Source organism: Arachis ipaensis, chromosome B9, assembly GCF_059453495.1.
Source record: "Arachis ipaensis isolate K30076 ecotype BB chromosome B9, ASM5945349v1, whole genome shotgun sequence".
Lineage (NCBI taxonomy): Eukaryota > Viridiplantae > Streptophyta > Magnoliopsida > Fabales > Fabaceae > Arachis > Arachis ipaensis.
In genome coordinates, this window is record NC_142444.1 from 149,706,053 (window position 1) to 149,778,141 (window position 72,089).

General features: G+C 35.2%; 4 protein-coding genes, 1 long non-coding RNA gene and 1 pseudogene across 6 annotated transcripts; 3 read left to right on the forward strand and 3 right to left on the reverse strand.

Annotated features, from left to right (window-relative positions):
• The first annotated feature begins 14,345 nt into the window (after window positions 1-14,345).
• LOC110267264 (probably inactive leucine-rich repeat receptor-like protein kinase At5g48380 pseudogene) lies at window positions 14,346-15,698 on the forward strand (annotated as a pseudogene).
• Window positions 15,699-31,702: 16,004 nt separating this feature from the next.
• LOC148546768 (uncharacterized) lies at window positions 31,703-32,800 on the reverse strand. Its single transcript, XM_088500430.1, has one exon. It carries the CDS (start codon window positions 32,676-32,678, stop codon window positions 31,770-31,772), a length of 909 nt encoding a protein of 302 aa, XP_088356556.1. The 5' UTR covers window positions 32,679-32,800; the 3' UTR covers window positions 31,703-31,769.
• Window positions 32,682-34,765, reverse strand: LOC107616366 (serine/threonine-protein phosphatase 7 long form homolog). The gene is made up of 4 exons (XM_016318331.2): window positions 34,473-34,765; window positions 33,248-33,990; window positions 33,075-33,162; window positions 32,682-32,990 (listed from the first exon to the last, which is right to left on the reverse strand). The coding sequence occupies exons 1-4, from the start codon at window positions 34,539-34,541 to the stop codon at window positions 32,682-32,684; spliced, it is 1,209 nt and encodes a 402-aa protein (XP_016173817.1). The 5' UTR covers window positions 34,542-34,765.
• Window positions 34,766-36,148: 1,383 nt separating this feature from the next.
• Window positions 36,149-40,351, forward strand: LOC107619478 (uncharacterized). Its single transcript, XM_016321775.3, has 6 exons — window positions 36,149-36,543; window positions 36,633-36,844; window positions 37,076-39,274; window positions 39,369-39,501; window positions 39,596-39,954; window positions 40,048-40,351. The coding sequence occupies exons 1-6, from the start codon at window positions 36,282-36,284 to the stop codon at window positions 40,249-40,251; spliced, it is 3,369 nt and encodes a 1,122-aa protein (XP_016177261.1). The 5' UTR covers window positions 36,149-36,281; the 3' UTR covers window positions 40,252-40,351.
• A 601-nt stretch (window positions 40,352-40,952) lies between these two features.
• On the reverse strand, window positions 40,953-43,532 carry STOP1 (C2H2 and C2HC zinc fingers superfamily protein). 2 transcript variants are annotated; one of them, XM_088499656.1, is made up of 2 exons: window positions 43,375-43,532; window positions 40,953-42,600 (listed from the first exon to the last, which is right to left on the reverse strand). In XM_088499656.1, exon 2 carries the CDS (start codon window positions 42,591-42,593, stop codon window positions 41,058-41,060), a length of 1,536 nt encoding a protein of 511 aa, XP_088355782.1. In that variant the 5' UTR covers window positions 42,594-42,600; window positions 43,375-43,532; the 3' UTR covers window positions 40,953-41,057. The 2 variants fall into 2 exon arrangements, with proteins under 2 accessions (XP_088355782.1, XP_016175643.1); XM_016320157.3 differs by having other exon boundaries at window positions 40,953-42,620.
• Window positions 43,533-57,127: 13,595 nt separating this feature from the next.
• On the forward strand, window positions 57,128-59,982 carry LOC148546769 (uncharacterized). Its single transcript, XR_015899284.1, has 4 exons — window positions 57,128-57,285; window positions 57,376-57,430; window positions 57,518-57,675; window positions 59,848-59,982. It is a non-coding gene; the product is annotated as an uncharacterized LOC148546769 (long non-coding RNA).
• Window positions 59,983-72,089: the final 12,107 nt, after the last annotated feature.

Genomic DNA, 72,089 nt, shown 5'->3' on the forward strand with positions numbered 1-72,089 from the left:
AAAGACTTAATTAAAAATTTCGCAAAATTATAAAGACTAACAAAATAATTAAATTTATAAAAATAATCTTTTCTGTCAAAAGTCAAAACATTTAATCTCTTTTTACAAAAAAAGCATTTATTTATTCAGTTTCATTTATTTTATCCCAAAGCAGGGACGGATCCAGAAAGTTTAATATGGAGGGGCCGAATCTTAGATAAATTTTTTTTATTCCATAAAAATAATTAATATATAATTATTAGAGTTAGTTTTTCAAAAGATTTATCAATATATATATAATTATAAATTTTTTTCATAATTTTATTTTTAATATGATAGTTACATAAAAGAAATATAACAATATCAATAGTACATTATAAAATTATAAAGTACCAATAATTTATAGCATGTTTAGTTAAAAATTATCACATATCTTATTAATTAAAATTAATTCTTTCAAAAATTTTAAAAAATTTGAAAATAAATAATAAATCATTAATTATTTGAAAGACACAATACTTTTATAGAATATAAGATATAAGATATTTTTATAAAAGCTTTTCTTTTAACAACGTAAATTTAGAATAAAAATAAGTATCTTTTATAAGAAAAGAATATCTAAAGTACATAATGTGATTACCAAAATATAACTACGTAAGTTATTATTAATATAATAATATAAATTTTAAATATATTAATATAAAATAAATAAATAATTTTTTTTAAATAAATATAGAGATTATTATATAAAAACTAATTTAAAAGTTACAAAGACTTGAGGGTATGATATTAAATTAGTTAAGTGAAAAATATTAATGAATTAAACAATTAAGACATAAATCTATCACATAATAAAAAATAATACATATAAAAATACTAAATTATATAATATTTTTTATTTTTTTAAATATATATCTCATGTATAAATATAATTTTTAAAAATTTTGGGGGGGCTGAAGCCACTACTCGCCCCCTCTAGATCCGTCTCTGTCCCAAAGTACTTCATTTGATGCTCTCGAGAAATAGGTTAAATATGTAGTTTTTTCTTTAATTTCTCGTGAAGTATCTTAGAATAACTTTAGTGAGAAATTCTCTCTCGTTTTTATTTACATTCATTTATCAAAAAAAAATAATTTAACACAATATTTTTTTGTTATAAATAATAAATAATTAAATATAGACTAAAAGGGTTTTTTTTTCAATAGGAGAGACTAACTTTGATTTTTATTGCATATTTACCTATTTAATTAATTAAAATAAAAATAAATTAATATAATCATTAAATTTATTTTTTATACTGTTATTATTAAAATTTATAAATTAAAAAAATAATTTACTATTATAAATTAATAATATATAAAAAAATTAATAACTTTATAAGTAACAACAACAACAAATAATATATAATTCGATTTTTAACTAATTAGCAACATTATTTTATCACCGCTTGAATTTATAATTTTTTTTATTGGTATAATTTTTTCTTTATGTTTCCTCTCTCTCTTTTTTTTTATCCAATAATTCTTTTACCTTAATATTCTTAATATCTTCTATGAGATAATTTTTTAACTATTGATGATTTCTTTTCATTAAATTTTTCAGATGTTTGTACTTTTTCTTATCATTTCTCTTACTCTTCTTTAATCTTTGTGAGTGAATAGGAGAATCAGTATATGGTATTTTTGGATTTAATGACAATGAGTATGTTTCAATTGCATTGACTTTGGTTGAATTCTTTTAGAATTCTCTCCTTAATGTCCACAAAAAAAATCTCTCTTTTGTATTGATAGTTAGTTGGCTTTTTTATTTTTATTCTAAATAAAACATATTTTAATACCTCCCAAAAGCGAATTTTTTACCATAATTTATAAAATAGCGTTTATATGTCACCTCCTTTATATTATCAGAGTTCGAACCATGTAAAACTCGGTCAAATCGTAATTAATTAAATAATAAATTAAATATGAATGAATATGGTTAAAAAATTTAGCAATCGGCATTTGATAATTTAAATATAATATTTGGACTCAGTGATTTTTCTGAGTCAGAAAACATAGTTTTTTGCGTAAAAATGCGCACTGAAAATTTGACCGACAGTACCGGCTGAGATCTGTCCAGTACTACAGTTGAAGAAATTAATTATAAACGAATAAGGTTAAGAAATTAGAATTTATAATTAAGGAAGATAGAAATATTTAAAATATGATTTAAAACTCTAATCTTAAAGGTTTTGCCCCAAAATTGTGCCAACGGGCTAAACTAAGTAAACCGGGCCCAAGTAGGCTCAAGGCCCAACATATTTAACCCTCAATAATGAGCTTTCAGCTCACTTTTCCTCCAAAGAAAGAGAGAGAGCTCAGATTGAGAAGAGAGAAGAGAGGAGTGAGGGTTTCACTATTCACATCCAACTTCAAACCACCATAACTTGAGCTATGGAGCTTCAATCGACGAGTCGTTTACAGCCACGCATCGCTCTTCTCCCTCTCTTCGATTCTATCTAGGTATTGTGGTGAGTTTTTCCATGACCTCTGCTCATTTTTCTTTTTCACCTTTGAACTCGAGTTTGGTTGTGGGTTTTGAGTAATTTTGTAGTTTTGGTTGTTTAGGGGTTTACTAGCCTTGATTCCCTTGTGAGTATTGTTCAAGGATATGTGGTTTTAGGTAAGGAATTACTAACCCTTGTGATTTACTAGATTACATGAATCCTAGATTGATTATAAGTGTGAAAATTGGTTATGTTAGAGTATTGGGTGATTTTGGTGCACAATGGGGAGATTCAATTTGCTTGTGAAATTTTGGTGCGGAGGTTTAAGCTTGGGAGCCTTGGTGAAGAGAATTCAAGTTTGGGTGTGGACCGCCATCATCAAAGGTACGGTTTAAGTTTCATTTAAGTACCGTGTGATATGATGTGAATTCCTAGGTTAGGTGCCCCTAGGATTAAGCTTGAATGGTATGATTGATTGGTATTATATGTGTAGTAGATGATATTGATATTGGATAAGGATTGTGGAATTGTGCATTATTGTTGTGTTGATTGAAATTGGTAGTGGAACGTGAATGATATGGTGATGAGTTTATGTATATTAATTTAATGAAATATTGGGTCGGAGGCCGTGAATTTGGGCCGGAGGTCAGAAAGAGGTAAGGACGGTAAGTATATGGTTGATGATTGGTGATTGAATGAATGATAGTAATATATGAGTATTTGAACATGATGTTTTGTTGATTATTGAACTTGAAAGATTGGATGTTGTTTGAATTGAATTGTTGAGTTGAGATTCAAGAAAGTGGGAAATTGGGGATTTTGGATGATGTTCTTGTTGATGGAGTATGTAGTTGGTTTGCAATATTGATTTGTATGTATGATGGTTGATTAAGTTGTGTATTTTTGGAACTTGGGATGTGGAAAGACATATGATATGATGTTTTGTGTGAAATTGAGATCGGTCAAAATAGTGGATTGGTGGATTGTAAACTTAATAAAGATGTCAAAATATGAGTTAAGGAGGCTTGAGGCTAATTTTGGTAAGTTTTGGTTGGTTTTGAATGAATTTGAAGGTGTATGTTCTAAAAATTGGAAGTTATGAACTTTGGTAAAATGAAATTTTGATGAACTTCAACGGATCATATCTTGAGCTACTGATTTTGAAATTTAATGTTTTTTATATCAAATGAAAGATAATTTGACAAGCTTTAAAATGGATTAAATTTGGTGGAAATCTGAATTCTGTGGAAAGAGATATGATCATTGAAAGTTGGTATCCGAAATCTGAATTCTGTGAATGCTGCAGAATTTGTGATTTTAGTATGTGTGCACACGCACAACCCTGTGCGCATGTACACCCTGTGGATTTTTGAACCTGTGCGCACGCACAGCCTTGTGCGTATGCACACACAGGGACATGGCTGTTGCTGGGAGCGTTAGCACGCTCTGTGCACGCACACAACCAACGAAGTTTTGCAAGCTGTGTGTGCGCACAGCACTGTGTGCACGCACACGTTGGGAAGTATGTTCTGTTGAGGGCGTTTGCACGCCTTGTGCGAGCGAACAGAATTAGAAAATTTACTCCTGTGCGTACACACACCTCTATGCGTACGTACACATCTTGAAAATTCTTCTGGGCGTGCGCACGCACATCCCTGTGTGTATGCACACTACCCTGTTTTCTTATAAAAACCTTGTTTTTAAATGTTTCACCTTCCCAGCAAGCTTGTAATCTTCCGAGACCCTGTTTCAATCTTCTAAACCCCCATTTTCATCCTTTAAGTACTATATCACAATAGAATGCCTAGTAATTAGGAAGAAGCTACGAAATGGAGTAACTTGTGAATGAAGAAAAGTAAAAATTATGAGGAATCATGAGTAATGATGGTTGTATGAGTTGTTGAGTATGATGGTGGGATTGTTGTGTGTGTTATGAGCTGGATGGCTGTGATAAACGTTGAATTATGACTGGGCATGTATATGCATATGATTAATGATTAAACGATTATGATTGATTGAGGAAGTTTGAACATGTAGCGAGTATGCCGGAGATGCATATATGATTAATGAATGAATATAGTAAATGAATAATGAATGGAGAGGTTGGATGTGAGTATGTTGGTATGCTTGTATTTTCTCTCTGGTTGTAAGGGTGACAGGGCATCGATACCCTCTAATGATAAATTGGTAACAGGACACAGATACCCTCTAATGGTGACAGGGCACGGATACTCTCTAATAGTGACAGGGCACAAATACCCTCTAATGGTGACAGGGCACAGATACCCTCTAATGGTAACAGGTACCCTCTAATGGTGACAGGGCACAGATACCCTCTAACGGTGACAGGACACATATACCCTCTAATGGTGACAGGGCACAGATACCATTTAATGGTGACAGGGCACAGATACCCTCTATGGTGATAGGGCACGTATTCACTCTAATGATATTAATGCGCAACAGAGAGTCAATATCCGAGTTGGCTACCGGGTGTGTCGGGTTCTGGCAGTTAGCCGACACGTGAAGCTCATGGGTAGTAGGATAGACATGCATCATCTGCATATGCTTGAATTGTTTGGGTTTGCTTAATTGCTTTGGATTGCCTAATTGTACATGTTTCATGATTATTTGCTAATTGACTTACTTGCCTTACTTATGTATTACTTGTTTGTATTGTTTGTGTTTGATTCGGTTCTTGGGTTAGTCGGATTGGGAAGTGGAAAAGTATGAAGGGTTTTAGGTTAGAATAGAATCCCCTACGATGGTTGCCAAGTTATGGGTTAGTGAGAGCTTAGGTTGGATATGACGAGATAATGAGTTTAAGATGCTTAGCGAATTGATATTATAATGCATTGTATTTATTTGACACTTTTACCGTGCTGGGAACCCATGGGTCGGGGGTTCTCATTCCGTGCATATATTCTATTTTTCAGATGCAGGTCTTCGTGCTCAGCAGTGAGTAGTGGTCCATTTGGGAAGCAGCGAAGTTTACTGGATTCCCGATTTACTTTTGTTCTAGTATCTCTCCTTTTATTTTGGAAAAACCTTTATTGATGTATATATATTATGTATTTTGAAAGTTGCCTATAGAGGCTGTGATGTATTTTGGGAGAGATAGGAATTTCTGTTGTCAACTGTTTTAACTCTGTAACCCTAGTCGACCTAAACTTTGCGAGTCGCGACTAGTGGCTAGAATACTTATATTTATGTCTATTCTATTTCTTCCTTATATGCTTAGTTATTCCATTCGTTAGCTGAACGCGTTGAATTTTTCTTATGCCTTGATATGTGAGTGTTTTGATGTCGCGATTTTATTTCACTCTTTTCAGGGATCTCGATTAATAATTCTTTCAATTATACCTATATTTATGTATTAAAAATCCACCTTGAGAGTCGTACCACCTTGATATATTTGACTTATGACTCGAGCATAAGGATCTGTATATTAGGGTGTTTTATGTTTTGAGTAACTTGATTATAGCAACTAATAAACTGTGCAACTGCCTTGTTAATCTTTTAACATCATCATTTCTTAGTTGTAACTGTCCTCTCTCACTACAACAGAAGCAGGGGTTGCCTGCGGTGTCACCAACAGCAGCAATTCATGCTGGATAGCTGCGATCCCTTCCCAAATCAGCCTATCGACGTCGAATCGCTCTGATTTAGTGTCGAACCCACCAAGTCCGCCGCCAACTCCAAACCATCTAGTGATGATTGTACCCAAATTCAAATCAAAATACCCAAAATCGAGAATTCGAGGAACCCGCCAAAGGAGAGTGCAGCGTGCGCGAAACTCTTCCCTGCTCCACCGTGCCCTACTCTGTCACTGTGGAGTCGCGTGGATGCCGATCCACCCTTCTCCCCCTACCGTCGACCCTTCTCAGAATCAGATCTGTATCTTAGATTCTTCATCGCGCGAACACATAAGGGGCTGAGGCACGAAACACACCTCCGCACGTGAATCCTTGCCGTCGTTCCCCTCCGGCCGCCAGTACCAGTTGCATTGCGCTTCCCATTGCCGGGTGGTCCATCGCCGATCAGCTATGTCGATTTGCCTTCTGGTATGTACAAAACCCCTCTTCGGAAAGTAAGGTTCTAGCTTGTTTTTCGTTTGTTATCTTTTTCTACCATATGCTTTTTTTCGTTTTAAATTTTTTAATTTTTTAAAAATTACCTAGTATCTGAACAGGATAGATCACACTTTTTAGAAATCTCTTCCAAAGATTAAAGCTGAACACTTATAAAGGAGCATGCAAACTAACCATCAAAGCTAAAATCGAGTTATTAAATATATGAGAATTTATATAAATAAATAAAGATAGAAGAATTTTCTTGGATATGGTTTGGTTTACACAACTTTCTGTTGCCTGATTTAAGTTTCTTAATAGTTCTCTGTGCTTCCATGGAAAGTGGAAGAAAATTGATTGAATCTAATAAGAGAAGTATAAATGTAGGGTCATCTTCTTGGTTAGGAAACCCTGTTTACTTTCTTTTATTTTATTATCCTCTATATTGCATCAAAATCGTGCACGAAAGGCACAAGAGTGGAACCACCACGTCAGCAGCCTCCAACTGCACCTCCTGCATCTTCACCATCCGCTGACGATGACTGGCTCATCCCCCTGCTCCCCAGTAATGGTGGTGTCTCCGCAGCGGCTCCTCTCCAACCCTTTCGTCTACCCCGGAGTGAACCAAGACCTGAGCCACAGACCACTAATGGTGTACAAGTGACGCAACCGTACAATGAAGACATGGACCCAGAGGCGAACGAGGTAGATTCGTTTGACGAACACATTGACAGGATCATGATGTTTTCTGCTTCTGATGCTGAAAAGTGCAAAGCACGAAAGACTACTAAATTTTGGGATGTTGATCTCATTGGTAACAAGTGTTGAACCATAGGACTTTTTAATTGATTAGCTAATGATATTGTTATGTTTCTCACATGTCGGGCACATTTGACACATAAATAAGATTTTTTTATAGATTCTGGTGGAATAGTCAAGCAAGCTAAAATGAGTGTGAGGGAGGCTATGGAGCGGTCTCTTAATGGTAGCAAGATCATACTGAGGTTCAATAAGGAACTGCAAGTAGTCAGAGATGAAGCTGGCCTGTTGAGTGGCATTCTAGGAGCACTGGGTTGTGATTATAGCAAATTTCCTATCTGTGAGAAAAGTTGGACAAAGGTGTAGGGCAAAGACAGGGTTTATGATGATTGTATAAAGATAATGACTTTCGGCATTGTTTAATCATATCAAACCTTTCAACTTACAATTACTTACAGTTGGACATTGTCGTCGCAGGAGATGTTCCATTTTCAGGAAGATAGTGGTGGTAGAATCAAGAAAATATTTTTGCAACAAATGGGGAGGTCTTGGAAGGATACAAGGGGGTGGTGCATGAATCCCCGCACTCCGTACAGCTGTACCAGCAAGTGCACTGGGTCATCCAAGTAATACCTGAGCGAGTCAGGCTCGATCCCACGAGGATTGTTGGTTTGAAGAAAGCTATGGTTATCCTGCAGGTCGTAGACAGACGAATGAAAGAGTAGGAGATGTTGGTATGTTATTTTTAATGGCATAAAAAAGAATAAAGAAAAGTAGTAATTAGAACTCAGAAGTTGTGTAAACTGTGAAAAGAGTAATAGGAATAAGGTAACGGATTGGAGTTGCTTAGCCTTTCTGGATTAACTCTAGTATTATTGTCTTCTCTGCTTGTGACTGATTTCTTCTATGGTAGACTGTATGTGAGCAATGCCATGGGCCATCATCATTGATCTCCTCTACTACATATTGAATACCATTGGCCGTGGTCATCCAATCTGACGAAGGGTAAAGCTCTAGCAGTTCATTCTCTTGGCGATCCTACTCAAAACGCCCCAAACAAGGTCGAATCTTCCGGATCAGAGGATGCTGCTTCTTTGGATTCTAGCCTATACCACAGAGATTCTAATCTCCCTGAAAATTAGCTGAACTGATATCTTGAGAAGTCCCCAATGAAGTCGTGGATTAGCCGTATGAGAGATGTATAAACATAGTTGTTGGTTCGCGCTTTCCAGTCACGTATTCACAAGAACCCAAGTAGACGTGGGTGTTTGTCAGGCACGTTTGTCTTAATATGATGAACAGAGTTGATTGTCACTGATCATCCTATTCACCATGTTGAAGAGCAAGTATACATCTTAGAAATAAATCAAACACGGATCGGAGAAGAAACAGTAATACTTTTATTAATTCATAGGACTTAGCAGGGCTCCTCCCCTCAACCTAGGAGGTTTAGAAACTCATACTGAAAGAAAATACAATGTATGAAACGAAAATATATTGAATGATGGTAAAAGGTGTGTGAATAACATGAATCTAATCTCTTAAATACTAAACAAATGACTAGTAAGGGTAAAACAATCTTTTTAGTGCTAAAATCCATTTCTAGGGCCCACTTGGTGAGTGTTTGAGCTGAGCTTTGATGAGATTCACGTGCTATGAGGTCTCTAAGGCGTTGAATGCTGGCTAGGGATCCTCTCTGGGTGTTTGGATGCTGGTCTCTGCTCTGTGGGCGCTGGACGCCTGGAAGGGGGCAGGAAGTTGGCGTTGGACGCCAGTTTTGGGCCTTCTAATATGAAGCAAAGGAGGTCAGATTATATTTCTGGAAAGCTCTGGAAGTCAGATTTCCATAGCCATTGAGAACTCTCCATTTGGACTTCTGTAGCTCAAGAAAAGCTCTTCTGAATACAAGAGGTCAAATCCAGAGAGCATCTGCAGTGCTTTCTCTGTCTCTGAATCAGACTTTTGCTCTACCTCCTCAATTTCAGCCAGAAAATACCTAAAATTGTACAAAAACACAAAAACTCATAGTAAAATCCAAAAATGTGAATTTAACACTAAAACCTACAAAAAATTAATGAAAACTAGACAAAACATGCTAAAAACTATATAAAAATGATGCCAAAAAACGTATAAAATATCCGCTCATCAAGGGGGCTGTATGACTCGCATTACAAACCAACAAGGACACTTGAGCAAAATCTTGACAACCGCCCGGAGGAAATTCCTAGAGAGCATTGGAGGTGGTTCATTGATTATCGTAATGATCCTGCAACAAAAGTACCCCATTTTTTAAGTAGCCCTTGTCTTTAATCCACATATGTTCCAGATAAACGCATATAATACCAACTAATTTTAGGTCTTAGAGATTACTTTATTGTATTAAAGCTTTTTTGGAATTATATACATTACTTTTCAAAGAAAGAGAAAAATAACGTTATATAAGTAATACACCAAAGTAAAAGAGAAATATAGGAACATTTAACTATTTATGGTACACTCGTATGTATTCATTCTGTATTTAACTAATGTTACTGTTGATGACATAATAGGCGAAGTACAAGCAAAACGCACTGAATCAAAAGAAGCAGCTTTACACGCACACTGGCGGTTCTAAAAGCTTGGCTAAGGCAAGGAAAGAAGATGTAATATATATTTGAAATCAAGTATAGGTGCCTATCATTGTCTCGAATAATTCTCTTTTTTCTTAAGCAATTCATTATTCAGTTTTGATTTATAAGGAATTGATAAGAGATGCTGATTTCCAAAAAATAAATGCTGGAGGTATTAAAATAAATTTACTATTTAAGGATAATCAATTACTCAATCCGTGAAAATTAAATGGAGCAATCATTAGATACTTAACCGATTGAGGTAAAATAAATTGGTTGGTATGTAGTTTGGATTTATTTATAGAGTAGAACAAGAAAAAATTATTGGAGAAAATTAAATAAGTGAAACTTATGGTATAAACTGTATTGTCACAGACACAAAAACAAGGGAGGAGAGTTGGTAGGGGAGAAGTATGGATCCTAACTCACAAACGACGTGATGGCACCTACATACACGAAGAAGGGCAGAGGATTGTTGTAAGTACAATTAATCATTTATGTTGTAACATGTTAGGTTTAATTATTAAAATGTATTGAGTATGCTATATTCCTAGTGTGATTGTGTATGGTTATTTATGTCTGCAGGAAAAAATATCTGAAATTGAACAGCTGGATGAAACTACGAGAATATTGTCTGAAAATGATTCCCTTACCCAGGCTCTTGGTAAAGAGCGCTCGAGTAGAGTGCGTGGCATAGGTTTCGGCCAACACCAAGTCAACTCTTTCGTTCGAATTTGCAGCCGCCGGTGGATAGAGTTCAAACAGAAGAGGCCTAAAGGATGTTGTTTGAACTACAGGTGGAGGTGACGGTCGAGAAATTGAGAAGGAAGGCAGTGGAGGATGAAGTAACAGAAAAATTGAAAAAGAAGGCAATGGAGGATGAAATAGCAGCAGAGAAAACGAAGAGACAGGCATTAGAGAGTGTGCTGAGTTATGTAGTCCAATAGCAAGGTGTGGAGATGCCACCAGATATCGCTGTATGGATGAATTCTTTGGATGGACATGGCGGGGAATAGAAATTAGGATATATGTGATAGTTTATTTTTCAGTATATGTTTTGTTTATGTTACTATGCAGCATTAATTATTACCAAATGCTTTACTTTTTTGGGTGACTATTGAAATACTTTATTGATATTACAATAAATATGTTAGTTTTTTTGCAGTTAAATATTCTTGAGTCTTTTGCCTGCAATATAAAATTTTAGAGTAGAACGATAAGATTTTTAAAATAATAATAAAAAAAACACTCCATACAATTAAGAAATACTCCTAAGATAATAAAATAAATCAAAATAAAATTTTAGAATTGAAAAAAAGCGTGCGTTGAACAATTAGCGTTGGTTTAAAACTGCCGCAAATAAAAAATAAAAAATACAGAAAGCAAATAGCGGCGATTTAAATACATCGCAAATAATATGGCTAAATCTCTCTTGTCGATTTGCGGCGGTTATATTAGCCGCCGCTGCTAAACCAACCGGCGCAAAATAATTGATTTGCTGCAGTTATGCCAGCGGTTGATGGAAACTGCCGCAAAATGTCACCTTTATGCCCTACGTTTGTAGTTTCGCTGGTGTTATGTTTAGCGGGGTTTAAAACCGCCGCAAATCGACAATTAAACCGCTGCTATCCTCCGTTCATGTTGTAGTATGGGTTAAATTTTTCACCGTAGTCATGGATTCAATTCCAAAATATTTTACCTTTTTAATCAATACTGACTACAAGGTTTGTTGAAACATTTAACTACGCACTAATAAGTATTTTATCTTCTTTCTATTGCCAATATTAAATATTATATTGCCTACGATTTTCAGTTTTATTATCGTTAAAATTGATAACATCTAATCTATGAAAGTCCACAAAATTTGAATATTTTAAATTTGGACTAAAAAGAATATGAGCATAATTTTGGTTGGAGAAATTTAAAAAAATTGGAGAAGATTGAAAAAATTATTAAGAATAAGAGTGTATATAAATAATATTTATAGAGTAATAAAATATTATTTCATTAATTTTAACGGTCTTACAATATTTTTTCTGTTGAATTATGATAATTTTTTATTTCTTACTCCTAGTATTAACGGTCATCCCACTCATTAACTATTCGATATCTATTTTTATTTAATGTTTTTAATTCGAATGACACTTATACTGTGTTTGTTTAGATGAAAATTGGGGGGAATTGAATATCGACAGAAAGAAAAAGGAAGGAAATCTGAAGTTTCACTTGTTTGGTTTTAAAAGAAAATGTTAAGAGAAAAATACAACAGTAGCAAAAAGTGAAAGGGACCCACTAAAAACTTTTCTCTCCAACTAAGGCGAGAAAACGGAAAGAAAACTCATTCCACTGCATCATTTCCAAACCCTACCCTTCTCTTTTTCTGAAGACTCTTCTTCAACCTGAGATTCAGCTGTGCATGCTATCCATTTCCAACACTATCAACCAGTGCAAGTGTTACCAACGATCCATTCCTCCACCACTTCTCAATCATTCTGGTCACAGCATCTTGCATCTGCGGGTAAAATCTGGTAAGTTTTCTATGTTGCTCTTAATTCACCTTTCATTCTTTATTAGATTCATAGATATGTGTGTTTAAGATTCAATTTTGTAGTATAGGAACAGAGATTACATTTTAGTTTGAATTATGAGTTTGTTAAATTTCATGCTTGTAACCTGTTTGATAAAATGCTCCAGTGAAAACATGCAAAGGTACTGATTTATAAGTTAATCAGAGTTGAAAGAATTGATGTGTATAGACTATAGATAAGTTTTTTATGTTGCTCTTATTTTCCATTTGACGCTATATATTGATGGATCTGTGTTTGTGATTTAATTTTGAAGTATATGGACAGAGATTATATTTTGGTTTGATTTATTACTTTGTTAATTTTCATGTATATAAACTGTTTGATCAAATGCTCCAATGAAAAAATGTTGATTCATGGTTTGTTAACTTTTATGTCTATAAATTGTTTGATAAAATGCTCCAATCGATATATAACTACTAAAGTAAACTTGGTTTAGGTAAACTAGTTGATTTCGTAGGACACAGATTATTATTATTTGGGAGCTAAGTTATTAAAAACGATAGAAATTAACAACTTATCTTTCACCGCCACTACAAGAAAAAGCTTATTTTTCGACGCTAAAAATCGACGGCTATCTCTCCCGTCGATATTTTTCGACGGCTTGCTGTCGATATTATTAAAAAAATGACTAAAATTAAAATATTAAAATCGACAGCAAAGTCGTCGATTTTTTTGGTAATCCCTTAACCCTCTTCTCATTATCGACATATTGTCGACGAGGTGTGGGTGGAAAATACTTTTATTTTAAAATCGACGAACATAGCGTCTATTTTATTATTTAAAATATTGACACATTTTATCGTCGATAAATTTAAACGGTCTTAATCACTTCTTAAAATTAAATGGATGGTATAGATTTAAGGTATAAAATCGACGGCTAAGACGTCGTTTTTTTCAAATTAAAATCGACGGGTATGCTGTCGATTTTTATCAATAAAATAAATTTTCCCCCACTCACTCCCCGCGCTTCCTTCATTTTCCCAAATTCACCATTTCAATTTTCACCAACCCTTATTTTACCTCTGAATTCACCTCGCATACTTCAACCTTCCTTCTCCATCACTGCCGCGCCGCCGTCGCTCCGCCGTCCGTCTGCCGTCGCATCAGGATGATCTCTCCCTCCTCCTCCGCCTCGCCTCTGATGATCTCCACAAAGAATCAGGTTTTCCTTCTCTCCCTCTCTCTCTATCAATTTCAAATCTTAAATTCACTTCAACTTTTTCTCTGTCTCACATTTTGGAATTTGTAAACAGAGGAGCTTCGAACATTGATTCCTAAAGGCTTTGAAGTAATTGGAGCGCTTGCTTACGGAGCCGGCGCCGACGCTCAAGCGGCAGTTCATGCTGCTCGCAGACTGAGGAAGCTTCTATACGGTGAAGAAGAAGGGGATAATCAACCAGTGATCGGAACAGTCGCCGCCGGTTTTGGTGAGCTAAAATTTTTCGTGTCGGAGAGTGGAAAATTGAATAGCCTCGAAGAGGTTGATTCAGTTGTTGAAGAAGAACATTCGGAGAAATGTGTGGGAGAACGGTTGCTTGATTCGTTGTGAGCTTCTGATCAAGTTACCAGTATATTATCCTCTCAAGAATACGAGTGGTTAGTTTTTTCAAATTTTTGTTTCTTCTAATCTCTAAGTGTTCGTTTGGATTGGTGTTAATTTTGCTTTGCATGTTCTACTGGGGTTGTATTTTGAAATTAACTTCAATTAATTCATTATTTTTGCATTGCCATGTAATGAAGCAATCTAGGGATTGGAAATTGGGGTTTGTGAGCTGGTAGCGTTAATTGATAATACTTTGATAATGGAAGTTATAGAGCACAGGACTTATGAGATGCTATCACAAGGGAGACAAAAATGAAGCAAGGTATGTTCTGTAATCTGGCATGGATAGGATATTTCTTTTAACATTTACCTGTCTCTTTTAGAAAATACTATCACAAGGCTATTTTGTCTGCTGTTGTTAAGTTTCATAGAAGAATTTACATATTCTATCTCCAGACTTTTCCTGTTTATCATTATGATCTTATCATGCATTTCTGTTATATGAAATATTTTGCTCTCTGCAGTTGAATTTAGAGATATACTAGACTACTATATTTTCATTACATTTCATGAATGCAAACATTAAGTGAATTTCTATAGCTTTATTATCTAGATAATTTCATTGATAGTTGTGAGTTGAATTCACAGATAGCTCTACTACTGGAAAGATTAACATCCACTATGAAGTTTGAAGAATTAAATGATGCAACAGACGGATTTTCTATAAACAATGCAATTGGGTTTGGAAAGATGGGAATAATGTACAAGGGAACATTGGCTAACGGTTGGCACCTAGCCATTAAGAAACTAACTGATTCTCAACAATTTGGGAGACAAGTTCTTATAGAAGTAAGGATTCTAGGTAAGCTCCAACACAGAAACATAGTTCCCCTGCTTGGGTTCTGCATCGAAAACGATGAAAGAATTCTGGTGTACCCGTATTTCTCAAATGGAAGACTCTAGAAATGGTTGCACCCTTTGGAAACTGAGGCTATGATATTGACATGGCCACAGAGGATTAACATTGCACTAGGTGTGGCTAGAGCCTTATCTTGGCTCCATCATTTATGCAATCTGCATGTGGTGCACTTGAATATTTGTTCACGGAGTATCTTGCTAGATAAGAATTTCGAACCCAAGTTATCCAATTTTGGAGATGCCAAGTTTTTGAACCCCAACAACCATGAGAGTCTAGGCATGTCGTTTTATATCAAGGATGGGAAGAAGGATGTTTATGATTTTGGTAATGTAATTTTTGAGTTGGTCACGGGAAAATTATATGAGGAATTGGTGGAGAATTCATGTAACAATGCTAATCTATCTCCTAATCCTTCAAGTTTTTATAGTGCAATTGATAAGTTTATTATTGGTGAAGGGTTTGAAAGTGAAGCGTTTATGCTCATCAAGATTGCTTGCGAGTGTGTTCAGCCTCCTATTGGGAGGTACCTTTCCTCCATTCCCTTCTATGATATCTCAGCTAAATTCAATTCCTTTATGCTTTTTTATTACTGGGTTTATCATGGGAAGGTTATGAATGAACTATTATTGGATAGTGTTTAGTGCTTGTAGTGATTTTTTGTTTTTATTTTTATGCTTTGTCTGGATTGTGTGAGCAGGGTGTTGAGGCATCCATGGATGGGGTATTGGGAGGGTTTGCAAATGTGAACAAACCTGATATCAAATGCAGTGAGGAGTTTTTGAAGATTATTTTGTCTGAACGTTTTCCAGCTGATGCTAGACACCAACCACTTGTTGCTCTTGGTACTCACTCCTCCTTTTTAGTGTGTTAGGGAAAGAGACCTGCTTTCATGGAATGTATAACTGCTTTAAATGTTGAATTTTTTATTCATGGGAGATCTAATAAGCAATATATTGAATTCCAGATTGCGGTTCTGGCATTGGCAGAATTACAAAAAATCTGTTAATAAGACACTTCAATGAGGTCTATCAGACTTTTTCATCCTTGCATTGCATTTATATACTGTGTCTGATTCTAACTGTAGCAACTTGTGTTCTTTTATAATCCATCAACTGATGCATATTTAAACTAATTGTTGTTGGTGCTACAATTAGTTGGAGCATATTTAAACTAACAAATAAATGTTGGAGCATATGTCCTTTTTAGTTTGATGTTACTGATATCCATGACCTAAAATTGCCAATGTCTGTGGCTATTTTCCCCCTTCTTCCTCTTTTGTGCTTTTGGCACATGAGTAATGCAGTTTAGGTTTTACTTATTTTGTTTTAATCTATATGCCTAGCATATCTGCTTGACTACGCCTCTCTTACAGATGTCATGTGTCTATAACTTTTTTACTGATAAAATATAGATTTTTTACTGATAAAGTGAATCGTTTATGCACATTTTTGTGAACTTTGCAAGCAGCAAGAAAAGATCCTAATACGGCCAAGTTTGGCCTCATAGGCATGTCCTTAATTAGTTCTTGAGCTTCTTCGAGTGATCCTGCTCGACCGAGAAGGTCTACCATACAGCCATATGCTTATGTTCTTAATTATTAGTCTATTAATTCATTTGTATATAGGGCAGAATAATGTGCAGTTTATACCTATAACATAATAATCTGTGTAATTTTGCATATACCTATAATTGGACATATTTAAATTTGGTGCAGTTTTGCAGTGAAAATATATGGGAAATGTTGTGATTTGGTTTCAGATACATGAAGAGGCTAGGAAGTTTGCATATCAAATAGGGGTTAAGGTGGTTGTTGCTTATGGCGGAGCTCCAATAAACCATCAGGTTTCTTTTCAATTGTTTATCTTTTTTTGGTTCTCTGTTCTCTTTTACCTAGGATTAGTTATGCTACTATTGATGCTATTTTTGATAGATGCTTCAATTTTTGTCGTAGTTGCTCCATTGAATGATCTATGTTCTCCACCTAATGAGATAGGGTATGAGTGTTTATGAACTACAGTTTCTTTGAAAATGTGAAGATGTGCTAATTAGCCATAAATTACCAATCATAGTTTGAGAGTATCTGGAAATTTTATAAACATGTCACTATAGCTGGTGTGCTTTTGTTCTTGCTGCAAATTTGGCTGAATTGATCCAATTTATAGGCTAGAGTCTAGATGCTGTATAGCCCATAATGTAATATCTTACTTATCAATGGCAGTATGAACATTTAGTATCTGATATATATATCTCACTAATAAGTTATGAATTTTCCAGCTACGAGATCTTGAGAAGGGGGTGGACATTCTCGTCGCAACTCCTAGAAGACTGGTAGATTTGCTGGAGAGAGCTAGAGTTTCACTTCAGATGATCAGATATCTTGCACTAGATGAGGCAGATAGGATGCTGGATATGGGTTTTGAGCCACAAATAAGGAAGATTGTTGAACAAATGGATATGCCCCCTCCAGGTGTAAGACAAATTACGCTATTCAGTGCCACATTTCCTAAAGAGATACAGGTTTAGTTCATTCTTTAAATTTCTGGAAGACCTTTTATCTATGTTAGCAAGATATGCTTTAATGTGGTGAAGTAGAGAGAGAGAGAGAGAAATAGAGAGAGAGAGAGAGAGAGAGAGAGAGAGAGAGAGATCAGTTGTGAACATATCTAAATTATTGTTGTAATTTATGGTTGACATGCAGAGACTAGCCTCTGATTTCCTGTCAAGATACATTTTTCTCGCTGTTATGAGCAAATACATTTGTTTTTATATTTAAAAATTTATTTGTCTTGTTATTTAATATTCTATATAAATTTTATTTCTATATTTAAAAGTTTATTTGCATTAATTATTTACTATTTTTCAAATAAAAAAATAATTAAAAAAATATAGCTAATAAAATCGACGGTAACGTTGTCGCTTTTTAAATTTAAAATAGACATATAGACAAAGAATTTGTCGGTATCTAAATAATTAAATTGACGGCAGTTGTGTCGATTTTATTGAATCAAATATCGACAAAAATGGCGTCGATTTTACATAATAATATCGACGGCAATGTTGTCGATTTTATTGAATCAAATATCGACAAAAAAGGCGTCGATTTTATATAATAATATCGACGGCAACGTTGTCGATTTTAGTAAGAAGGTAAAATTATCAAACTCATATTATAGACGAAAATGGTATCGATTTTATTAAATTATTATCGACGGCTAGGCAAGCCGTCGATTTTATTCGAATTTTGAAAAATCGACAAGCTTAATAGCGACCACCTCCACTGTCCATTTTGCCGTCGATTTTTCCGTCGATTTTAACGATGTTTCTTGTAATGCGCAAAGTAAACTTGTTCCACCGCACTTGTTTGCAAACTTGTTCCATAATCTACACTTTTATAACTATTCAGCTATTTTATTTACTTATACACAAAATTCATAAGTAATTCTCACATGGATAGGTGTTGAAGTTGATTAAAATAATTTTTTTTATATAGAAAGGACAACTAAAAAAACATTAAGCAATCTTAAATATTTGATTAAATTAATTTATTATGATATAACATATAACAAATTAATTACTATCTTCATGTAAATAGTCTTGATATATAAAAAAAATTATCTTTCTTCGGCATGACTATCAAAGAGTCCATTACTTTATCTGTTTCAAGTTCAACAAATAACTCTGGAAAGTTGCAAGGCACTTTGCATATGCTGCCTCTGACCAAATTCAAGTTTAGCTTAGATTTTTCTGCTTATTTTCTACTAAGATAAGATCTTTAATATGGTCTCTTGTTTAATACTTTTCTTCTAAAATACTGTTTTCTATATATCTATAATTTTTTTATTTTTATGTAAATTTATACCCAAAACCACATTAACACCTATTACTTGCTTTCGTATTCTGTGTTTTTTATTTTTTTATTTTTTCTTTCATACGTAGTTTATGGCTAAATTTTTTCGAAAGGTATAAAAAATTGTTATCTTTTAATTGGTTGAGATTCTTTTACAATTAATTATATTCTTCGATTAGGAGGTCATATATATAAATACTAGTTATTTAACTGCATTGCTTATGCTTACTATATGATGCTATCTTTTTTTGTTTTTGTTGGTGCTATAAATCTATGATATGTACATTTGAAACTACAAAGTGCTTGTTAAATGGATAAGGCTGATCATGAAGAAAATTTTTTGGTCCCCAATATGAAAGACATCTTTAATTGTGATTTCCCACTAAACCTTTCCTTTAAGTTTGGGGTCGATAATCAAGAAAATATGTTAACCCTTGAAAACCAAGAACATATATTAACAGTTTTGAGGGAGGATTAGAAAAGACGATAGAAATTATGCACAATAACACTGATATGTTACATCGTGCACATGTTATATTTATTGAGATTTATGTCTACGCGGGTTGACAAATCTATCTCCCATAAATTGTTGGGCGAGAACAAATTCGAGCTACTTTAATGCAACAGTTAAGAGAAACTCATAGGTGTCGTGACATCCTACGCATGGGCCCTGATGCGTTTCTTCAATTGTGTGAGAAATTAAGAGCAACACGTCAAGTGAGGGATACAAAACATGTTACAGTAGAGGAGCAAGTTGCTAGGTTCTTGTATATAATAGTTCATAATGTGAAAACTAGAACTGTTTCTTTTTTCTACCACCGGTCTGAAGAAACTGTTAGCCGCCACTTCCATGTTGTGTTACGGGCAATCATTTTATTAGAAGATGAATTCCTTCGACAACCATCTGCATCCATTATTTCTCCGGCGATCCTTCACAATCATAGATTTTATCCTTATTTTAAGGTATGGACATGTACAGTTACATGAATAAATAATTTTGATTGATATATACAATTTCATGTTACTTTATTAAATAATAGACTATTATTTAGAACTATATTGGAGCTATAGATGGAACATATTTTCGTGTCAAAGTATCCTAAGCGGATCAACCCAAATTTCGAGGGAGAAAAGACTGGCCGACACAGAATGTATTAGCTGCATGTGATTTTGATATGAAGTTCACTTATGTATTAACAGGTGGGGAAAGAACAGCAAAAGTTCTTAAGAATGCATTATCGAGGGATGATAATCTTAAACTTCCACGAGGTTAGCATGTACATAAAACTATATTGTCTCATTAGTAGTAAAGATTAGTAGTTTGTCTGATTATACTAAATTAATCATTTTTAATGATGGATTCTGTAGAAAAATTTTACCTTGGGGATGCTGGATTTATGCCGAAGCATAGATTAATTACCCCATATCGAGGTGTAAGGTATCACTTAAAAGAGTATGCAAGACGTGGCCCAGAAAATGAAAGGGAATTATTTAATCTTCGTCATGCTTCATTGAGAAATGTTATCGAAAGGTCATTTGGAGTTTTAAAGAAAAGATTTGCAATAATCACAAGTGGCACTGAACCACATTATGACTTTAAAACTATGATTGAAATTGTGGTAGCTTGTTGCATATTACATAACTTTTTAATGGGTGTAGATCCTGATCCACATCTCATAGCTCAAGTTGACCGAGAACTACAAGAAAATAATCCAGAAGAGGATGAAGTAGTTCGATATGAACAAGATGAAGACTATAGGCGGGGGGCCATATTAAGGGATGAAATAGCTACTCAAATGTGGGCTAACTATCAATTAGGGCTCTGATCACTCATTTAAAAAATTTTGCAAATAAAGTTATTAGTTGTATTATGTGTGCGCTGAGTTGATATTATAACTATGATTTATTATTATTGAATTCATGTTACCTCTTGAAGTGTTATCATATTCTGTTTTATGATTTTGTGACTTTCATAACTATAACTATTGTTAACTATGCTATTAGTAATGAGTTAGTCAAAGAAGTCTATGCTGTTAGTAATGACTTGATCAAAGAGGTCCTTGTATTAAGTTTGTTGGTTTCATATGTATATTTTGTTTTAGCTGACCTTAGCGTGTTATCATGTAAGACTTCTTTGATGTGTATTTGTAAGTGTAATATAAGGCATAATATATTAATCAAATGATATTATGTGATGATTGGTTAGCCTCTTTAAAATCATGTACATGTAATTATTGATTTAGATATTTCTTCTTGTTGAAATTATTTTCAATTTATGTATTGGGATGAGTAGTAAACAAAAATAAAATTTATATTTTATCTAATTAGATCACGCTAACTTCTTTTTATTATTATTATTATTATTATTATTATTATTATTATTATTATTATTATTATTATTATTATTATTATTATTATTATATTCCTAACTTGTTATATTATCTATAACAATATATAATGGAAAAACTTATTTTTGGTGTCCAATTTATTTTTCCATTTTTATCCTTTTGAATAACTTACTTTTAGTTACAGCATTCTACTACTTCATTTCTATTCACGTTCACGTCAATATAACTTCTCCCGATAATTTCTCTCACATCACGTTACTGCATCAGTTACAGAATTCTACTACTTAATTTCCACTACTGCATCAGTTAATTTCTCTGACATCAGTTACTGCATCAATTATATTATTCCCAATTTTTTCTCTTAATCTCTCTTACTTCACTGGTTACTCCATATCTTCTCTCCATAATAGAAAAAATTTCCTTCATTTCTCCTCCATCTTCTCCTGCATTCTTCTTACTTCGCCTAAATATAATGTAAAATCTACTGTAATTTATTTTTCGTCATTAAATAAAAGTGTAGAACTGTTTTTATATATTTCTTTGGTTAATTATAGTTGACAACATACCAATGGAAGACAAAATATGAGTGAAGAACAGAGGCAGCAACACCTTGCCAGAAGGTGTGTGCCAGTTACCGAGAGAGTATTAGACGAGGAAAACAAATCAATACATCAAGTGGACCATTACAAGATATCACAAATATACCTCCTCAACAATACTCTATATCAGGTACTCTAAGTTATACTTCTCATTAATACATTTAATATGAATTATTTTTTACGATATATCTATGTTGCTGGACTCTTAGTACGTACTAATTATGTATAATTTATTTCTTGAGTGTACCCTTAAATTATCAAATTACATTATTTTCATCTTAATAATAAATTTTTTACATATACCAGATACTCACAATAACACCGAAGCTGGTTCAAGCAATATAGCATACGGTCCAAATATGGGTAGGAATCATATATATTTATATTTATTTAATTAATAATAATTTATTTTTTCTTAAATTTTGATTCAATAAATCTTTTATTATTGGCCTAAATAATATTATCATAGATATTATTATATTATCTTAAATGTACTTTACATCATTATAATCTCAATTATTAAATAGTTTAATAATTTTTTAATATAATATCATACAAATATAAAATTTTTATGAGTGTATCTATAATCTATAACAATATATAATGCCAAAACATGGGGGTTTGGTGTCTAATTTTTTATTTCTTATTTTAACCCTACTAACATAATTCAAAAATATTTTACGGTTACTTATTTCATTAACAAATTTCACTAACAAGTTACAAAAACTCACGCATAACTTCTATTCAATTATGTATTCCCACAATTTCTCTTTTTTTTGCTTTTTTTTTTATTTTTTTCTGATTCTCCTTTATCTTATGAACTCTTCTCTGTACAGAATAATTATTTAAATAAGTTTTTGTGACATCTTAAACTAGGTAAAGATGATGTCAAAAAGTATATTTTCGTGATCATATATGAAATGAGAAAAAGAATAATTAGAAACCAACAAGTGTTTAACCAGTGGTGATAAATAGTTTTTTGTATAAATCTTATTATATTGAGGTATTCATTTAAATTATGTTTTGTTTAATTTTATGTTAGTCTTTGTTTGTATAGTGTTGTTTTGAGTATGTTTGTGAGTACTGTATTTTAATGGTCTAACCACCAGTTTAGCCTCATTCTAATTATTCTATTAGAATTTTTTTTGTAATCATAAAAAATATTTCTTTTTTATTTTTTTTATAATTTCATCCATTCTACTGCTTTTTTTTTTACTTCTCAATACACTTTGTTATATGTCTTTTGCTGCCATTATTTTTTTACCTTCAATACCATCGATTTTAATTTTCATCACATTCATCGTTACAAATTTCATTTAGTTTTATTGCAGTTACTATATTCACATATAACTTCCACTTATATTTTTTTTCTCTTTAATTTACTTACCCAATTAATATTTTCATCATTCTTTTACCTTTTTAATTTGTCCCCAATATTTTACGTACAAAGATAGTGTTCTATCTTTTTCTATTACTAAGGAAGAACTAATTTTTTTCATCTTATATGTATTCTTTATTTTTTTAAATATGTTTGTACTTATCAATGATGAATTGGAAAAGTCTAATATTTTGTTAAATTTATTTTTTTTTCTTTTTTAAATTACTTTATATGGGATAATATTATTTTTTAATTTTTAAATGATTAATTATACAGAGTATTATATTTAAAATTTGAGTACATGAATTTTTATTTTTAAATTAAACTAAAATAAATGAATTATATTATAAAAATATAATTTATTTTGACTTCTATAATATCATTTGTTTGGCATATGGCACTGGTTATTTGATTAACATATAAAAAATGTAACATCTAAATACTTAGTGATAATTAATTACGGTGGCGTGAAGAGAAGAAAAAAACGAGAAAGAACAAAATAATATAATAATGGCAATTAGACAATGACAGGTTTGTGTATAGAGAATAATAATAAGAGAAAGAATAGTGTTTGATATAGTAAGGGGATATAATAAAAATTATAAATTAATAATTTTGAAAAATAATGAAATTAAAAAAATTTTAAAAATTAAATAAAAAATTAAAAAAAGAAAAATAAAATATTTTTTATCAATTAGAATTATGCATGAAGATAAAGAGTCCTTTGAATATAAATTTTTATATCGACTTCAAATTAAATACTATTAAAAATAAATAATTAAACTTAATAACATTTATAAATAGTTAATTTGTAAATAATGTTTCTAAATTTTTATTTTGATTTTGTTATCCATAATAACAGCATAATAAATTTGTTTAATATCTTATTTAATTTAAATTTATAAATTTTATACATTCTAAAAGTTAATTTGATAATTTGGGTAAAAATTTTAAATGCTTTGTGTCTTACTTTTTTTAGCGAAACTTCAACAACTCATAAAAGTTAACCGAATAATCTTGAAGGGTTTATATATTTATTTTTTATGGTCAATAATTCTGACAGTTTTTCAAGCCTAAAAAAGTTATTGATAAAAAGATGTATGATGAATTTTAAGAATTTTTTTCAGATACACAATTTTTATACTCTCCTATTTTGTTTATTAATTATTCTTATATTTTGATATTTAAAAACAAAAAAAATAAGCATTCTCATTTATCCTATTTTTCACTATTTATAAAAAAATGAAGACCTCTTCGTATTTAGATTCATATTTTGGCCTACCACTTAAAAAAGATGAAGACAAATATGAATATCCATGATATTTAAGTAAAAATTATCTTTTGTAAATAACTAACATGTATTTTGGTTTTTTTTTTTGTGACTAACATGTATTTTGGTTTATATATACTCTTTTTGAATCAGAATAATGTTATTATCATTATTTTTTTAATTATATTTTGGTTTGTAGTAATTTTAATTTTAATAAAATATGATATAAATAAAGTCACATCACCATTAAAATAAAAAATATTTATCTAATAAATTTAAAGAGTGAATGATATATTAACAAAAAAATAAAATTAATTTCTTAAAAATAATAGAAAAACGGCTGAACAGGCACGTTAGTACCTGTTGAGCCGCTAGTGAATATAATTAAATTTTGTTGTTATTATTTAATCACATTTATAAATATTTACATAATTATATACATAATAACATTACTATATAATATGGAGGGTAATATTGTCATTATATAACTTAATTCATTATCAAACAACATAAATTATTTATCTTTTAATATCTTTCCATTTTATTTTTCTTCCATCCAAACACACCCATAGAAATTAAATTTCACTTCAATTTCTTTCCTTTCTATTTCTTTTCACTCAATTTTTCTCCTTCCTATTTCTTTCCACCCCAAACAAAGTGTTAGCAAAAAAAAGATTAATTGCTTCTATACTTTATCAAAATCCTCTGAAAAGGTTTTTCATTACTTTATTTTTTTTCCAACGGATAAATTACTCTTTCCCTTGACACTATAGTAAATAGGACCTCAAAATTCAAGTTGTTGGAGATGCTTTTAATACATACATAAAACTACATTAAAATTATAAAAACTATTTCATATTACTCGATATTTAAGTGAATTCAACCTATATAATTGATTTGTTCGTATCATGTTTTTTTTTTCTCAATTTTGTTGATAATGCTAAATAATTATCATACAACTTTTTTTCTTTAATTTTTACTCATTGTAGTTGTTAAAATAAAGTAAAAAATATATATTTCTAATTTTGCTCACACTTCCTACGAAATTGAGATACAATGGCAATATACAGAACATAATTATGTTTACTATAATTTAAATTGAGAAATATATAATCTTTTATTTAAATAAAAAACAAAAAACAAAAGAGACTTTAAAAATGAAAAGAAATGCTAATATATGACAAGGACAATAACCCAAAATTCTTGCCATTGGCCCATTTCTCATCCAAACAGAGTTAAAGTTTTGAGAAATCATCTTTGTCTCAGCTCTAAACCCAAAACCAAAATCATGGTTTTTCGATCACTATTTGTTTTCTAGAGTTTTTTTCTATGGAAAAAGTATATTCTGAACCTTGAAGAACTAAATAATAAATTTAAATAATAAAAAACACATGAGTTGGTTCACAAATAAAGCATAGTAACAAACAACAACCACAACAACAAAGTCTTGTTCCACTAAGTGGAGTCGGCTACATGAATCAAACGATGTCATTGTACTCTGTCATGTATCATGTCTATAGAGAGACTATTTACATGTAGATCTCATTTGACCACCTCATGGGTGGTCTTCTTAGGTCTTCCTATGCCTTTTACCCCTTGTCCATCTTCTATCTTATCCACCCTCTTGACTGGATGTTCTATCGGTCTTCTTCTCACATGTCCAAACCACCTGAGACGCGATTCAACCATCTTTTTCACAATGGGTGCTACTCCAACTCTCTCCCTTATATCTTCGTTTCTTATTTTATCCAATCACGTATGACCACTCATTCATCTCAACATCTTCATCTCTGCCACACTCAACTTATGTTCGTGCTCCCTTTTAGCCGCCCAACACTCCGTACCATAAAGCATAACCGGTCTTATAGCGGTGCGATAGAATTTACCTTTAAGTTTTAAAGGCACTTTTTTGTCACATATAAAACCAGATGCACTCCGCCATTTTGACCAACCTGCTTGGATCCTATGATTTACATCATGTTCAATCTCTCCATTATCCTGTATGATGCACCCAAGATACTTAAAACTTTTAATTTTCCGTAGGCTGTTTTCTCCAATCTTCACCTCTATATTAGGATTTTCCCTTCTCAGATTGAACTTACATTCCATATATTCTGTCTTGCTACGGCTTATGCGCAGACCATACACTTCTAGAGCTTCTCTCCATAACTCCAACTTCTTATTTATGTCTTCCCTTGACTCTCCCATAAGGGCGATATCATCGGCAAAAAGCATGCACCATGGCACAGGCTCTTATATGTGCTCTGTGAGTACTTCCAAGACTAATGTGAAAAGTTATGGACTTAAGGATGATCCCTGGTGTAATTCTATACCAATAGGAAATTCCTCTGTCACACCACCTTGAGTCTTCACATTAGTTGTGGCCCATCATACATGTCTTTAATTGCACGAATATATGCGATCATTACTCCCCTCTTTTCTAAAACCTTCCATAAGACCTCTCTTGGTACTCTATCATACGCTTTTTCCAAATCAATAAACACCATATGTAGATCCCTTTTATTACTACCCTCTCCATCATCCTTCTTAAAAGGTATATCACTTCAGTGGTAGATCTGCCTGGCATAAATCCAAATTGGTTCTCTGTTACTTGTGTCTCTTTTCTCAACCTCCGTTCTATCACCATTTCCCATAACTTCATGGTATGACTCATAAGTTTGATCCCTCTATAGTTTCCGCAACTTTGTATATCCCCCTTATTCTTGTAGATAGGTATCAAGGTGCTCTTTCTCCACTCATCAGGCATCTTCTTTGACCTTAAAATCTCATTAAAAAGCTTGGTTAACCAGTTGATGCCTTTTTCTCCAAGACCCTTCCAAACCTCAATCGGGATATTATCAGGTCCTACTGCCCTGCCATTTTTCATCTGCTTTAGAGCCTCTTTTACCTCGAAGTCTCGGATCCTCCGATAGTAGTCAAAGTTTCGATCTTCTTCCCTTGTGCATAACTGACCAAGGCTCGGAAGAGTCTTCTGTCCCTCATTAAATAACTCGTAGAAGTAGCTCTTTCACCTTTCATTAATCTTCTCCTCTTGAGCCAACACCTCTCCATCCTTATCCTTTATGCACTTAACCTGATCCAAATCTCTCGTTCTTCTTTCACGGCTCTTTGCGATTCTATATATACCTTTTTCTCCTTCTTTCGTACCCAAAGACTGGTAGAGACCCTCATATGCTCTTGAAATAAAGCATAGTAACAATTAGGGAAATTAAAAAAAAGTATAGAATTTGAAAAGAACTTTCGATTCTAGAAAGTGCGTTGAGAAAAGCACTTAACCATAGTAGTAACAATAATAATGATGATGTTGAACCTTGTTTAGTTAATAATAAGGATCATAAAAAATTATGTGATCTTCAATGAAAGACTTTCTGACAGAAGCAAGAGATTAAGGAGTTAAAGGAGAAATCTTTGTGGATGCGATGGTGTTGTTTTGTTGCTTGTTAGGTTTGTTTTCACTGTGTTAATAATAGGGATGGCAACACCACTTAAATTCGCGGATACCCACTCTGCCCCTACCCAATCGGGACGGGTAATTATCTGTCTTGCACAGGGACGGGTTCTTGGGCAGGGTGGGGCGGATTTAGGTAATATTCGTCCCGGTATATATATAACACATATAATTTTAATATATAATATATATAAAATAATTAGTAAAATAATTAATAATATTGTATAATATTTAAATTTTTATTTTAATTTATGTTATGTATGTGACGATGGTTATATAAATTTTGAAATTTAATTTTATTTATTGAATTTTAATAATTATAGGGGCGAATAGGGGCGAAGTGGATTAGGATTCAACTTTTTATTATCCGCGGGTAGGAGTGGGGTGGGTTTTATGCGAGTTATTATAAGACAGAACAAGATCGAGTAGAGTAAAAACCCGTCTCTACCTACCCCGTTGTCACCGCTAGTTAGCAAGGATAATTAAGGTTATGTTTGGAATTAGGTATTGTGTTCCTTATTTGTCTCGTAGTTTATCAGCTTCAGCCACTGTTTTTTCCTCGAATCAAAATTCTAATAGTAAAATTATGCTATTCAAGTTACCTAAATAAATAGATTAGAGAAAATGTTTACCTGAATGTGCAAAACTGGTTCTTGTTACCTGCATGTGCAAAAAGCCATTTCTATGTAAACCATGGCAACCCACCACGGTTTCAAAACGTACGTAAACCGTGGAGACCCACAGCGGATTATGGTTGAAAAAAATAGAGTGTAAACCGTGGAGAGTCACCACGGTTTACTAAGGAGAAATTGCGTGCATAAACCGTGGAGAGTCACCACGGTTTATGAAGAAATTTGTTTGCACATAAAACCCTGTGGGTCACCACGGTTTATGATGACAGGAAGTCTATATATATGTTGGTGATTCAAGCTCCATAAGAGATCATTCTCACAATGGCTAGTAAGGAAGAGAGTTTTCTTGCCCTAGTGCATTGCTCTGGGAAAATAAAAAAAAGCAAAAGAAAAGGTGTGAAGTTTACCGACAGAGAACCACTAAGTATTTTTATCAGGTCATCGATGACTTTGTCAGATCTGAAGAACAGCATCTTGGAGAAGCTTGGCGTGTTGGGTAGCAAGTGGGTGAAGAAACTATTCTACAAGATTCCCATGGCGGTTGTATCGACCGGTGTTCAGTATGAAACCTTTGCAGTTAAGGCTGATGAAGATATTAGGGTTCTGTTCTACTGTGTACGGAGTTTTTCGGAGATCAGAATCCATGAGTTGTTCGCGAAGTTGGAGGTTGGTGTCGATAGTTCTGGGGCATCCGCGCCAGTTCCCTGCCCAGCTGCCGCGGGTGGAGCATCTAATTCGATGCCTGCGGTCAGACCGTATCTTCCGCCGGTTCAATCACCTTCGTTTGCGGCTGATTTAGACCGAACGGAAGTTGTTGGTTCTATACCTTTGGAGAATGCAGCAGTCATTGAGCCTCCGCACGTTGTGGGCACCGGTGGTGGCCTCGTACCTTATATCGAAGACTTTGGTGGACCTGATCAAGTAGAGAATGTAATGCGTGACGATGAGTCTGACCAGGAGCCTGTTGATATCGATGGTGACAGCGACGATGACAGATGTGGCGATCCACATGCGCAGCATAGACCAGCAAGTTCTGGTTCTCATCACTACCCTCCACACTTCTCGACACTAAACTTGGAAGCTCTTGGTCAACAGGAAGACAGTGGTAACATAGTGGGGGGATCTTCTGCAGAATTTCAGATTGGGCAATCATTCCAAAGTAAAGATGAAGCTGTGCTGAGTGTAAAGGACTATAGCATCCGGCGAGGTGTTGAGTACAGAGTCATCAAATCGGATCATTTGAAGTATCATGGAAAATGCAAGGAATTCGGCAAGGGTTGTAGTTGGTTGATTCGTGTAGCGCTTCGTGCACGAAAGGGGACTTGGGAGGTTAGGAGGTACAACGGGCCACACACATGCCTCGCAACTTCTATTTCAAGTGATCACCGTCAGCTGGATTACCACGTTATCTGTGCGAGGATTCTTCCTATGGTTAGGCAGATGCTGCGGTTACGGTAAAGGTACTTCAACAAGCGACAGAAGCTGATTACAGTTTCAGGCCTAGTTACAGGAAGGTTTGGATGGCTAAGCAGAAGGCAGTGACAGAAATATATGGAGATTGGGAAGAGTCTTACGCGGAGTTGCCACGTTGGATGCTAGGGATCCAGGCAACAATGCCGGGAACAATCACGGTGCTGAAGACGTCTCCTGTTCGGATTGGTGGTGGGGTTGATGAGTCCACCGAGTACTTTCACCGGCTATTCTGGACATTTCCACCCTGTATCGAGGCATTCCGGCATTGCAAGCCCCTCGTCAGTATTGATGGTACCCACTTGTATGGGAAGTATGGAGGGACGCTGCTGTTGGTGATAGCTCAGGACGGGAACTCGAACATCCTCCCGATAGCATTTGCCCTTGTGGAGGGCGAAAATGCAGAGTCGTGGTCATTCTTCTTGTCCAATCTCTGAGAGCATGTGACTCCTCAGGAGGGTATCCTTGTTATCTCTGACAGGCATAGTGGGATCAAGGCAGCGCTTGAGGCACCTGAGACTGGGTGGCTGCCTCCTCGGGCGTTCCAGGCCTACTGTATTAGGCATGTGGTTGCGAATTTCGCCCTAACGTTCAAAGGTAAGGACTCCAGGAGGCTGTTGGTGAATGCTGCCTACGCAAAGACTGAGGCTGAGTTTTACTACTGGTTTGACATCATGCGGACTGAGAATCCAGCAATGTTTGACTGGGCCAACCGGATGGAGTATGACAAATGGACCCAACATGAGGATGCTGGTCGACGGTTCGGGCACAAGACCACAAACATCAGTGAATGTGTGAACTCCGTGCTAAAGGGAACTCGCAACCTGCCGGTCACATCTTTGGTTAAGTCAACCTACGGGAGGCTTGCTCAGCTATTTGTGGTACGGGGACAGACAGCAGAGGCACAACTCGGATCTGGGCATGAATTCTGTCAGGCCTTGGTAAAGTCTATTGATCGGAACCTAAGAGACTCGAGGTGCTTCACTGTGACATTATATGACAGGCAGCAGTCCGAGTACACCGTCGCGGAGACAACACCAACCGGCAACTTCTCCCTGGGCAGCTATAGAGTCTCCCTTAAAGATCACCGATGCGACTGTGGCCACTTTCAGGCGCTGCATTATCCTTGTTGCCACGCCATTGCGTGTTGCGCCTACTCCCGGCTGAACTGGGCGTCATATGTTCATGAGGTGTATCGTATGAGTGAGGTGTTCAACGTTTACAAGGAGGGGTTTCTCCCACCTATCCCTGAAGGACTATGGCCTCCATATGCTGGGCCTACCATCATTCCTGACCCTAATATGCGGCGTGCAAAGGAAGGTCGTCCAAAGGCAACCAGGATCCGTGGAAGTATGGATCAGTCTCAGGAGAACCAGCCGAAGCGATGTGGACTATGCCGTCAGCCTGGGCATACGCGGAGGAACTGTCACCAGCGAAGACAGAGTGGTGGAGGGGATGCGTAGATCTCATGTCGTGTATTATGCAGTCTATGATGTTTCAGTTGCATCAGGGTCTAGATAATGTTAGTAATGTATGTTGGTTAAGTCTGTGACTGTCAACATGTTTATCTAATGCAAAAATTTCAGATGAATAAATTCCTGTTATTTTACCTATTAATGTATCGTTCATATTGTGCATTATAATATAAACCGTAGAGCTACATATCAAAGAAGCTGAAACCGGTCAAACTGATTGGTCAAAAGAAAAATAACATTTAACATAAGTCTGAAAGCCATAAACACTAAGTAGCATGCTCAATACATAAAATAACAAAGTCCCTAACGGACAGGAACATATAACATAACTAATCAGAATCCTCAATGGTGTCACTGTCATCATCGTCGAACTGGCCAAGCAGGTGACCTCCGGTACCACACAAAGGAGGACGCCTCACACGCCTAGGTCTGTGATCTGCCGCTGGTGCTGAGGGCTGTGCGGGAACGGCGCTGAAAGCAGAGGCAGGTGCCCCTCCTAACGCAAACCATGGGTCAGACGGAGAAACTGCAGGCTCGTTGAGGTCCACTGCCAACTGAGCCTGAACATCGTCACTCCTGGGCTGCTGATCAACAAACTGGGCATGCTCCTCAGGCATCTGTGGCCTATAATGGGTATCATCATCATCCCTAAGCATGTCTGCTATGTCCATGTAGAACTCGGACTGAGTAACAGGATCATCAATGTCCATCCCGACAGCCGCGGTAGTAAACTCAGCAAAAGCATGTGGGCTAACGTTCCCAAACAGCTGAGAGCTAGAACCCACCTCGAACGTCGGCCGATCCATAGCTGATGCTGATCCAACTACCTCCTCACCGGGCACGTGATGACTGCCGTCCCCCTGCTCGGATGGTCCTCTGTCAGGCGCACCTCGACGGGCAGGCCACGCAAGTGGCTGTCTGCCTCTACGTCGAGGAACACGGTAGTCCACTGCATCCCCAGGCTCAGCTCCAGGAACATCCTCCTCCAAACGGTCCGCAAACTCCCTCCACTCGCGATCGGTGGTCCGGGTCCCTATACGGCGGCGCCGATCGACTCGTCTGTTATCTGGTCTGTCATAAACGTGCACTTTAGGAGGTGCCTGCGACGACCCTCTGTGACGCGCCTCCTCAGTCAGCACAATCGGCCTCGGATCCTGAAATGCTACATCTGGGGATAGGAACCTGTGCGCCACACGGCACCACCACTCCAGGTACTCTGCTGATGGACCAGGGTCCATGACTCAATCGACCCATATGACTGACCGAAGCCTGTCCTCCCAATGCTGGTGCCACTCCTGATAATATGAAGGAAACCACCGGTCCCCACCCCTACCATCCTTCGCATGTAGCCAATCTATGTTCAGAGCTGGCTCTGGGAGATGCTGAACACCCCCGAACTGGGGTAGAACCCTATTGACCTGGTGCCACTCGATCGCAGCAAAATATATCAGGCTAGTGACGGCCGTCCATAGCCGTCGGTGCTCGTCAGCTAGTATCTCCGGATGAATGACAGCACCAACATCAACAGAAGAATAAGGCTCCCACACAAACTGCATAGAAACAGTCAGAGTTTACTGAGACAGTGACATTTAACAAAAACTAGTACACGTATCAGTAATAAATAAATGACTCACATCGTGGGCACGCAGCCGATCCAGTGCAAGGCGTGCGGAAAGTAATCTATGTGCCCATGCATCATTCCTCGGCACAAACTCAGTCCACCTACAATTTTAATTGAAATGATGTCAAAACAAACCATAACACATGATGTATTTAAAATTTATTAACGGATAATACTAAACCCTACCTGGAAGCAAGAGGAAACCCGAACCGGTCAAAACCAGTGGGCCTCAGAGTGGGAAACCTCCAGAAAATCCAAGACTGTAGTAGCTGTAGCGGCCCAGCCAAGTTAACGACGTTCCTGTTTGTACCACGACAAAGACACCTATACAACCAGGCCAGTGCAGTGGAGCCCCAGCTATATCTGCCCAAGTCGTCCAACAATGCCAAATAAGGCAACCAGCGAAGGTGAACCCTGTTTGCGTTCTTGTCTGCAAACAGCTGAGACGACAACAGCATCAGGATATAAGCGCGTGCGTATACACGCACGGTCTCATCAGTAGCATCTGCAGGGAGAACCCGGAACCTCTCGTGGAACCATGTGTAGCACACTGTCATCTGCTTGACTTTACTTTGTGGAGGTAACTCCCCGAACAACTCCCGAAACCACACCCATGCTGGTCTATCGTGTTCCATCAGATTCTCAAACTCAGTCAAGCACCCACTAACGGGCACACCATCAATCGGCAAACCAAGCTGATACGCAACATCCTGTAAAGTAATTGTGCACTCACCAAACGGCATATGGAACGTGTGGGTCTCCGGACGCCACCGCTCAATAAATGCGCTAAGGAGAGACTCATCAACCCAGAACCACTGACTGTTTAGCCTAGCCAGATGATACAAGCCGGCAGTCTCCAGATACGATATAATCCGGTCATGTAAGGGCATATTCTGCTGCCTCCTAACGGCGCTAATAACCCTACTAGGCTGCAAAACGTGGGTAACAAAATCCCTTAACATACAACCATTACAAACAACACCAAACATAATTTTCGTAAAAATTATTAGACTCGTCACATTAAATTCATTGATTCTCTTAGTGTCTAATACACCGTGAAGCTACGAATACTATGCACTCATTATAACAATATAAATACAGGAAAAAAATATTATTCAATAAAATATTTACATTTATAACAAAATATTTTAGAAAAATACTACTAACCAGACTTACAAGATAAATAAGCATAATAAAATATGCATTATTCAGTAGACAATATTAATAAATGCCTCACATTTGGATTGACAGTAACCATAATAATATCAATATTTATGTAAATAACATTAGTCAGAATAACAATACAAATAAACATAATAAAATATTTTTACTAACAATATCCCTAATAATATCAATTGCTATATTAGTATGAATTTTAATAACAATAATAACGACAGTAACAATAACTAACCTCTTCGTCGATATATCCTGCCACGTGAGCAACACCATTTAGTCGGTACAAGCGATCCTCACCCTCCATTGGCTCCACCACCCACTTCTCCTTCAAACCTCCAAAGTTTTGCCAAATCCTCTCAACACAACAACAACTTCCTTTTTTTTGTTCTTTACCAAATGATCCGTCCTACCCTTCCACGGATTACTTATATAGCCACACACACATAAACCGTGGTGACCCACAGGGTTTTATGTGCAAACAAATTTCTTCATAAACCGTGGTGACTCTCCACGGTTTATGCACGCAATTTCTCCTTAGTAAACTGTGGTGACCTACCACGGTTTACACTCTATTTTTTTCAACCATAATCCGCTGGAGTCTCCACGGTTTACGTACGTTTTGAAACCGTGGTGGGTTGCCACGGTTTACATAGAAATGACTTTTTGCACATACAGGTAACAAGAACCAGTTTTGCATATTCAGGTAAACATTTTTTCTAATCTATTTATTTAGGTAACTTGCCCTATTTTTAGGCTGATAAAAAATTTGAAGTTTGATGGGAATGGTGATTTGGGGTGTGGTGATTTTTTGAGTCTACTTGTTATTGAAGCCAATAAATGGTACTTTAGGTGCTTCAGCTTTGGCATTTCATTATGCCAATTTGATCATAGTTGTGGAGAAGATGATAAAGTCACCACAATTGGTTGGTGTTGAAGTAAGGGATGATTTGTATGCAATGTTGCCAAGTAGCATAAGAGGTTAAGATTGAAAGGTGTTGGATTCTCCGCTTGTGATCCTATTCTTTCTATTGAGTGGAGAGAAGCATTGGAGAGGATTCTTGGTTCGATTTCACTATTGGCACCTAACATGATTAGGTGGCAGAGAGAGAAGAGAGGAGTTTTGAGCAAATGAACATGTTGGTTCTAAATACCAATAGTAATGTGTTGTTGTTGCAGACTTTGTTCTTTGCAGGCAAAAAGAAGACAGAAGCTGCCATAATTAAAAAGATAAAATTCTAGTGAGAATGGATAATATTATTGGATAGTGTGTAGTAATTAAACCTTGTCTTTGGGATATGGGTTTTTATAAGTTGTGTTTGGATAGGTTGTGGGTTTAGCTCATGTGACAAAATCCAAAAAAAAAATTAATTTCTTAAAAAAAAACGAAAACTAATTTCTCAAAAAAAATAAAATAAAATAAAATAAATACCAATATGGACAAAGTTAGTCCAACCGAATCACGTTGGGATCGATTTGCAAAAAATATATTTAATTTTGTGATAAATCTAACATTTTCAACAAATTTAATATGACAACTATTTAAACCATTCATTTGACATCTTGTTGCATACTCTTTTAAACACCTAATTATTCTTTCCCTACAAAACATTCCCTTGTTTTCTTCTTTTAAAACTTATTCAAGCTAACAAATAAGAATCACAAGTAAGAACTGAACTTTATTTTTTAGTTTAATTTTAGTGTATTATTGTAATCATTAATTGTTTTTACCGATGTAACGAAGTGATATATAAATAAATAATTCATCGTCTATACTCCATAAAAATTGCTATCGCCTGAAGAATAAATTTTTATTTTCTTTTAAATAAAAAGAAAGAGAAAAAAAAAAACATGATTGGTTGGGTAGTAAGTAGTAGAATTGAAAAAGATAGCCGTTGGTGTGTAGTAAGTAGTAACTAATATTTCATATTCCATTCAAAGCTTCAAAAACGGTTACCAGTTACCACCTCCTTCTTCTTCTTCTTCCTCAAAATTTCGAATTCAATTTCTACATTCTCTCTCTCTCTCTCTCTCTGCGTTCTTGGCCATGGCAATGGCAGCTGAGAACATTGACCAGCAGCAACAAGAAGAAGAAGGGGGAGAATTGAGAATCCCGGTTTTGACTGTTCTCAAGAACAACTCGATCCTCAAGAACATCTTCATCGTCGTCAACATCGATTCAACGGTCCTAATTGGCCGCCACCACAAATGCGACGTCGTTCTCGCTCACCCAAGTGTCAGCCGCTTCCACCTCCGCATCTTCTGCCACCCTTCTTCCCGTTCTCTCTCCCTCACTGACCTCTCTTCTGGTACCTTCTATTCCTCCTTTCTCTTCTCAAATTCTATTCTTTCTTTCTTTTACCGATCAATTATATTCTCTTGTGTCTCTCCTTCGCAGTACATGGAACATGGCTCAATGGCACCAAGCTTCAGGCAGGAGTCAGTGTTCTCATGAACGAAGGTGACACCTTCACCGTTGGGGTTTCCTCTAGGGTTTATCGTCTCTCTTGGATTCCCTTTACTCGCGCTTTTGATTCGCATATTCCCTTTGTCTTCCAATTCAATGCAAATTTGCCTCACAATCAACAACAACAATTGGAGATGATTAAGGTACCTTTCTTTTTTCTCCAAAAGAAGAAAAAGAAATTGAGCTATTGGAATTAAGTATGATGATGGTTTTTTGAGAATTCGAATAGATGTTAAGGGATGCAAAAGTTTTATAATTGTCCTCTATACTGCAGGTTTTAGTAGTAGTGAGCTTCTTACTTCTCAGTTCTCAGCATCATTTAATTTGTTCATGGTGTTTGTTACGGAATGTCTGCTGTTAATCTTTGATTGCAGGAGGTGAGTTTTTCTACAGAAGAAGTTCAATCGGTGGATTTGATTACAGACTCCTACAATTCTCTGTTAGTGGAACAAAATGAAGAAAGAAATCAGCATTTTAAAGATGAAACATTTGAAGTTCAGAATGACCCTATGGAAACTGAAACATCACATTTTTCTGTGAAAGTTGATAGTGATAATGAACCATTTGAACGTCGAAACCAAGTACTATTACCACCTTTCATTCAATCAGTTGATGAAGTTTGCAGCACAGAGAAGACTGAAGCTTGTCCTGAAGCAGAATTGCTTGAGGAAACTAATTTGCTTTGCACATTGAGAGAGTATTTGACAGAGAGCTTATGTCTGCCTGTTGTGGAAGCACTCCAGGGGACAACAATGCAACAATTTCAAACTCCACACAATTCAGCTAATACGCAATTTCCACTTAGGAGGCAAGAGGCTTCCATAGAAGAGCATGGCTCTAGCTTTCTGACTAATATTGATTCAGAATCTATTGATGGAAAACGTGTAGCTTCAGTAACTGCAATATCTAGAGAATCTGAATGCACAATGGGAGTTAATGACTCTGGAGAAAGATTTTTCAGTTCTGAGAATTCATCTCTGCTAGTTGAAGCAGTTGATGTGAATTCAATATCTGATGGAGAAGAGCAAGAGAAATGTTGTGAAGAGTTGTCAAATTTGCAGACCCGCCAGAATGAACAAGGGGACTCATTGGATGGAATAGTTGACGATACTGGGAGCAAGTCAGCAAGCAGCGTTTGCCTCAAATTAGCTCCGGTAGAATCGTTGAGTACTCAGGTTCCGCCAGAAGCTGCTTTAAATGTTACAAGCAAGAAAGAGAAGCAGACACTGCAATCGCTCATTGCCATAGCAGGGTGCTGTGAGGTGGAAATGCTTGAAAGCCATGCAGAAGCAACAGAGTGCGGTAACATTTGTCACAAGAAAGGGCTCCCTCTGGATGAAGCAGATGAAGATATTGGAAACAAGTATTCTTCTGGTAGTATCAATCCCATATCAATTATCGTAGAGTCAGTGACTTCTTCTGTGCCTCAGGAAGCTGATTTACTTATCACAAACAAGAAAGAGGACCAGAACATGCAATCTCTTATTGCCGCCGTAGGAAACTCTGATAATGAAGTCTTTGAAAGTTTTGAAGAAGCGAAAGTGATGGTTAAATCTTTTCATGAGCAAGTGCACTTGCCACATGAAACAATTCAAGAAGAACATGTGGATTCTCCGGCACCTCAAGAAGTTATTCTAAAGATTACAAGTGATGAAGAGAACCAGACCCTACAACCTCTCAGTGCTGTGACAGGAAGCTCTGAGATGGAAATAATTGAAAGTGGTGTAGAAGCAATGGAAGGTGCTAAATATTCCTACAAGCAAGGGCACCCAATGGATGAAGCAGTCGAAGATATTGCAAATGATTGCTCAGGTACCATCTATCCCATATCAGTTCTGAATGAATCAGTGAATTCCTCAGTCACTGATCAAGCTGATATAAAGATTACAAACAACATGGGAAACCAGACCCCAAAATCTCGCATTCCCTTGAAAGGATTCTCTGATAAGAGAACTCTTCACAGCTGTGTAAACGGAACAGAGAGAAGTTCAGCCTTTGTTAATATTTGGTTACGAGGAGGTAAGGCTGCTAGTTCTCCTCAGGTTCGAGCTAGAAGGAGTAGATGTATGAGCATAACTAATGTTTATACTGAAGTTGAGATGAGTTGTGAGAAGGATATCATGAACAAATCATTCCCCAAGAAAGATCTTTTCTCTGTTTTTGACACTGAAGAAAAAATATTTGCTCAAAATAAGGAAAACTTCAGCCCAAATATGCGGTTCGTCAGAATTAAGGGAAACCATCCTAAGTCACAAAGGTCATCCTGTTCAGAGGTTAATTCTAGCCCCAACATCAATTCAAATGAAAGCATAAGTTCCATTTCATACAAAGAGAACAAGGCTCCAAAAGTAGTTCAAGCTCGGAAGTCACGAAGAAAAGCCCTTGAATGTTGTACCAACTGGAATGAGAAACAAGATACTATGAAATTGAAGAAGAAGAAAGAGAGGCCCATCCAATCACTAATGAACTCTGCAGGCAAGCTCAAGTCAGAGTCTTCTGGTCCTGTTTCTGATGCAAAAAGCGTTGATGGTGGTAGTTGTGCATCAGTTTCAGACAATTGCACTAAACCCTGTGTAAGTAGACATAAGATATATCATTGTTATTATGAATGGATCAAGAGTTTCTTCACTTAGGAATGCTTATTGCTTACATCTGTTTCTTTTTCAGCATTTTAATGGAGAACAAAAACGAAGCTGGGATATGGTTGTGGACACTGCATCTCTTCTGAACAAGGAGTCAAGGAAAGCTTTGCAGCTTTTACAAGGTCTCAATGGGACTCGTTTAATCATTCCAAGATTGGGTAACAAGTTTCTGAATATTACATGCCTTCCTAATACTTTGTTCAAGTTTAAGTACTGTTGTTGGACTGTTTCTCACAAAAATTGCTTTGCCAGTTATAAGGGAACTGGAAAGTATGAGGAGACAATTTGGAATCTTTAAAAGAGTGTCGGAGGCTTCTTTCGCATTGGAATGGATCAAAGAATGCATGGTGAACACAACCTGGTGGATTCATATCGAAAGCTCAATGGAGGAGCGCAGGATGGTTGCTCCAATGCCATCTACTTCACCTCAGCCTCAATTTGTTGAAGACGAGATTTCTATTCTAGGTCCCTACATCTCAAAGAAAATGGCTTCACCAACAGTTGAAGATCATATCCTTGACTGTGCTCTTCTACTTAGAAAAGGGGATAATAACAGACAACTTGTCCTGCTTAGTGATGTTGTCCCTTTGAAAATCAAATCCATGGCAGAGGTACTAATTCTTTCATCCTTAACACCAATGTCTCTTGTCATATCTCATAGTTAATGAGGACTGAAATAGTGAAATTCTCGCTAACTGCTGCAGGGGTTGTTATGTGAGACAGTACGAGAATTTCAGCAAAGTTTAGTGAATCCCTTCTCCCAGAGATTCATGTGGACCAATAGCACTCCTAGAGGATTGACTTGGTCTTACCAAGATGATGTAGTTTTGAGGGAGAAATATTGTGGTTTGCCATCAAAGACTGGTTTGAAACTCATCACTGAACAGTATTTGTACTCTCAAGCTTGAGATCTTGCAACTCCCCTTAACTAATAATATGTACTCTCAAGTTTAATATTGTCCAGGGATTTCTTTCATTAATCCTAAGGTATTATTAATGTCATGTTAATCATTAGTGGTGATTTGCTTTTTAAATAGAATAAAGTATACTTTTTACTCTTAACATTTATAATTTTCTTAAAAAATATCCTAAATGTTTAATTTAATTCAATTTTATAACGTTTTCTTTCGATTAATTCAATTCTGTCCCTAATATTTTTTATTTGTGTCAAAGCTATCTCTAAATCGGATAAAATTAAATATTAAAGATATTTTTTAAGGAAAGAGAAAAAACATAGTTTATCCTTGTAAATAGAGTTTTTATAAATGATAAATCTAAAAGAAAGATAATACAAGAAACTGCCATACTGTTTGAATTTTCCCCCCACCTTGGTGGTCATGGTACTTAAATGATTTTTAATGTGATGACTACCAAGAATCAAACTCAATTTTTTGCACGGCATATTCATCTACGTAAGCAAAAAACAACAATTGACACCAGTATCAGTCCCTGATCCTTGGATAAATTTTCTGATATTTATAATCTTACACTTGGTGTGGTGTGTGTGGCTTAGCATAACCTACATTTGAACAAGAACAAAAGAGCTTCAAGAGAATTAATTAATCTTTCTATTTTTAAGCAATAAAGAGGTACATGATATTACCCTGACTTTAAAACATCACAGAAACATATGTTTTATTCATTCACAGAGGAATAAAAGGGATAACATAGAATCATAGATATTATGCAGAGGAACTACTAGTACAAATTGTTACTACAGATTGTCAGAAGTTGATTCACATCCTGGTTTAGGAGCATAGTTAAAAGATCCAGACATAAGAAATGAGAAAGAAGCATCTGAATCTTCAAATGGAGACTGGGAGAATTCATTAAACCCACCAAAGTTGCAACCTTCAAAGTTCAATGATGAGAAATAATTAATTGGATCATCAATGTTACCCTTCACATCCATGATGTTTTGAACTTCATTTTCATTTGGAGGATTTGATCCGAAACAGAAGTTCATATTTCCAACCTTATCACATGTGTTATCTTTGCTGTCAAGATCGGTTGGAGCCGCCGGTACTTTAGTTTCTTCCAAAGGAATTGCAGGTGTATGGCCTTGGAAAAGAGCAATGTGTCCGAAAAGCTTGTCCTTCCTCGAAAATGTTGTACCGCATGAACAAAGCCATTTATCCTTACCACAGTGCTTTTCATGAGTTTTAAGGTCTGCCATGACTGAAAACTTCTTGGTGTGGCATCTGCTACAAGTGTAACTCTTGTCGCAATGCGTCCTTTTGTAGTGGTTTTTAACACATAAAATGGTCTTTAAAGGTTGGAACTTCTTGTGATCCTTATTTCGCTTGCAGCCGGCATAGGGACAGGAATACCTCTTGATGAGCTTTGGTTCGGATCCGGTTTCTTTATGTGGCTTTGCAAGAGCCGCCGGGGTTTTGTACTCATCCCCATGTCCCCGCATGTGCATGCGAAGATTCGCATCCCTCTTGAATCCCTTCCCACAAATTGTACAGAAATGTGTATGGGGTGCAAGGATTTCTTCTTTCTCTAACTGCAAAATCTCATAGGAACCAGGTGGAAGGTTCTCTCCCTCCTCCACATCTTCTTCATCTTTTGTTTCATGCTCTTCCATGTTGTTTTGCTCCACTTCACAATTATTAGGTACATCATTCTGAGTGGACTGATCAAACACTTTATTTACATTATTATTTTGTGGCTGAATACCACCACTGGGGCCGGATCCAAAAGGAAGGTTAAGGCCACGAAGCTGGCTAAGCTGACTGACCAATGGACTTGTGTTTGCGAGAGTGTGCCTAACGGACGGGAGAAGACTACCAGCAGTAGAGATCAGTTGAACAATAATTGATGTAAGATCGGCTGTGATGAGTTGCTGCTCCTGTGTCACAAGCGCATCAGGTTGCGCAAAAGGTTGACACTTCTTATTATCAATCAAATGAACAAGACCCTGGAGCTGATGAATCTTTTCTTCCAGAAAGGAAAGGTTATTTAACATCACATTCGGATCCCAATCTTGAAGTTTACCGGTTTGCGATGATGAGTCAGTCAGTGGACAGTTCTCTATATCAGAAATCTTAATATCCTTGTTTGGCTCCGCCATAAGCAAAGACTGGTTAGTAGAGGGTTGGTTGAAGTCTTTGAAAGGCGCTTCAATCCGAACACCACAAAAAGGGGATGGATCCGATGACATATTTGTCTGCAATCCATTCCCGGGAGAGGTCAAGCAAGCGGACCTAGCCCAGTTGTTAGAACACAGGCTCCCTTTTGGATCCATGTAAAACCTACCAAAGAATCAAAGATCCTGTAAATCAAAGATAAAGGTGTAAGAACAAGTGATGTAAAAAAAAAAAAAACTATTTCATGAAATTCATTTGAATACAACTATCCCAAACCATATGAGTGACTAATGGTATAAAATTCATGTAATCAAAATATCTGGCCAATTAGCCAAGGTTTCAATTTAGTCAACACATATATGCAGTAATTTAAACTTCTCCCAATATGAAGCAGATCCAAATGAACCCAACATCAAAACTTCACCCTTCCAATAATTATATAAATCAATATAATCATAATACAAGCAGAAGACAAAAGCAAAATTGAAAACCCATTCTATATGAAGCTGCATATTCCCAATACTCCTTTACAGAAAATCAATAACCAAATCTCTTAAAAGGGAATCTATTAAAGGAAGCACCAACAATTACAAACTTAAAGATCGTCAGTTCTTCACATCCATCCATTCACATTTCTTTTGCTTCTTTAACCCCCAATCATTAACAACCCTAATTCCCAATACTTCAAAATTGGGTACAACTTAAAACAAGTTCAGATTTTTAACCCCAGAAAAATAAAAAGTACCAAATCAGATATAAACCCATTATAAAAATCCAACTAGCAATCAGCTTACCCAAAAAAAAGAAAGAATTTTTTTAAAATTAAAAAAGAAAAAAGGTTCATGCTTTCTATTTTCTAAGCAAAGCCCAAAACTCAAAGTAGCAGAAGAAATCCAAATCCAAAGGTTAAGCTAGGTTTAACAGGATGGAAGAACTTACAGTGACTGATTGAAGAAAGAATGGATGCTCTAATGAACAAGGTTACTGCTTCATATTTTAAGTAAAAAAAGAAGAAAAAAATATGGGGTGAGAAAGAAAACATGGGAAGTGAGGTGAATGCTTATATAAGCATCTCAGTTTACCTTAACTCTGTGACTGTGTCATGTTTTTGAACACTGCATACCCAAAATTGGTCAACCCCACCATTACTACCGTCCATTTGTTGGGTCAATTTTATTATTGCTCCAAAAAGGGGTCCCACTATGGTGGGGTCACTTCTTATCACCTTGTTTCTGCATCCAATCAATCACAACCGTTGGTTTGTTACGATTGTGTTGTGCAGATGATTGGCAGATGAACGAGATGAAGACAAAAGAAATTGAAGATATGATCGATGATTTGAGAATTTAGATTATTAAAAAGGTCTAGTGGTCCACAAAGCATAACTAGGATTATGATTCACTTTATGCTGTGAAATTCTTGCATGGATATTTCTAAAACTTTTAATTATAATTAAATTAAAAAATAGAGTAAAGTAATAATTAGATTTTCGAAAAGATTTTGATTTTGGATTATTAAAGAAAAAATTACTAATTAAGTCTTTTATAATTATAAACGGCGGACATCTATATTTTTCTGTTAATAGATAATGCGAAACGAAACATAATTGTTTATGTATTTTATTATTTATAGTAGTGTATGTTTTGTTATTGTCACATGAATATGAAAATAATATAGTTCTGTTCAGTTTCTATATAATATTTATCAACTGTTATCTATTTATTACGAATCTTATTAAAATAAGTAAAATATAAAAATTGTCATATACATTACGATATTTCATAAATAGACATATCACAATAGTTAACCATACATATAAATTTTACTATTAAATTTTACGTGATGAATTAATAAAAAGACATAAGATATCTATTATTTATTATCATAGATGATTAAATTAATGCTTTTTTTTAACTAATTATTCCAAAAATCAAAATTTTTAGAAGTTTAATTATTACTTTACTCTAAAAAAATAAAACCAACAATTCTGAGATGTATTGAAAATATATTTATCTATTTTTATGAAATTAATTTTGATAGATAATTTATTAGTTATTAATATGAACTTATAGTATCAATATCTCTCTCCAAGAAGTGTGTTGATGTAATAATAAACACACCATTTTTTATTCAACTCCTAAATTCCTAATAAGAGATACGAATTAATAAGGTAGACAAGAAAATCAGACATTAAAAGTGGCAGTTTAGTTCGTGTTTTTATTTTTAAGATTTTGTGAAAAAAAATCAATGAAAATTGAAAATAATAAAATGGATAAAATATTAAATTGGTCCGTTATATTTGGGCATAATTTTATTTTGGTTTTTAAGATTTAAAGTATTTTATTTGAATCCAAAAAGTTTTATTTAACTTGAATGTAGTTCTACTGTGAGGTCAAAATTAAATAATTAACAAAATGTACTATATGACCGTAGTACAAGAACAAGGTCAATAATTTAGAGAACAAGTATAAGTTCCAGAGGCAAAAAAATCAACCGTAGATGCATCAATATATTTATTTATCATTTTTCTTACAATTAAAATGAAATATTTTTTATAGAACTAAGGAGAATGATAAATAAATGTATTAATGCATTCACGGTTTATTTTGTTTCTTTAGTAGAGCTTGTATTTGTTCTCCAAATTATCGAATTGGTTCTTGTACTCCTGTCATATAGGACATTCCGTTAATTATTTAACTTTGACCTCACGGTGGTACTAGGGGTGTCAAAAATCCCCAGGAGGTGGGGATCCCCGCGGGGACCGCGCGCCCCAAATAGGGCCCAGTGGTGGAAAATTTTTTCCGTGAGGACGGGAATGGGGAGCGAAATTTTCCTAAGGCAGGCGCGGGGACCCGAGCGGGGATCCCCGCCCCATCCCCCGATAATTCCCCGAATTTTTTAACTTACTTAATAACCCTTACTTTATTTCTAATATAGGGGTTTTTTTGTAATTTCACTCATTGAAAAACTCTAACCCTATTGTTCAAGATTTTATTTTATGGACTATGATTTGCTATGTTATATTTCTGGACTTATAATCTTAGATAAGATATGTTTGTGTGTTTGTAATAATATTTTACAGTTTGTTTTTTGGTTTTTTTTTTATATTTTTATTATAATTTCCATATGAATGCTAAACATAGGGAGATGGAGAATGGAGCCCCGCAGAAATGCGGGGAATGAAGATGGGGACAATTATTTTCCCATGGCGGGAAACGAGGATCCTCGTTCCCGCCCCACCCCATTGACATCCCTAAGTGATACTACATTGAAGTTAAATGAAATTTTTTTTTATTTAAATAAGACACTTTAAATCTTAAAGACCAAAATAGGATTACGTCCAAATATAGATGACCAATTTAGTATTTTATCCTAATAAAATTACATTTTTTATATTTTTACAAAATTAAAAAATAAAATATTAAAAAAAATGCAAATCAAGCATCCTTCGTTTTTTGATAATAGAAATACGAAATATACTATTAAAAATAAAAATATTATTACCAATAAATCAAATATCATTATATATGTCATCTTTTAAAAAAAATAGTATTTACGCAATTTGACAATGCACTAATAATATATCAAATTGCGATTAACAGAATAGTTACGTTTCATATGTAATTTTATCCTCTTAATAAAGTGATTTAAGATCTAGATTGTGTTTTGAAAAAAAAAATTATTTTTTTTATTTTTAAAATTTTTTTTAATAGATAAAACTTATTTCATATTTGAATAGACTTTTTTAAAATTTTTTTTAAATATTTAAAATATCTTTTGTTTATATTTTTCTTAAATCAAGATATTATTAATTTTTAAAAAATTTAAAAATTTTATTTTTTAATAAAAATATTTTTCTTAAAGATGTATTAAATATGTTTAAAATTTAATAAAAATATTTTATTTTTATGAAAGTATTATTTCATTTAAATAAGTCAATTTAAACTAACACTTATAACCCTCATTTCTAACTTTAGTAGTATTTCGCTAAAAAAAAGTTCATTAGAGTTAAACAAAGTTCATTAGAGTTAAACAAAGCCACATTAGCTTATTATCAGTAGTTTTGTCTATCAACTATGATGTATGAATATTGATACAGATACAAAATTGATGTGAGATATACAGATATACAAATTTTAAATTGATATAAGATAAAATATAAAGATACAGCATATATTTAAAATATTTTTTAGATAAATTATAATAATATTTTGATATTTTATTGATATTAAAATATAAATTAATTTTTAATATTTTTTTAATTATGTAAAATATTTAAAATAATTTTATATTAATAAAAAATTATATATTATTTTTAAACTCATTTTAACCATATATATTTAAAAAAATTATACATATTAATACGTAATAATATTTAAATGTATTTAAATATGTTTAGAAAATAATTTTTTTATTTTTTATTTTGATTGGACATAAAAAATAGGTATATTAAATGAGTGTTGATATTAAAATAGGACAACTCAATAAAATATCCATATTTCATGACTTATTAATAATACGTTAGCTAGATTTGTGTGTATACTAGTCAATAATAATTTCTACTTGAGTTATGGAGATGCATGCATATGCAAACTTGACTTAGGGTTAAAAAAGAAAGCGCGTTCTATGGTTATGATTGAGGTGTTGAAGTTAGACAAGAAGAGGAAGAAGGAGAAGAAAAAGAAAAAGAAAAAGAAGAATTGAAGCCAAGAACGAAGGTTCTTTTGGGGATGCTTCGAACTGATGAAGGGAAAGAGAGTAAGCTTGCCAGGAAGCTACGCTGCCTATTATTTATAGGAAAAGTATAAGTAACAAACAAGATTTTTGAATAATGTGTAAACAATATGAATTAATAGGGTTAAAAGAGTAAATTTAACTAGTAGTATTAAATTAGAGTGTAGTGTATTTTCATTTGATTGGTGATTGTTCATGTTGTTCAAAATTTTCATTGTCCCCCTAGCACTTCCCTTGTTTATATATGCATTTCATGCAACTTTTCACGTGCAAAGCTTTTAATTAATTACATTATTGAACCTTGGACTTCTAAAATAGAAAAATACTATTGTTTATGTATATAATATAATATAATATAATATAATATAATATAATATTTTTACAACAATGCCTCTTGTTCGATAAACTAATAACCAATTCGTTGTATCATTATTTTTTTAATATGAATAATCTTGAGATTAAAATAATCCATAATTGAGTCATTGAAAATATTAAATTTTTAATATTTTTCTCTCCCTTTTATTCGAAATTAATTTTATTTATCTAATGAATTGATTATAATTTGCCCGTGTATATACACAGGCTCTGTGAATTGCAGTGCTTTTTTATGGATTGATTTATTCATTTATTTAGCATACTCACCAATGTATTATATACATATACATATACATATATATATGTGTTTTGGCTTTGTTCCTAAATTTTTTTTATATTTGCTTGCCAAGGAATGAATTACCGTTTTTCATTATTTATTTATTTTATGGATTCAATTTTTAATGCAAAGGAAAGTAATTGGTAATAAATTGTATTTTATATTTATTTATATTTTGAGATTTGATTTGTGCGTTATTCATTTGGTATAAAGATTAATTATATTTTAGAATATAAGAATTATCGTATGTATAATTTATGCGCATATTAATCAATCAAATAAAAGAAAAAATTTATATATATTTGACTAAATTATATATCCACATTAATATTATTATATATTTTGGATAAATAAAAATACACTTAATGATATGAATATTAATTCATAATTAACTTCATGTTATACATATTATTTTATTTGGAATTTGATTTTTTTATAGTATATTGTAAATTCAATTTTGTTTCACAGTGAAATTAGTAATTTTCGCATGTAAACATATGTAGAATTAATAAGGACTCATAATATTATATAGTTGATGTATATTTTACTTTATTATTTTGTTTATTATTTTTGTGTTATATATAAGTATTTGGTTTTACTATATAAAGAAATTAGTAACAATTTAAAATTTTATACCATCTATTTTATAAGATTTGGTTTTGAAATAAATTAATTGAATATTATGTTATCAAAGTAATCTTTTTTGTGAAAATTGATTTATTTTAGAACATTAGAAGAAATTGATAATATATAATTTATGTGAATATTGGTCTACTAAAAAAAATGTCTATATTTAACAGAATTATATTAATGATAATTGTTAAGTCTAAATTGATTTTGGGTATATAAATGATGACAAACATTCAATTCGGTTGAAAGCCCAATATTATTTAATGTGTGTTTTATTGTGGCAGGCTCATAACTATTCTCATTGTCAAACAATGAAGCTGGCCTATCCACTTAGTTATTTAAGAAATTACACAGCCCAAAGCTAGCATATGCTTCAGCCATGACAAAGAGCCAATACTCCTCATAGCACCATTCAGCAATTAAATGTTTATATGTTTTGCTAAATGTTATGAGAGGACAGCTGTATTATGCAAGGGCAAGTGTGGCTTTGTAAAAGCAAAGAAGGATAGCTGCTACACCCCACTAATTCAAGGACATCAGCTGAGCAATACTTGGATCGTAGTTAAGCAAAACACTAACTTGCATAGAGCAGCAACAGCAAGAAAATGGAGTAGAATGAAAAAGAAGAGCATGCCAAGGAAGGAAGAAAAGCAAAGGATAACAGAGATAGTGGTCGAGCTCCTCGGATAACAGAGGTGGTGGAGCAAGATGAAGAAAGCACTGCCTACCAGCAGGGACAGCTCCAACGAGCAGCTGGTACAAGGAAATGAAAGAGGCAAAAATGAAGGCAAGATGAAGATATATAACAAGTCTCACTCCATCATTTGAAAGCAAGAAAAAGAGAGCACACAATCAAAGCACCATCTCAAACATAGAGCTGGAATCTTTTTCTTCAACACAAGCTTAATTTCTGATCTTTTTGTTATGGCTATCTTGTGTCATTTTCTATTTTGTGAAAAGGCTAATCTTGTGAGGTTGAAAAGCCAATGAGTGAAAAGGCAAGAGTGATGCAAAATAGCCACTGATTTATGATGTAATTTTAGTTTTTGAACTAGGATTAGTTCCCCTTTCTAGTTGAGACAGCACTATGGGAAGCTAAGCTTTGGTGATGAAAGATTAGGGGTAGATACTAGTTGAATTAGGAAAAAATTCAATAGTATTGGTGTTTGTAATCTGTGAATGATTAGTGAAAATTCCACCATGGTTTGTGGTGGAGACTGGACGTAGGATTCATTGCACAAAGAATCCGAACCAGGATACATGTTGGTCTTCATCTTTTCTTCCCTACTCTCTACTAGTTCTGCGTATAAGATAATTTCAAATAATCTCTTGCAACACGAACTACTGCTTAAACAGAGTTTGAAACTTTAAGTTTTAAGCCAACTTGATTCAACCCCCTCCTCAAGTTCAACTAGAACCATCAATAACTATATGCCTGTATAACTAATTAAGAATAAATCAATGTTTATTATTTATTCAAACAATAACAAACCTAAAGAAAATTTATTATTTCGTCAAATAATAAATATTGAATCTTATGTTTATTTTCTATTTAACTATGTAATCACTAATTGGCCCAAAGAAAAATTGGTGTTTGACCAATTAATAAAAAATATATACGATAAAAAATAGATATAATTTTTAAATTTTCATGTGAACAATGAGTCGATCCAAAGATAGACTTGTTGTTTGACAAAATTTTATTAAAAATACTTGGTAAATCGTACTAAATAAATTTATGTGTATATAGTTTATATGTGTATAGATTAGTCCAAAGAAACTTCTGTATTTGGCCAAATTATATGCGTATTTTTGGTAGTAAACTCGTGATAATTATTTAGCTTCATTCGAACAATAAATTTGCCAAAAAATAAATTTATTGTTTGACAAAATTTATTATTAATTAATATTGATTACTGTATTAAAATTATCGTTTATAAATTAATATTTTTATTTAAAGACTAAATATTAATATTATCCAAAGTATTTATGATGAGTCCAATATTATATAAATTTTATTCATATAATATATAATTTATATGAATATATTATTTTAATTTAAAATTATATTTTTAAATATTAATTTATTTTTAATAAATGGAATTATTTTTCGAGATTAGAAAAGAATGCAATTATCGTTCTTGTAACCCTTTCTCTCTAATTCTCTTAATCATAATTCAATACATGTTCACTTTCATTTCTCGTCCTCTCTAATTGTTCATCATTTTATTTCTACTACTTTCCGATCCGTTCAAGGAGTAATAATATATGTAATACTACCATTATTTTATTTATATATATGGGCTATATATATAAAGATGGACAAAATAATTTTTGAAAGAAATAAAAATTCTATGCAATCATTATTTATTAGTGTCCGAATTAAATTAGTGATTACTTGTTTTTTGTAACATTTGTGTCCAAAATAATTTTTGTAACATTCGTGTACAAAATAGTTTCAACTTCAAGTTTCCTAGATTATTTGAAGCTTCATCATGTAAGTCTTCATTTTCTCTTTTTATCTTTTCATAAAGAAGATGAATATTTTTTTAAAATAAAAAATTCAACACAATATGATAGAATATAAAAAATAAGCTAATAAAAAATTAAGAACATAAATAAATATATTAATAAATTTAATTTTTAATTATTTTTAATATTATCATCAATAGTTACAAGAGGTCAACATCATTCTACTCTTGATAATTTTTAACTAATTTATTGATATAATTTTTGTTATAGTCGAGTCTTTATTTTTAAAGATTTTATTATTTTTTTCTAACTAAATATTATATATATCAACAAAGAAACTAATCAATCATCTTTTTTGTTTGTTCTTTTTTCAGACATTTTCGTCCAACTCTCATAATGTTACTTTAAAGTACTTGGAATAAATCTATAGTCTGTTAGAAGCAAGCATCCAAGTACGCCACACCTAGCAAGTAAGCTCACAACTAAGGAACAAGTAAAAAAATCTTTCAACACTATTTTTACATCATATGCAAGTATTATCATTTTGATCAATAACACTTAATCTACATAATCTTTCCTTAGTATTAACCCTGTCAACTAAAACAAATTAAGCAAATAATTCAACTCTTAGTGGGACAACTCCTCTCCAAATAGAACTAGCGAAACTATAGCTTGTTATATTTTCTAGAAGTATTTCTGTCTGCAAAACCTGCACAAAAGAGTTAGTAGTATAAACACTTTTTTTTAATCAAATTTTCATACAATTTGATCCTCTCTATCTGCTGCTAACTTGACTGAACGGTAAAGTTTCATGGAGTTTGTTTATTAGATCCAACTCTCATTGGAATAATTTCCTCCTCCATTGGAAGTTTTATATCCACTCTAACCCATTTCAAAACTTACAATCTCTTATGACAGATCCTTTTTTGTTTGAGATTGAGAAATGTTTTGAAAAAGTATCTTTCACAGCCCCACTTTAAAACCAGCTGTTCTCCCAGAACTGAACTCGTCTACTATCACTTATTATCTCCATAGACAATCTTCTAATCATCTTGTCCTTAATCTGTGGTTCTTTGATCTGTAGTTGACAGATATCCTTTCAGGGGTCTCCTTTTGTAGGTAGTACGTGGTTGACTAGAAAGCATTACAGAAGGATTCAAGTTCTTACATGAACATACAATTTTCTTCCATAATTACTATTCCTTTTTCGAGAACTGCTACCACCACTTAAACAATAGAGATGTAGTTCGGATAACTGCATTCCTAACTCCCAATCTGTTTAATTTTTTCGAAAGTTACACCAATTCCCATTTCATAAGAGGTATCCCATTCTTTCCGTCCTCTTTACCCCCACAAAAATCTCCTTTGCAAAGATATCAATTTACCAACACGGACTTTAACATTTTGTATAAGTTGAGATATATAGTAAATATACAGGCTATTAAGAACGGACTTAATAAGGACCAACTTCTCAACTTTATTGAGAATTTTTGCTTTCCATAGGTTTAGTGTCTCTTCCACCTTGTCTATTACTAATTTCTAAATCTTGACTAACCTCGAATTTGCACCCAGAAAAATACTAAGATATTTGATTGGTAATGAAGTCTCCTTACACTCTACCATACACTACATATCTTGTGTCTATTCCTACTCACAATTAATTAGAATCAAATCAGACTTATCAAAGTTAATAGTACTCAACTCTGATATTACCTCAAAATACTGCAACAACCAGGGACGAACCTAGGTTAAGGAGAGAAGGGGCACTTGCCCCTTGAAAAGTATCAAGAACTTGTGGTGTGTGATAGAAAGAATCAAATCTGAGAGGGAGAGTGAGTAGTGAAGCAGAGTTTCAAGAACAGAGAGAGAGGAAGAAGAACGTGACCTGAATCCATTTCAAATGTGTAATTGGTAAAGTGAGTGTACAGTGAGTGAGTGAGTGAGTCATTTTATACTTACAAAGAAAAGTCCTTCTAGAAGGGTATGGAAGTGTTAACTTGTAACTAACTACTGAACTGAATTACTAGCTGCTAATTGAATTGCTAACTTCTAACTAACTTCTCTTAAACAAAAAAACTAGCTTCCTAATCTCTTTTAGCTGACTCAGCAGTAATGCAATAACAGCACACTCCTATCATCATCTCCACTTTCTTTTCCTTCAAAATTCTTCTGCAAGAACAGTACACATGAGAGTAAACTTCTGCACTCCTTTTAGGTGTTGCTGCTAGTTCTGGTTTCTTGACTAGCTTGTTGATCACCACTCTCCATTTCAACAATATTCATCCTGGACCTGAACTGCAAGAACTTCTCTGAGGGTATTGCTTTTCTCAGAACATCAGCTACCTGAACCATTCCTGGAATATGACTGATTCTGACATTTTTGTTATTTACATGACCTCTTACAAAGTGAAGGTCTATTTTAAAGTGTTTAGACTTTGAGTGAAGGATTGGATTGACTGCTAATAGTATTGCACTCAGATTGTCACAGTACATTAGTGGTGCTTCTCTTAAGGGACACTGTAATTAACCATGAAATTCTTTATCCACAGTAACTCTGCCACCAGATCAGCCAAGCTTCTATATTCTGCTTCTGTACTGGACCTCACAACTGCAGTTTGTTTCTTTGACGCCCACGCAATCAAATTCCCACCTAGGAACACGCAGTACCCGCTTGTAGACTTCCTGTCATCTGGATCTCCAGCCCAATCTGGATCACTATATGCAGTAATTTGCATCGAGTTTTCTCGCTTCAGGTGCAGTCTATAGTGTCTTGTGCCACTGAGATATCTCAGGATCCTCTTTACCATTCGCCAGTGAACATCCAAAGGAGCTTGAATAAATTGTGCCATTTTGTTGACATTGTAAGAAATTTCTGACCTAGTTATTGCCAAGTACTGAAGGCTTCCAATTACTGACCTATATAGCTAAGAATTTGCAAATTGTGACCCACCAAAAGCTGAGAACTTTACAGTTGAAGGCAATGGGATGTGGCATCTTGTGCAACCAGTCATGCCAGCTTTTTTTAGAATTTCACCAATGTACTTCTACTGTGATAAGAGCAAACCACCAGCTTTAGATCTTTCCACCTGAATACTAAGGAAGTAATGAAGACTCCCCATGTCTTTGAGAGCAAATTTTGCATTCAGTTGCTTAATTACTTCTTTTACCAGGTTCTCTGATTCACCTGTGATGATTATATCATCCACGTACACTAGTATATAGGTCTTTATGCTATCAACATTTCTCAAGAAAACTGAGATATCAGACTTTATTGCTTGAAAGCCAATTTCACCTAGTCCAGTTGTCAGCTTGTGATACCACTCTCTTGGAGCTTGTTTTAACCCATAGAGAGCCTTATTCAGTTTGCATACTAGGGATGAATCACTGGTTTCATACCCTTTGGGCTGTTTCATATACACTTCTTCTACTAATTCTCCATGCAGGAATGTGTTGTTCACATCTAGCTGCCTTATCAACCAAGACTTTGCCAAGGCCATTGACAAAAGTAGCCTGATGGAGGTTGGTTTTACCATTGGAATGTATGTCTCAGTGAAGTCAAAACCAAGCTTTTGTGCAAACCCTTGTGCTACTTGCCTGGCTTTGTGTTTTTGTAGAGACCTATCTGCATTGTACTTGATCCTAAACACCCACCTGCTTCCAATTGCTTCTCTATTAGGGGGGAGAGTGACCAATTCCCAGGTTTTGTTCTTCATTAGCGCTTCATATTCTGTGTCTATTGCTGCTTTCCATTCGGGTATGCTGAGAGCTTTTTGTACACTCTTTGGTTCTACGCTTGCTAACATGCTTTCATGTGAAAGAAGTAATGCTTCTAATTCGCCTACAGTTATACTTTGAGATCTTGATGTTGTTAACACTGAGGTTATCAGTGGTGAGTATTCTTCAGTCAGTCCATTTAGTATTGCATTTACATGGTCACTCTCCTTCACAGATTCACCTACAGAAGCTAGTGCATCTATTGTTCCTTTTATTGCCAAGACATATTCAGTGACAGAGGCAACAATTTGAATAGTATTCAACTTATTCTTTAACTGCATTACCTTGGCTTTTATTTGAGAAGAGAAGTGATCTTCGAACCTCTTCCAAACCTGCCATGTGTACACACATCCAACCATCCTTGTTGTAAACGGTTTGCTCATTGAAGCTAATAGCCATGACTTGAGGAGTGCATCTTGCATTTTCTACTTTTGAAACTCAGGATTTGCTGTGCCAGTTTCACCATTCTTAGACACCAGAAACTACTGAGGTATTTCTTCTCTTGTGATGTGATTCAGTATGTCATTACCTTCAATCGTTGACTCTGCCTGATCTTTCCATTGTAGGAAGTTATCCTCATCTAATTTCATCGAGATCAGAGTTGCTGTGAACCCTTGCGCATGGTGATTGAATCTTGCTGCTGAATAGGCTTGATTTGCTTGAATTTTACGGAAGCTGTGGTACCAAAAGCTCTGATACCATGAAAGGTATCAGGAACTTGTGGTGTGTGATAGAAAGAATAAGATCTGAGAGGGAGAGTGAGTAGTGAAGCAGAGTTTCAAGAACAGAGAGAGAGGAAGAAGAACGTAACCTGAATCTATTTCAAATGTGTAATTGGTAAAGTGAGTGTACAGTGAGTGAGTGAGTCATTTTATACTTACAAAGAAAAGTCCTTCTAGAAGGGTATGGAAGTGTTAACTTATAACTAACTACTGAACTGAATTACTAGCTGCTAACTGAATTGCTAACTTCTAACTAACTTCTCTTAAACAGAAAAACTAGCTTCCCAATCTCTTTTAGCTGACTCAGCAGTAATGCAATAACAGCACACTCCTATCACCCCTATTAGATGATGAAAAATTAATAATAATTATATATAAATGAATATATTTGATCCTATTATTATATTATCTTTGTTCCTATATTAAATTATAAATTATTTTTTTGAGAATTATGTTAAAAAAATATTTTGTTAAATTTAATATGCAATTATATACATCGTATTAAATTTAATTTAGTATTAAAACTAAAAATAAAAAAATAAAAAAATAATAAATAGTGATAATATTTTTTTAAAATAGTCAATTAATTAATGGTGGCTACTCCAATGAAGATTTCATAATTGTCATCATATGAAAATATTTCATTTTGACATTGAATGATAAGTTGTAGGGCTTGATTTTTATATGTCATAAAAGTGTTACTTTTATTTAAAGTGTGGCCAAATAAATATGTTACACTTTTTAAACAAAGATCATCATAAAAAGAAATTTTTGACATCTTCATGAGAGTGGTTGCCTTAATTAATTACTAAACTGATGTTTTATTTTTTAAATATAAATAAAATTTTAATTTTTTTTCAAAAATTGGTTGAGATAAAAAATATTATTTATATATTAAATAATAAAAAAATTATAAGAAGCTGACCTTTAGTTATCCAATATTAATTATTTTTTAATTATAAAAATTTTTAATTTTTTAGAGACTTGAAGGTTTAAATTTTAAGATAAATAACATAATTTTAAAAAAATTGACTGATATTGACTGAAATTAGTTGAAAAAAGTTAACTTTTTAATTGAATTCTAATTTACATTTTTTATTTAAACTCTTATACATAATTATTATAAATATAAGTAAAATATATATATATATATATATTAGTTTCAAATTATAAATATTTTTTTGTGTCTTTTAAATTATAAATATATTAATGTTTAACAAAATTTATTTTAGTATATTTTTGCTTCTAATATAAAATTTTTTGAATTCGTCACTAACAACAACCTCTTATAATTTTTGATAATCTCCTCTTTTACAAAATAGAATAGTATAATATCATCCACAAACTAAAAATGAGATAATTTAATATTATCCCTTTTCACCAATAGAAGAAAAATACGTCCATTTCTTACTATTTTTTTTAATCATTCTACGTATAATGTAAGACCCGGTCAATTAACGACTAACTAACCCATAAAATGAGAATTTAATCTAGAAAGCTAAAAATATTATTTTTATGGCTAAATGTGATAGAGGAGATTGAGACGAGAATTTTGGTACCAATTTTATAGAAATCGGACCAAGATTGGACCGAACGGGCCAAATCGGACCAACCGGACCCAAAGTGGGCCCTTGGCCCAACATAACTAAACCAAAACCCTAGTTTTCAGCATTCTCTCTCTCCTCACTTGACACACTCACACGCTGAAAATGAGAGGAAATGGGGGAAGAACACTCTCCAAGGTTCTAACCCTCACTTGATCTTTAAACCACCATAACTTTTGATCTAGAGCTCCGATTGCCGCTCCGTTTGCGGCCACGCGTTCACCGCGGAGAGCTCTACAAAACTCATACAATCAATCTTGAGGTAAGCCACGTTTTGCTCTTCGAATTTCCAGCCTTGATTTCGAGTTTCATGAGCAAAAATGTTGAGATTTTGGGTTCTTTGATGTTATAGGACCCAACTCTCTTGAAGGAAAAAGTTAATCTTGTCTCCTTGGACCTTGGGTGTGGTAAGATTCTCAACCCTAGTGTGATTTGTTGTTCTATGATGTTTGGGTATTGAGATGTTGTGTGTGGGTATGATGATTGTGGCTTAGATTGTGTATATGTGAATATTGGAGCTTGATTGGTGATTTTGGAAAGCTTGGAAGAGGGTTTTGTGTGATAAAATCTGTTCTTTGAGGTGTTGATACCTTGAGAGCTTGTGGACAAGTGGTTTGGAAGTGCTCCGATTGAGTTTGGGAAATCGGCTAAGGTATGGTTTCGGTTTTCCGTATCTAATATGTAATGTGGTAGGAAATACTTAGGCTAGAGGCCCTAAGATAGGCATTGAATTGTTGGTGTTGTTGAATGGTTGAGATATATGATGTGTTCATATATGTGATTATGAACATTGATGCCTTGATTGTGTGATATATGAGAAATGCATGTTGTGATATATGCTTGATGGATGATTGAGGTTGAATTGATGGGTGGTACCATGTTGATGGTGAGTATGATGTTGATCATGTATAATGATGGTTGATTTGGAAATTGATATTATTGGAAATTGGGATGAGGAAGGATGTATAACATGATATTGTGTTTGTCCTTTAGCCATTTGATTGAGAAGTGTTAAAACGGTTAAATGGTAATTTTGGGAATTTTGGTAAAGGGTCAATGTATGAGTTGAGGATGGTTTGTTATTGATTTTGGTACATTTTGAATGATTTCAAAGAGAAGGGTTGAAATTGGCATGTTTTGATTGATTTTGAAAAGAGTTGAAAGTGGCTTGTTTTGAAAATGGCACTTTGTGGTTTTGAATGAAAATATGGTTTTTGGGCATACTTTGACGGGACATAACTTGGACTACGGATCTTTGATTTATGCCAAATCTGTTTAGAAATAAAATTGGATCCGGGATGTCCATGTCGTTCGAAGAACGGGTGAAAAATGATTTAAAATGAAAGAGTTATGACCGTCGGAAGATTGGGGGTTGAATCTGTGAATTCTGCAGCTTTTAACTTAGAAAATTTTTAGCAGAATGACCCCTCGCGCGTAGGCGCACTTGGCGCGTACGCGCCGTTCTTCGAGAAAGCATCATCCACGCGTGCGCGTGGTGTGCGCGAGCGCGTCGATGCGCTGTATCGAATGCCCAGCCATTTTCCAGAGAGTTGTGCCAGAGTTGTGCCAGTTTTGTGCCTGGGGCACAATGTATTCGCGCGTATGCGTGGCTGACGCGTGCGCGTCGTTTGGCTAATTTTCAACCCACGCGTTCGCGCGTATGACGCTTGCGCGTCGATGAGTTTTAAGGCCATCCACGCGTGCGCGTGGAGTGTGCGTACGCGTGGCCCTGTTTTCATCCCAAAGTTGATTTTTGAGTTTTAAAAGCCAAATTTCATACTTCTAAGCCTCCGATCTCACCACTTATGTCTTAAATCATTATGATATGCCTAGCATGAGAAAAAGGGCTAGTGAATGTGGTAACTTGCGAGTGAAGCAAGGGGAAAAATGAATGATCATTGATGATCAAAGATGATTATGTGAGATGCGGAGAATGGCGGTGGAAGTGCTTGTTATGCCATGGGCCGAAGGGCCGTAATTGTTAATGAATTGGCTGGTTATGGATTTAACCGTGAGCCGGATGGCTGGATTATGCCGTGTGACAGCGGAGCCATGTTTATGGCTAAGTATAAATGCATATATGCTGTTGAATAAATTATGAATGTTTGCACTTCCACCATTGGAGATGAGGGTTTCCTTGGGTAGTAGCAATGGCTAGCCACCATGTGCTCCAGGTTGAGACTCGAAGCTCTGTTAACCCAATGTCGTAAGTGTGGCCGGGCACTGTGAAAGGCCCGGATGAGCTCGCCCCCATAAATATTCACCAGTGATGGTGATGGATAAATATTCACCAGTGAGGGTGATGGATATGGATCATGATTATGATCAAGTTTATGATGAGTATAACTCGAGTTGGGGATGCACGACAGAGGGACAGTCCAATGGTTAGCTACCAGGACTTGTCGGGTTTGCTCTATAACCGACAGATGATATCATCAGCCACTAGGGACAGGCATGCATCATAAGCATACTACATGAATTGTTTGAGATTGCCTATTTGACTGCATATTACTTGCTAATTGTCTAAATGCCTTATCTGTTCCTATTTGTAAATTTGTTGTCTGATATAACTGTGTTTGCTATATTATACTCCTGCTGGTGGTTGGGAGGTCTGAAGGAATTGGAAAGGGAAGTATTAGTTAGACTGAAGAATCTTTAGTCAGTTGCCACTTACGGTTTAGTTTGTTTATAAGCTTTGATATTATCTGGAGGAAGTTCTAGAATTGCCTTCGGGTTTCCTCTATTATTATGTATTATATATGTGGAAGCTGTTACCGTGCTGGGAACCTTTGGTTCTCACCCATGCGGATTTTGTGGTTTTCAGATGCAGGACACGAGGCTTCTCGCTGAGGCATGCTGGGGACTTCTGGATTAGCGAAGATCCTTTGTTCTTGGGACTCTGTTTTGGTTTATATATCTTGTTTAGATACTTTTATCTCCATTAAATAATACAACTGTGATGACTCCTCTTATAGGAGGTTTTGGAGAATAGGTTTCTGTATTTGTATCCCTTTGGGTTTTCCTTGGGGTTTTCCTTATTTTATTATATGTATATATTGCTATGCTCAGGCCGGTTATCTTCGCGGCCGGATTTTGAGTCTTGATATTCCTGTTTTTGACACTCTTTTGTATACATGATCTCGCGATAGCTTATCCCGGTTCGTCACGTTTATCGATCGAAGTGTTGCGCTTTCGAGTTACGGTTTTTGTTTACCCCTTTTTCTACAAAGGCTCCTAGTTATAATCAATTATTCATACTACTATACGTACTAAATTTTTGGTTTTAGAGGTCGTAATACCTTGCCATCTCTGAATTATGACTTAAGCATAAGACTCTGTATGGTAGGGTGTTACATTATGGTATCAGAGCAGTTCGTTCCTGTAGAGCCTGAGGAATGGACTGACTATGCTTCTGTACATTCTCTATATGTGTGTTATGTGCTGTTAGTATATCTACTTGATATAGTTAGCATAAACGTTCATGAGCATGCATTTGGGACTTTGAAGCACTAAACTTTTGATATTGAGACTGATCAACTTAATATCGATTGTTTGGTGTGTATAGGAACCAGATGGCACCTCGTGGACGCGGTAGAGGCCGTGGGAGAGGACATACGAATGCTCGTGCGCCGGAGACTAACCCTAATAACTCGGTGAACTTTATGACTGCGTTGGAGAACATGGCTGCTGCTATGCAAGCCACTGCTGAGGCTCTTGGTCAACAGATGAACAACCATGGTAATGATGGAGGTGGAGTTCAGGGTCCGATGACACTGGCGAACTTTTTGAAGGTTAATCCCCCGAAGTTCAAGGGAACTACTAGCCCAACTGAGGCCGATACATGGTTTCAGGCTATGGAACGAGCACTGCAAGCGCAGTTGGTGCCTGAAGGACAACGTGTTGAGTTTGCTACCTATTTACTCACTGGTGAAGCGTCGCATTGGTGGCAAGGTATCCGACGTCTCCTGCAGCAGGGTGATGATTATATCACCTGGGGTGTCTTCCAAGAAGAGTTCTATAAGAAGTACTTTCTGACTTCTGCTAGAACGGCCAAGGAGCTTGAATTGTTGCAGCTGAAGCAGGGTACTATGTTCGTATCTGAGTATACTGACAAGTTGAGGAGCTGTTCAGATTCTCTCGTATGTGTCAAGGGACTCCGGTGGAATATGAGGAATGGAAGTGTGTTAAGTACGAAGGAGGACTCCGGAGCGATATTTTCAGTTCAGTGGGACCAATGGAGATTAGGACTTTCTCTGAGTTGGTGAACAAGTGTAGGGTTGCTGAAGAGTGTGTGAAGAGGGCAGCCACCGAGAAAGGGAGTCACAAAGGACCATTTCCACAGAACCGAGGGAAGAGTTTTGCATCTAGAGGTCCGTCTTTCAAAAGGGGAGGTTCTTTTAGGAGGCCCAACAACAACTACTCCCAAGGGAAAAGGTTTGGGAAGCAGCCTCAGAATGATCAAGCTTGTACTAGGTGTGGGAGTCACCATCCGGGAGTACCATGCAAGGCCGGATGGGGTTTGTGCTACAATTGTGGAAAGGCGGGGCATAAAGCCACAAGTTGTCCGGAGAAGCAGAAGCAAGGTGCTGGAAAAGCACAACAGACTGGTCGGGTGTTCACTACCTCAGCTGTGGGTGTAGAAGGATCTGAGACACTCATTCGAGGTAACTGTGAAATGGCTGGTCAAACTTTAAATGCTTTATTTGATTCGGGAGCATCGCATTCATTTATTGCATTTGAGAAAGCCCATGAATTAGGATTGAAGATCGTAACCTTAGGTTATGACTTAAAAGTGTATAATGCTACCCATGAAGCCATGGTAACTAGGCTAGGATGCCCGAAAGTTTCGTTTAGGTTCAAGCAGCGTGATTTTGTCCATAATTTAATCTGCTTACCGATGATCGGTCTTGATCTTATCTTGGGATTGGACTGGTTATCCGAGAACCATGTCCTGCTTGATTGCTCTACAAAGTCGGTGTACTTTATGCCGGAAGATACAGAAGGGCCGGTCGTGGTGAATAATTATTACTTGAATTCGATGATGGTGAACTGTTCTGGAATCAAATGTCAGGGTATCCTATTGTTAACCGCGGGTGTTTCGGGTGATGATCAAAGGTTGGATCAGATTCTGGTAGTGTGTGAATTTCCGAAAGTGTTTCCCGATGATATTGAGAAATTTCCACCTAACCGAGAGGTCGAGTTTGCCATTGAATTGGTGCCTGGGGCGGGACCAATCTCAAGTGCTCCTTATAGAATGTCACCGTTAGAGATGGCCGAGCTAAAGTCTCAGTTAGAGGAATTGTTGGGTAAGAACTTTATTCGACCAAGTGTTTCCCCGTGGGGTGCTCCAGTGTTACTGGTAAAGAAGAAAGATGGAAGTATGCGGCTCTGTGTGGATTACAGGCAGCTGAACAAGGTCACCATAAAGAATAAGTACCCATTGCCGAGGATTGGTGATCTCATGGATCAACTACAAGGAGCTGGGGTTTTCTCCAAGATCGATTTGCGATCCGGTTATCACCAGATAAGGGTGAAGGGTGAGGATATCCCTAAGACCGCTTTTAGGACTCGTTATGGTCATTACGAGTACACTGTAATGTCCTTTGGGTTGACGAACGCTCCTGCAGTATTCATGGATTACATGAATAGAGTATTCCGTCCGTTTCTGGATAAATTCGTTGTTGTCTTCATTGACGACATACTGATTTACTCCAAGACTGAAGAAGAGCATGCAGAACACTTGAGGACCGTGTTGCAGATTTTAAAGGAGAAGAAACTCTATGCGAAACTATCTAAGTGTGAGTTTTGGAAGGATGAGGTGAAGTTTTTGGGTCACGTGGTGAGTAAGAAGGGAATAGCCGTAGATCCAACTAAGGTAGAAGCTGTGATGGATTGGAAGAAACCAACCACAGTAACTGAGATAAGGAGTTTTCTGGGTTTAGCTGGCTATTACCGAAAGTTCATCAAAGACTTTTCGCAATTAGCCTTGCCGTTGACAAAGTTAACCCGCAAAGACACTCCGTTTGTTTGGACTCCCGAGTGCGAGGAGAGCTTTCAGACATTGAAGAAAAAGTTGACCACTGCACCTGTGTTAGTATTACCTGAGCCGAACGAGCCTTTTGAGGTGTATTGTGATGCATCGTTAAAGGGTCTAGGATGCGTGCTGATGCAGCATCATAATGTGGTGGCGTATGCCTCACGGCAGTTGAGACCTCACGAAGTTAGTTACCCTACGCACGATTTGAAACTCGCTGCGGTCGTGTTTGCCTTGAAGGTGTGGAGGCATTATCTCTATGGGATTAAGTTCCAAGTCTTCTCCGATCACAAGAGCTTGAAATATCTCTTTGATCAGAAAGAGCTTAATATGAGGCAAAGGAGGTGGATGGAATTGTTGAAAGACTATGACTTTGAGTTAAATTACCATCCTAAAAAGGCGAATATAGTGGTGGATGCGTTAAGTCGGAAGTCGTTATATGCGTCTTGGATGATGCTTCAAGAGGAGAAGTTGCTCAAGGGATTCGAGAGTCTAAAAATTGGTGTTCGAGAAGTATCTGGAACCTTGTGTTTGAGCCGATTAGAAATCTCGAGTGACTTTAAGTCCGAACTCCTAAAGGCTCATGAAAACGATGAAGCGTTATGGAAGGTGTTACCGGCTATCGAGCAAGGAAAACAGTGGAGAGTGTCGGAAGAAAAAGACGGGTTATGGAGATTCAAGGGTAGGATCATTGTGCCGGATGTTGGCACTTTGAGGCAAGATATCTTAAAGGAGGCACACAAAAGCGGATTCTCCATTCACCCGGGAAGTACTAAGATGTACCATGATTTAAAGGCGATGTTTTGGTGGCCGGGTATGAAGAATGATGTGGCGGAATATGTTTCAAAGTGCTTAACTTGTCAAAAGGTAAAGATTGAACATCAAAGACCTTCCGGGATGTTGCAACCTTTAGAGGTTCCGCAATGGAAGTGGAAAAGTATTGCAATGGACTTTATGTCGGGATTGCCAAGGACTAGGACTGGTTTTGATGCTATCTGGGTGATTGTGGACCGACTGACGAAGTCAGCTCACTTTTTGCCCATTCGGATGACTTACACCCTTGAGGAGCTAGCACGGTTATACATAAAGGAGATTGTGAGACTCCATGGTGTACCTGCTACTATAATCTCTGATAGAAATCCTCGTTTCACTTCGAGATTCTGGGGTGCATTTCAGAAAGCTTTTGGAACCCGATTAAGCTTGAGTACAGCTTACCATCCTCAAACAGATGGTCAATCTGAGAGGACGATCCAAACCCTAGAGGATATGTTGAGAGCTTGTGTTTTGGATCAACCGGCGAGTTGGGATCGATATATGCCATTAGTGGAGTTTGCATACAATAATAGTTACCATGCGAGCATCAGAATGGCTCCGTATGAGGCATTGTATGGGAGGAAATGTCAATCTCCGCTATGTTGGTATGAAGCTAGAGAGAAAGACTTGTTGGGGCCGGAGATGATAGCTGAGACCACTGAACAAGTGAAGAAAATCCGAGATAGGATGCTTACGGCGCAGAGTCGCCAGAAGAGTTACGCCGATCAGAGGCGGAAGCCCTTGGAATTTGAGGAAGGAGATCATGTCTTCCTGAAGGTTACTCCGACCACAGGAGTAGGTAGGGCGATTAAAGCGAAGAAGTTGAATCCTCGATACATTGGTCCATTTCAGATCCTGGAGAGGATTGGACCGGTGGCATATCGGATGGCTCTACCACCTCATCTTTCGAACCTGCACGACGTGTTTCACGTGTCGCAGCTTCGGAAGTACACTCCTGATGCTAGCCATGTGTTAGAACCTGAATCGGTTCAGTTAAGGGAAGATTTGTCGCTTCCAGTGGCTCCAGTCAGAATTGATGATACTAGTATCAAACGATTGCGTGGAAAAGAGGTTTCATTAGTCAAAGTGGCTTGGAGTCGAGGCGGTGTTGAGGAACACACTTGGGAACTTGAGTCGGAGATGCGAACGGACTATCCGCACTTATTCTCAGGTAATTGAATTTGAATTTGAATTTTGTGGGCGAAATTCCCAATTAGGTGGGTAGAATGTAAGACCCGGTCAATTAACGGCTAACTAACCCATAAAATGAGAATTTATTCTAGAAAGCCAAAAATGTTATTTTTATGGCTAAATGTGATACAGAAGATTGAGACGAGAATTTCGGTACCAATTTTATAGAAATCGGACCAAGATTGGACCGAACGGGCCAAACCGGACCCAAAGTGGGCCCTTGGCCCAACATAACTAAACCAAAACCCTAGTTTTCAGCATTCTCTCTCTCCTCACTTGACACACTCACACGCTGAAAATGAGAGGAAATGGGGGAAGAACACTCTCCAAGGTTCTAACCCTCACTTGATCTTCAAACCACCATAACTTTTGATCTAGAGCTCTGATTGCCGCTCCGTTTGCGGCCACGCATTCACCGCGGAGAGCTCTACAAAACCCATACAATCAATCTTGAGGTAAACCACGTTTTGCTCTTCGAATTTCTAGCCTTGATTTCGAGTTTCATGAGCAAAAATGTTAAGATTTTGGATTCTTTGATGTTATAGGACCCAACTCTCTTGAAGGAGAAGGTTAATCTTGTCTTCTTGGATCTTGGGTGTGGTAAGATTCTCAACTCTAGTGTGATTTGTTGTTCTATGATGTTTGGGTATTGAGATGTTGTGTGTGGGTATGATGATTGTGGCTTAGGTTGTGTATATGTGAATATTGGAGCTTGATTGGTGATTTTGGAAAGCTTGGAAGAGGGTTTTGTGTGATAAAATCTGTTCTTGGAGGTGTTGATACCTTGAGAGCTTGTGGACAAGTGGTTTGGAAGTGCTCCGGTTGAGTTTGGGAAATCGGCTAAGGTATGGTTTCGGTTTCCCGTATCTAATATGTAATGTGGTAGGAAATACTTAGGCTAGAGGCCCTAAGATAGGCATTGAATTGTTGGTGTTGTTGAATGGTTGAGATATATGATGTGTTCATATATGTGATTATGAATATTGATGCCTTGATTGTGTGATATATGAGAAATGCATGTTGTGATATATGCTTGATGGATGATTGAGGTTGAATTGATGGGTGGTACCATGTTGATGGTGAGTATGATGTTGATCATGTATAATGATGGTTGATTTGGAAATTGATATTATTGGAAATTGGGATGAGGAAGGATGTATGACATGATATTGTGTTTGTCCTTTAGCCATTTGATTGAGAAGTGTTAAAACGGTTAAATGGTGATTTTGGGAATTTTGGTAAAGGGTCAATGTGTGAGTTGAGGATGGCTTGTTGTTGATTTTGGTACATTTTGAATGATTTCAAAGAGAAGGGTTGAAATTGGCATGTTTTGATTGATTTTGAAAAGAGTTGAAAGTGGCTTGTTTTGAAAATGGCACTTTGTGGTTTTGAATGAAAATATGGTTTTTGGGCATACTTTGACGGGACATAACTTGGACTACGGATCTTTGATTTGTGCCAAATCTGTTTAGAAATGAAATTGGATCCGGGATGTCCATGTCGTTCGAAGAACGGGTGAAAAATGATTTACAATGAGAGAGTTATGACCGTCGGAAGATTGGGGGTTGAATCTGTGAATTCTGCAGCTTTTAACTTAGAAAATTTTTAGCAGAATGACCCCTCGCGCGTAGGCGCACTTGGCGCGTACGCGCCATTCTTCGAGAAAGCATCATCCACGCGTGCGCGTGGTGTGCGCGAGCGCGTCGATGCGCTGTATCGAATGCCCAGCCATTTTCCAGAGAGTTGTGCCAGAGTTGTGCCAGTTTTGTGCCTGGGGCACAATGTATTCGCGCGTATGCGTGGCTGACGCGTGCGCGTCGTTTGGCTAATTTTTAACCCACGCGTTCGCGCGTATGACGCTTGCGCGTCGATGAGTTTTAAGGCCATCCACGCGTGCGCGTGGAGTGCGCGTACGCGTGGTCCTGTTTTCATCCCAAAGTTAATTTTTGAGTTTTAAAAGCCAAATTTCATACTTCTAAGCCTCCGATCTCACCACTTATGTCTTAAATCATTATGATATGCCTAGCATGAGAAAAAGGGCTAGTGAATGTGGTAACTTGCGAGTGAAGCAAGGGGAAAAATGAGTGATCATTGATGATCAAAGATGATTATGTGAGATGCGAAGAATGGCGGTGGAAGTGCTTGTTATGCCATGGGTCGAAGGGCCATAATTGTTAATGAATTGGCTGGTTATGGATTTAACTGTGAGCCGGATGGCTGGATTATGCCGTGTGACAGCGGAGCCATGTTTATGGCTAAGTATAAATGCATATATGCTGTTGAATAAATTATGAATGTTTGCACTTCCACCATTGGAGATGAGGGTTTCCTTGGGTAGTAGCAATGGCTAGCCACCATGTGCTCCAGGTTGAGACTCGAAGCTCTGTTAACCCAATGTCGTAAGTGTGGCCGGGCACTGTGAAAGGCCCGGATGAGCTCGCCCCCATAAATATTCACCAGTGATGGTGATGGATAAATATTCACCAGTGAGGGTGATGGATATGGATCATGATTATGATCAAGTTTATGATGAGTATAACTCGAGTTGGGGATGCACGACAGAGGGACAGTCCAATGGTTAGCTACCAGGACTTGTCGGGTTTGCTCTATAACCGACAGATGATATCATCAGCCACTAGGGACAGGCATGCATCATAAGCATACTACATGAATTGTTTGAGATTGCCTATTTGACTGCATATTACTTGCTAATTGTCTAAATGCCTTATCTGTTCCTATTTGTAAATTTGTTGTCTGATATAACTGTGTTTGCTATATTATACTCCTGCTGGTGGTTGGGAGGTCTGAAGGAATTGGAAAGGGAAGTATTAGTTAGACTGAAGAATCTTTAGTCAGTTGCCACTTACGGTTTAGTTTGTTTATAAGCTTTGATATTATCTGGAGGAAGTTCTAGGATTGCCTTCGGCTTTCCTCTATTATTATGTATTATATATGTGGAAGCTGTTACCGTGCTGGGGACCTTTGGTTCTCACCCATGCGGATTTTGTGGTTTTCAGATGCAGGACGCGAGGCTTCTCGCTGAGGCATGCTGGGGACTTCTGGATTAGCGAAGATCCTTTGTTCTTGGGACTCTGTTTTGGTTTATATATCTTGTTTAGATACTTTTATCTCCATTAAATAATACAACTGTGATGACTCCTCTTATAGGAGGTTTTGGAGAATAGGTTTCTGTATTTGTATCCCTTTGGGTTTTCCTTGGGGTTTTCCTTATTTTATTATATGTATATATTGCTATGCTCAGGCCGGTTATCTTCGCGGCCGGATTTTGAGTCTTGATATTCCTGTTTTTGACACTCTTTTGTATACATGATCTCGCGATAGCTTATCCCGGTTCGTCACGTTTATCGATCGGAGTGTTGCGCTTTCGAGTTACGGTTTTTGTTTACCCCTTTTTCTACAAAGGCTCCTAGTTATAATCAATTATTCATACTACTATACGTACTAAATTTTTAGTTTTAGAGGTCGTAATACCTTGCCATCTCTAAATTATGACTTAAGCATAAGATTCTGTATGGTAGGTGTTACATATAATATTCAACACAAATTAAAAAAAAAAAAAATCACCTTATCTTAGATCCCTTGCCATTTTAAAAAGTTTGAAAAACGACCCATTTATCAAGATAACATGTATAAGAAGTACATACATATTTCTTGATCCACTTTTTTTATCTATAACCAACACTCATCTTCTATAAAATAATATTCGCAAAACTTCACTTGATTCTGTCAAAAAAATTTTTAAAATCCAATATTAAATACTGATACCTATCCTATCTTTTTCTTAAAGAAGATGAATATATAGCCACTATTATTTAAATTTGGGATTTCAGATAAATACAAATTAAATACCGGTACTTATCCTATCTTTTCCTTTATTTATATTTATATTTATTTATATGTATACCTACACAGAAGTTTCTCTTTCTTACGTTGATTCCTAGTTGGTATTCTCCCAACCGACAAAGTTGAATTCCAGAAAAAGAGGTTCATAAATCATAATTCATAACTTCCTTTATACTATGCATCCCCAACATGAGAAAAATATGTGTTTTAATAACTTTTTTAACATTTCAAACCCTCTGATCTCTTTTAATTTTGGTGTGATATTTCATGATGAAAAGGCTAAGATGACTTTTTATATATGTTTTTCTTGTGAAAGAATTAGACATTGAATTATGCATGTAGAGTAGCAGTTGTAGATATTTTATGAAATTCTTCAAATTCTTGTAGCTAGTTTGGTGTGAAATCTCCTCTCATTCAATTCCCTTATCCAATAACAAGTTTATTTTCATACTCAATTCTCTTTGAAATTAGTTGATCATACTAATAATTTCATTTAGTTTTGGAATTTTCCTAAAATAATATGGATTATCAAATAAAAATCTTGGCTATATATATACACATAATGACCAAAGTTGAAACATTTGAAAATTTCTGTAGCTAAAATTAATATTTTGAACTTATTCTTTGAATCCATTGTTATTTCACCCAATGGGAAGCTGTCATTTTCTGGAAAGACTTATTCAAGTATGATGAAGACTTGATCTCCAATTTTATATGAAATAATAAGAAACCATTTCATGTGTGATGAGTCTTCACTTGCACAAGTCAATCCAAACATTTTCTTTTTTTTTTTTCTCTCTTTAATTTTGTTGAGATAGAAATAGGAGAATGAAGAGCAAAAATTATAGGTTTAAATGTGTGGATATAGAAACAAGAATGATTAATTTAAAAATTTAAATATTTTTCACCAATGAATATATATAGTGATGACTGAAAACTTTTAAACCATACATTTACAATTTATGTGGAATCTGTTGAAAAAGTTTAGCACATCACATTCATAAGTGAGTGAGGGAATTCATGAAAATGATAGAACATGAATTGCTATATTATTATTATTTTGTCTGGATTATTATTAGTGTCCAGTTATGAGAGGAAAAGACATACAAAATAAAATTAATGCAAATAATTGAAATTAACATATTATTATATTTTTATTATTGGTATTTTTGGCAGAACCATGTCATATTGTCATCCCTTGATATTTATAATAAAGCGGTGTATGAAAAAAATGTGGTAAACAATTTGTGTTTTTTTTTTTTAAGGTTTTAAAAAATTAAACTAGTGATCGAATGGATAGAATTAGATATTTAAAAATTTAACTGAAATTGAATCGAATATAATAAGATAATATATTTATATATAAAATTATATAATTTAAAAAAAAATAATCGTTTCAACTAATTAATTGATTATTTGATTAATTTTGTTTACTTTTTGACCAATTCAGAATTCACTGCTTATAGATTTTTTATCGATCTGGTTCTTGGAATCTTGATTTTCTCATAGTTTTACATTTATGATGCACGGATACTGACACGGACACGAAATACGATATGATATGGGACACGCCGACACACGAATTTTAAAATCTTATAAGATATGGGGACACGTATACATATAAAATATAAAGTATTTTTTAGATAAATCGTAATGATATTTTGATATTTTATTGATATTAAAATATAAATTAATTTTTTAATTATTTTTAGTGTCTTATTTTAATTATATCAAGTATTTAAAATATTTTTTATTTTAATAAATAATAATATATACTATATCTAAATTTATTTCAAGAATATATGTTAAAAATAAGACTAGACACGCTGATACGTGATGGTATTTAGGTGTGTCCAACCGTATTCGGAGAAGAATTTTTTTGTTTTTTATTAAGACACGGTTGGACATAACAGACACGCATATCTGACGAGTGTCAGTGAATATTGTGTCCAAAATGTATCTGACACGCGAACACGCAACTCAATAAAGTGTCCGTGCTTTATAGCTTTACACTATTATGACAGTAGTATGTCACATTTTGCCAATTTGCCTTATGTATCAACCATTTCTTATCTTCTTTTATTTATTATTAATTTTTTTTTTATGAAAGTGTAATAACTAATTGGGTAGCTAGGACAAAATAGGGGCCCAAATCCAGAACATGCTCAACAAACATAGACTGCAATGATTTCTCAAACAATGATATAAGCAATGACGAAATGGAAAGAGGTGATAAAAGAATCACTTTATCCTTGAAAATGACCATTTAATATTATGTATTTATTTAATAAAAGAAATAGAAGAGCGGAAATAGAAGAGCGGAAATAGAATGTGGTGGGAGCTATTGTGATGGCTACTCGAGCTGCCTTCTTTTGATTTTTCAATGTACTTTTTGGTGTTTAAATCTAAATTAATTTAAATTAAACTATTAGTTCAATTCAATTTAAATAAAAATTAATTAAAATTTTATTAATTTATATTTGTTTGGATTATATTTTTAGCAAATTGCATAGATTGGATTAAATTTTAAATTTATTTTTAAATTGAATTTAATTTAATTTAATTCAAACTACATAATATAATATAATTGATCCATCACTGTATAACATGGTCTTTATTGTACATTATAAGTTACTCGACCTTAATTATCATTCATTCTGTAACCGACACCTTCATTATCGACTTAATGACCATTATTCTGACTTAATGATCAACGATCATACCATCAACTCTATTCATTAACTCTATGCCTGTAAAAGACACCAATTTCTATATACACCAGATATTCTATACACATTCTAAATAGATTCTAGAGACATTTTAGATATATTCTATATACATTCTATATTCATAGAATTATTATAATATACAATACATGATAACTTCTATTTCATGTTTTACATTCTATATTCATAGAATTATTCTTATACCTCTTAAACACTTACTGACTTGAGCGTCAGAGTGTCTTTTGCATGTACCCACCTCCTTGTTCTCTTCTTGCCGACGTATAACTCATCCCGACAAGAAGCTTGAAGATATTCATCGACGGACGAGCTATACACTGGCCAAACTCAGCAAGAACAATTGGCGCTGTCTGTGGGGACGAGTAAAATAATTCCTACTCCCCTTAGGTTCATAAAATTTGATTTACATTCAAATTTTTG

Bases quoted from the DNA above. Each gene is read 5' to 3' on its own strand.
- LOC148546768 (XM_088500430.1), bottom strand. From the start codon at position 32,678: ATGGACCCTGGTCCATCAGCAGAGTACCTGGAGTGGTGGTGCCGTGTG.
- LOC107616366 (XM_016318331.2), bottom strand. From the start codon at position 34,541: ATGGAGGGTGAGGATCGCTTGTACCGACTAAATGGTGTTGCTCACGTG. The intron at 33,163-33,247 runs GTAGGGTTTAGT...TTAAAATTGTAG, and splicing joins GGGTTTCCTCTTGCTTCCAG to GTGGACTGAGTTTGTGCCGA. The intron at 32,991-33,074 runs GTGAGTCATTTA...GTTTCTATGCAG, and splicing joins ATCGGCTGCGTGCCCACGAT to TTTGTGTGGGAGCCTTATTC.
- LOC107619478 (XM_016321775.3), top strand. From the start codon at position 36,282: ATGGCAATGGCAGCTGAGAACATTGACCAGCAGCAACAAGAAGAAGAA. The intron at 36,544-36,632 runs GTACCTTCTATT...TCTCCTTCGCAG, and splicing joins CCTCACTGACCTCTCTTCTG to TACATGGAACATGGCTCAAT. The intron at 39,502-39,595 runs GTAACAAGTTTC...TTGCTTTGCCAG, and splicing joins TTTAATCATTCCAAGATTGG to TTATAAGGGAACTGGAAAGT.
- STOP1 (XM_088499656.1), bottom strand. From the start codon at position 42,593: ATGGATCCAAAAGGGAGCCTGTGTTCTAACAACTGGGCTAGGTCCGCT.